At 45.2% G+C, this 70,807-nt stretch overlaps 2 protein-coding genes across 6 annotated transcripts; one reads left to right on the forward strand and one right to left on the reverse strand.

The window, feature by feature from the left end:
• The first annotated feature begins 7,946 nt into the window (after positions 1–7,946).
• TOPBP1 (DNA topoisomerase II binding protein 1) lies at positions 7,947–50,561 on the forward strand. 3 transcript variants are annotated; one of them, XM_029070875.2, is made up of 28 exons: positions 7,947–8,011; positions 12,159–12,249; positions 12,939–13,073; positions 19,946–20,089; positions 21,659–21,840; positions 23,616–23,812; positions 24,502–24,681; positions 25,732–25,901; positions 28,063–28,226; positions 29,049–29,296; positions 33,800–34,116; positions 35,107–35,279; positions 37,182–37,393; positions 38,525–38,817; positions 40,852–41,025; positions 41,141–41,259; positions 43,079–43,202; positions 43,834–43,980; positions 44,983–45,082; positions 45,349–45,541; positions 46,019–46,239; positions 46,779–46,945; positions 47,028–47,139; positions 47,354–47,517; positions 48,118–48,258; positions 48,461–48,550; positions 49,713–49,874; positions 50,022–50,561. In XM_029070875.2, the coding sequence occupies exons 2-28, from the start codon at positions 12,166–12,168 to the stop codon at positions 50,160–50,162; spliced, it is 4,554 nt and encodes a 1,517-aa protein (XP_028926708.1). In that variant the 5' UTR covers positions 7,947–8,011; positions 12,159–12,165; the 3' UTR covers positions 50,163–50,561. The 3 variants fall into 3 exon arrangements, with proteins under 3 accessions (XP_028926708.1, XP_028926710.1, XP_028926709.1); XM_029070877.2 differs by lacking the exon at positions 7,947–8,011 and having other exon boundaries at positions 12,013–12,249; positions 38,528–38,817; XM_029070876.2 differs by lacking the exon at positions 7,947–8,011 and having other exon boundaries at positions 12,014–12,249; positions 23,619–23,812.
• A 3,518-nt stretch (positions 50,562–54,079) lies between these two features.
• Positions 54,080–70,299, reverse strand: CDV3 (CDV3 homolog). 3 transcript variants are annotated; one of them, XM_029070880.2, is made up of 5 exons: positions 69,933–70,299; positions 66,795–66,871; positions 57,109–57,248; positions 55,857–56,016; positions 54,080–54,852 (listed from the first exon to the last, which is right to left on the reverse strand). In XM_029070880.2, the coding sequence occupies exons 1-5, from the start codon at positions 70,164–70,166 to the stop codon at positions 54,726–54,728; spliced, it is 738 nt and encodes a 245-aa protein (XP_028926713.1). In that variant the 5' UTR covers positions 70,167–70,299; the 3' UTR covers positions 54,080–54,725. The 3 variants fall into 3 exon arrangements, with proteins under 3 accessions (XP_028926713.1, XP_039768796.1, XP_028926711.1); XM_039912862.1 differs by having other exon boundaries at positions 69,942–70,298; XM_029070878.2 differs by having other exon boundaries at positions 54,080–54,394; positions 69,933–70,296.
• Positions 70,300–70,807: the final 508 nt, after the last annotated feature.

Raw genomic sequence — 70,807 nt, forward strand, 5'->3', positions numbered from 1 at the left:
GCCTGTTGTGCAACCTTGGGCAAGTCACTTAATGTCTCTGTGCCTCAGTTACCTCATCTGTAAAATGGGAATTAAATCCTACCTCCCCCCGGCCTTAGATTGTGAGCCCCATATGGGATGGGATTGTGACCAACCTGATAAACTACCCCAGAGTTTAGAAGAGTGCTTGGCATACTCATTCATTCGATCACATTTATTGAGCGCTTACTGTGTGCAGAGCACTGTACATAGTAGGTGCTTAACAAGTATCGCAATTAGGAAGGAGAACAGGCATTGAGTCCCTATTTTCCAGATGAGGAAACTGAAACACAGAGAAGTTACGTGATTTGCCCAAAGTCATAGCGCAGGCAAGAGGTAAAGCCGGGAGTAGAACATAGGTCCTCTGACTCCCAAGCCTGTGCTCTTTCAACTGGGCCAAAATCATGACTAATTGGGCTTTACTCTGTCCTAATCCTCCTTGACTCCTCAATTCCTTTCAACACCACTGACCACTCCCTTCTCATAGATTTGATGTCTAACCTTGGTGTTGCCAACATGGTTGCCAACATGTTGCCAACACGGTGCTCATCGGATTCCCCCCTTACCTCCCTGACTGTTCCTTCTCCATTTTATTTTCTGACTTTCATCTTCTAAATGTTGGGGCCCCACTAGTCCTCTGCTCTTCTCCTTATATCCTCACTCTTTCATGGGGAGCATCCGCTCAAGTGACGTTAGAAACCACCCCTCAGGAGATAACCCGCAAATCTTTCTCACTAGCCCTAACCCCACTCCTAATTCACAGTTACACATCTCCACATGGATGTCTCACTGGCATTTCAAAGTTAACCTGATTAAAACTGAGATCCTCATCTTTGCATCCTAAACTGTTCCTCCTCCTAACTTTCCATCTGTCAACGATTACTCATCCTCCCTGCCCCAAAAGCCAGCAACCTTGGAGTCATCTTCACTTCCTCTTGTTTTTTTAACTCCCACATTCAATCTGCCGTTGCACCTTTGTACATATCGATTTACACACTCCACCAAATAAGCACTTTTCATTCACTTGTCCAACTTCCCATTTTCTTGTTGTAACCAGGCATATTTTTTCTTTTTCCTTTGATTTTGTGTCTTTCTGTTTTCCCCATTAGACTATATTAAGGTCCAGGGCTGATCATGCCTTTTGACACCTTGTACTCTCCCAAGTGTTTAGTATAGTGCTCTGCCCACAGTAGGAGCTTAATTATAAGCTCCTCGAGGGCAGGGATCGCATGTATCACCTCTATCGTACCCACGTACTCAGAGTACGGTGCTCTGTACTTAGTAATGCTCAATAAATCCTATTTATTGACAGATTATTATAGATTGGTTGACTGATCATCACTGGAGGCTCCACTTCCACTGAATCTGTCCATCTTCCCATCCACACAATTACCACTTTGTTTCAAGCTTTCTTAATATCCTCGGTTGATTATTGCATCAGCAACAACCTTGGAATGAAGAAACTGATATTACTGTAGTACTCGAAAATCAAGATGATCCCAGATTTAAGTGCAATCCTATAAAATCTACCATTTCAGAAAAGGAATTCAACCTTTCAGTAAATAATAACGTTGGTATTTGTTAAGCGCTTACTACGTGCCAAGCACTGTTCTAAGTGCTGGAGTAGATACAGGGTAATCGGGTTGTCCCACGTGGGGCTCACAGTCTTCATCCCCATTTTCCGATGAGGTCACTGAGGCCCAGAGAAGTGAAGTGACTTGCCCACAGTCACACAGCTGACAAGTGGCAGAGCCGGCATTAGAACCCAGGACCGCCTGACTCCCAAGACCGGGCTCTTTTCACTGAGCCACGCTGCTCCACTACTGCTACGGCACCAGTTACTTCTCTCCACCCCTTAGTAGGTGCCTAACATAATAATAATTATTATTATTATTCAGAGATGAAGAATTAGTATTTGTTAAGCACTTACTATGTGCCAAGCACTGTTCTAAGCACTGGGGTAGAAACATCTGTCTCCAGCCTGTGAAAGTTACCTCACTTAGGCCTAGATCCCAGGGTTTTTACCTCCTATTTCAGAGAACAGTCTCACCACTTTGAAAACCTTATTAAAATCACATCTCCTTCAAGAGTCCTTTCCTAACTAAGCCTTCATTTCCTGTATTCTATCTCCTTTCTATATTGCCCTTATACTTGGATTTATTCCCTTCATTATTAATTATAATAATTATGGTATTTGTTAGGCGCTTACTCTGTGCCAGGCACTGTACTAAGCACTGGGGCGGATACAAGTAAATCGGGTTGACACAGTCCCTCTCCCACGTGGGGCTTACGGTCTCAATCCCCATTTTACAGATGAAGGATCGGAAGCCCAGAGAGGTAAAGTGACTTGCCCAAGGTCACACAGCAGACAAGTGGCGGAGCCGGGACTAGAACCCATGACCTTTCGACTCCAGGCCCGGGCTCTTTCCACCTCACCATGCTGCTTCCCTTTATTCACCCCGCCCTCAGCACTTCGGTGTGATTTATTTTAATGTCGGTCTCCTCTTCTAATAATAATAATAATGATACTTGTGAAGCGCTTACTGTGTGCCACACACTGTTCTAAGCGCTGCAGTAGATACAAGTTAATCAGGTCCCTGTGCCACAGGGGTTCACACTCTTAATCCCCACTTTACAGATGAGGTAACTGGCCCAGAGAAGTTCAGCGACTTGGCCAAAGTCACACAGCAGACTTGAGGCAGACTCTAAGCTCCTTTTGGGCAGGCAACGTGTCTACCAACTCTGTTACATGGTACTCTCCCAAGCACTTAGTACAGCGCTCTGCACACAGTAAGCCCTCAATAAATTCACTCAGTCGTATTTACTGAGCGCTTACTGTGTGCAGAGCAGTGTTCTAAGCGCTTGATGTGACTGATGGATTACTGGTAATTGCACACCATGTCCTATTCTCCCCCCTTCACCCTAAATTTCCAGGCATCCTCTAAAAAACGCACTCCCAAGGCAACTGTGGTATGAAAAGCTCAGTAAAATGAATGAAGACTACCTGTAATTAATTAATTTTATTTATTTATTTTCATTTCATTTATTTATTTTAAAATTGATTGATTTATTTATATTAAAGCCTATCTCCCCCTCTAGACGGTGAGCACGTTGTAGGCAGGGAATGTGTCTGATCATGGTCATTCATTCATTCACTCGTATTTATTGAGTGTTTACTGTGTGCAGAACACTGTACTAAGCGCTTGGGAAAGTACACTACGACAATAAACTGTGACATTCCCTGCCCAGCATGAAATTCCTCAGGGGGTGGAGACAGACAGCAATACAAATACAGACATCAATCAGTACAGATACATACGTAAGCGATAGTTATAGTGTAACCTCCCAAGCGGTTAGTACAGTGCTTTGCACACAGTAAGCGCTCAAGAAATACGAATGATTGATTGAATGAATGAATGAATGAATGAATGAATGAATGAATGGAAGAGTATGAGTGAGCTCGTCGTGGGCAGAAATGCGTCTGTTCAGTCGTATTTGTTGAGCGCTGACTGTGTGCAGAGCACTGTACTAAGCGCTTGGAAAGTACAATTCAGCAATAAAGACTATCCCTGCCCAACAACAGGCTCACAGTCTAAAAGGGGGAGACAGATGTTATAGTCTAATAATAATAATAATTATGGTACATGTTAAGCGCTTACTATGTGCTTACTATGCGCTTACTATAGTCTCCCTTTTAGAGGGAGACAGACGCTATATTCTAATAATAATAATAATAATAATTATGGTACATGTTAAGCGCTTACTATGTGCCAATCATTGTTCTAAGCGCTGGGGGAGGGGGGGAATACAAGTTCATCAGGTTGTCCCACGTGGGGCTCCCAGTCTTCATCCCCATTTGCCAGATGAGGTCCCTGAGGCCCAGAGAAGCTAAGTAGTTTGCCCGAGGTCGCACAGCAGACAAGGGGCGGAGCCGCGAAAGGGCTGAGTACGCTGCTTTAGTAATGAGGGTATCTGTTAAGCGCTTACAATGTGCCAAACGCTGTTCTAAGCGTTGGTGGGGGGATGCAAGGTGATCAGGTGGTCCCACGTGGGGCTCCCAGTCTTCATCCCCATTTGACAGACGAGGTCACTGAGGCCCAGAGAAGCGAAGTGACTTGCCCAAAGCTGATGAGTGGCTGGAGCGGGGATTCGAACCCACGACCTCTGACACCCCAGCCGGGGCTCTTGCCACTCTCCTTCGCGCACTGTAGGCGCTCAAGAAAGAGGACTGAATGAATGAATGACTCGAGAACTAGGACTGACTGAATGAAGGGGTAGATGGATGAAAGAATTTTTTTATTACCCTACTTATTTTGTTAATGTGGTGTATTTCTCCTTGATCTTATTTATCGTGATAATGTTGTCTTATTTTCTTCTCTTTTGCTTTGCTGTCCTCGTTTAGACTGTGAGCCATCAATGGGCAGGGATAAAATAATAATAATAATAATGTTGGTATTTGTTAAGCGCTTACTATGTGCCGAGCACTGTTCTAAGCGCTGGGGTAGACACAGGAGAATCAGGTTGTCCCACGTAGGGCTCACAGTCTTCATCCCATTTTACAGATGAGGGAACTGAGGCACAGAGAAGTGAAGTGACTTGCCCACAGTCACACAGCTGACAAGTGGCAGGGCCGGGATTCGAACCCATGACTTCTGACTCCCAAGTCCGGGCTCTTTCCACTGAGCCACGCTGCTTCTCGTGGTCTCCACCTGTTGCCAAATTGTAATAATAATAATAATGTTGGTATTAATAATAATAATACTTATTAAACGCTTAATAATAATAATGTTGGTATTTGTTAAGCGCTTACTATGTGCAGAGCACTGTTCTAAGCGCTGGGGAAGATACAGGGTAATCAGGTTGTCCCACGTGAGGCTCACAGTTAATTCCCATTTTACAGATGAGGTAACTGAGGCACAGAGAAGGGAAGTGACTTGCCCAAAGTCACACAGCTGACAAGTGGCAGAGCCGGGAGTCGAACTCATGACCTCTGACTCCCAAGCCCGTGCTCTTTCTACTGAGCCACGCTCGCTGCTTCTCTTACTCTGTGCCAAGCACTGTTCTAAGCGGTGGGGTCGATACAAGATCAGCTTGTCCCACGTGAGGCTCACTGTCTTCATCCCCATTTTCCAGATGAGGTCACTGAGGCCCAGAGAAGTGAAGTGACTTGCCCACAGTCACACAGCAGACACGTGGCAGATCCGGGATTAGAACCCACGACCTCTGGCTCTTAAACCCGTTTCCACGGAGCCACGCTGTCCATTCCAAGCGCTTAGTACAGTGCTCTGCACATAGTAGCAGCGTGGCTCAGTGGAAAGAGGCCGGACTTGGGAGTCAGTGGTCTTGGGTTAGAATCCTGACTCCGCCACTTAGCTGTGTGACTGTGGACAAGTCACTTCACTTCTCTGTGCCTCAGTGACCTCATCTGTAAAATAGGGATTAAGACTGTGAGTCCCACGTAGGACAACCTGATGACCCTGTATCTACCCCAGCGCTTAGACCAGTGCTCTGCACATAGTAAGCGCTTAACAAAGACCACCATTATCATTATCACCCCAGCGCTTAAAACAGTGCTCTGCACCTAGGAAGCGCTTCCCAAATACCAACATTATTATTATTAACACCCCAGCGCTTAGAACAGTGCTCTGCACCTAGTAGGCGCTTCCCAAATACCAACATTATTATTATTAACACCCCAGCGCTTAGAACAGTGCTCTGCACCTAGTAGGCGCTTCCCAAATACCAACATTATTATTATCACCCCAGCGCTTAGAACAGTGCTCTGCACCTAGTAGGCACTTCCCAAATACTAACATTATTCTTATTATTATCTCAGCGCTTGGACATTATTATTACCCCAGCGCTTAGAACATAGGCGCTTAACAAATACTAGCATTATTATTATCACCCCAGTGCTTAGAACAGGGCTCTGCACCTAGGAAGCGCTTCCCAAATACCAACATTATTATCACCCCAGCGCTTAGAACGGGGCTCTGACCTAGGAAGTGTTTCACAAATACCAACATTCTCATTATTATTATAGTAAGCACTCAATAAATACGAATGAATGACTGGCTGAATGACTGAACGAATGAATGACCGAATGAATGAATGTATGAACGACTGACTGAATGAATGAACGAATGAATGAACGAATGAATGAACGAATGACTGACTGACTGAATAATGTTGGCATTTGTGAAGCGCTTACTACGTGCAGAGCACTGTTCTAAGCGCTGGGGTAGACACAAGGGAATCAGGTTGTCCCACGTGGGGCTCACAGTCTTCATTCCCATTTTACAGATGAGGGAACTGAGGCCCAGAGAAGTGAAGTGAGTCGCCCACAGTCACACAGCTGACAAGTGGCAGAGCCGGGATTCGAACCCATGACCTCTGACTCCAAAGCCCATGACTGAACGAATGAATAAACGAATGACTGAACGAATGACTGAATGACTGAATGAACGAATAACTGAATGAACGAATGACTGAAAGAGTGACTGAACGAATGAATGAACGAATGACTGAAAGAGTGACTGAACGAATGAATGAACGAATGACTGAAAGAGTGACTGAACGAATGAATGAACGAATGACTGAAAGAGTGACTGAACGAATGAATGAACGAATGACTGAAAGAGTGACTGAACGAATGAATGAACGAATGACTGAAAGAGTGACTGAATGAATGAATGAACGAATGACTGAAAGAGTGACTGAACGAATGAATGAACGAATGACCGAAAGAGTGAGTGAATGAATGAATGAACGAATGACGGAAAGAGTGACTGAACAAATGAATGAACGAATGACCGAAAGAGTGAGTGAATGAATGAATGAACGAATGACCGAAAGAGTGAATGAATGAATGAATGAATGAATGAACGAATGACTGAAAGAGTGACTGAACGAATGACCGAAAGAGTGAGTGAATGAATGAATGAACGAATGACTGAAAGAGTGAATGAATGAATGAATGAATGAACGAATGACTGAAAGAGTGACTGAACGAATGACCGAAAGAGTGAGTGAATGAATGAATGAACGAATGACTGAAAGAGTGAATGAATGAATGAATGAATGAACGAATGACTGAAAGAGTGACTGAACGAATGACCGAAAGAGTGAGTGAATGAATGAATGAATGCATGAATGAATGACTGAAAGGGTGACTGAACGAATGACTGAAAGAGAACGAACGAACGACTGAAAGAGTGAATGAATGAATGAATGAATGACTGAAAAAGAGAATGGATGAATGAATGAACGAATGACTGAAAGAGTGACTGAACGAATGAATGAACGAATGACTGAAAGAGTGAATGAATGAATGACCGACCGACCGACCGAAAGAGTGAATGAATGAATGAGCGACTGACTGAAAAGTGAATGAATGAATGAACGAATGACTGAAAGAGTGACTGAACGAATGACTGAACGAACGAATGAATGAATGACTGAACGAACGAAGGGCTGTCTGACAACTGACTGAATGACTGACTGAATGCTGCCGCAAATCACGAGAAACCCGGATGAGGGAGGGTTTCCCTCCTCCCGCCCCCTCCCTGGAGCAGCCCACCAATCAGCGGCGCCGCCTCACCCCCCCCCCCTCCCCGGGCGCTTTGATGTCGTCACTTCCGGGGGAGCGGTTGGCGCGAAAGTCGGGGGGCTTCCGGTGTGCTCGCTCACGCGCCGGGGGCGGGCGGGGAGGGGGGAGGCCTGTCCTCGCGCCCCCTCGCGCGCCCCCCCCCCCTCGGGTGAGGCTCGCGCCCCTTGGTGCCTCGCGCCGCCCCCCCCCCGCCTCGGGTGAGTCTCGCGCGGTTTTCTCGGGTCTCGCGCCCCCCGCCGTCGTCGCCTGAGGCCCAGCTCGGGGGGAGGGGGGGGGAGGGGGGGGGAGGGGCGGGGCCTTCAGAGGGACCACGCTGAGGCCCCTTTTCAGGCCCTTACTATGTACTAAGCGCTGTGCTGAGCGCTGCAGGGGGACACACACAAGGTAACGAGGTTACCCCCCCCCCTCCCCCGTGGGGCTTCATCCCCATTCTCCACAGGGGGAAACTGAGGCCCGGGGAACACGACGAATGGGGGGGGGGTGTTGGGGGAGCGCTTACGAATAGTCATAATGTTGGTATTTGGGAAGCGCTTCCTAGGTGCACAGCACTGTTCTGAGCGCTGGGGTAATCATAATGTTGGTATTTGGGAAGCGCTTACTACTACTCATAATGATGTTGGTATTTGGGAAGCACTTCCTAGGGGCAGAGCCCTGTTCTAAGCGCTGGGGTGATTCATCCTAATAATGTTGGTATTTGTTAAGCGCTTACAAGGTGCACAGCACTGTACTAAGCGCTGGGGTGATCATCCTAGTAATGTTGGTATTTGTTAAGCGCTTACAAGGTGCACAGCACTGTACTAAGCGCTGGGGTGATCATCCTAATAATGTTGGTATTTGTTAAGCGCTTACAAGGTGCACAGCACTGTACTAAGCGCTGGGGTGATCATCCTAATAATGTTGGTATTTGTTAAGCGCTTACTAGGTGCACAGCACTGGTCTAAGCGCTGGGGTAATCATAATGTTGGTATTTGGGAAGCGCTAACTACTAATAATAATGATGTTGGTATTTGGGAAGCACTTCCTAGGTGCACAGCACTGTTCTAAGCGCTGGGGTGATCATAATAATAATAATGTTGGTATTTGGGAAGCGCTTACTAGGTGCAGGGCACTGTTCTAAGCGCTGGGGTAATCATAATGTTGGTATTTGGGAAGCGCTTACTAATAATAATGATGTTGGTATTTGGAAAGCACTGCCTAGGTGCACAGCACTGTTGTAAGCACTGGGGTGATAATGTTAGTATTTGGGAAGCGCTTACTACTACTCATAATGATGTTGGTATTTGGGAAGCACTTCCTAGGTGCAGAGCCCTGTTCTAAGCGCTGGGGTGATCATAATAATAATGTTGGTATTTGTTAAGCACTTACTAGGTGCACAGCACTGGTCTAAGCGCTGGGGTAATCATAATGTTGGTATTTAATAATAATGTTGGTATTTGTTAAGCGCTTACTATGTGCAGAGCACTGTTCTAAGTGCTGGGGAAGACACAAGGGAATCAGGTTGTCCCACGTGGGGCTCACAGTCTTAATCCCCCTTTTACAGATGAGGTAACTGAAGCACAGAGAAGTTAAGTGACTTGCCCACAGTCACACAGCTGAGAAGTGGCAGAGCCGGGATTTGAACCCATGACCTCTGACTCCAAAGTCCGTGCTCTTTCCACGGAGCCACGCTGCTTCTCTTATTTGGGAAGCGCTTACTAATAATAATGATGTTGGCATTTGGGAAGCACTTCCTAGGTGCACAGCACTGTTGTAAGCACTGGGGTGATAATAATGTTAGTATTTGGGAAGCGCTTACTTATAATAATGATGTTGGTATTTGGGAAGCACTTCCTAGGTGCAGAGCCCTGTTCTAAGCGCTGGGGTAATCATAATGTTGGTATTTGGGAAGCGCTTACTACTACTAATAATGATGTTGGTAATTGGGAAGCACTTCCTAGGTGCAGAGCACTGTTCTAAGCGTTGTGGTGATGATAATAATTATGTTGGTATTTGTTAAGCACTTCCTCGGTGCACAGCACTGTTCTGAGCACTGGGGGAGATACAGGATCATCAGGTTGTCCCACGGGAGACTCACAGTCAATCCCCATTTTACAGATGAGGGAACTGAGGCCCACAGAAGTGAAGTGACTTGCCCACAGTCACACAGCTGATAAGTGGCAGAGCCGGGATTTGAACCCATGACCTCTGACTCCCAAGTCCGGGCTCTTTCCGCTGAGCCACGCTGCTTCTCTATAATTTTGGTATTTGTTAAGCGCTTACTATGTGCTGAGCACTGTTCCAAGTGCTGGGGGGAGATACAGAGTCATCAGGTGGTCCCACGTGGGGCTCCCCGTCTTCATCCCCATTTGGCAGATGAGGTCACTGAGGCCCAGAGAAGTGAAGTGACCGGTCCAAAGTCACCCTGCTGACAAGGGGCAGAGTGGAGAAGTCAAGTGGCTGGCCCACAGTCACCCAGCTGACAAGTGGAGGGGGCAGGATTGGAACCCACGACCTCCGGCTCCCCAGCCTGCCTCTGAGCCAAACTGCTTCCTTAGGGCTGGGCCTGGGAGGGCCTGTGGAGCCGAAGATCAGCCAGTCAGTGCCATAAGGAAATAATAATAATAATCCCTCCCTCCTCACCTCCGCCAAACTAACTCTTTTCCCCTCTTCAAAGCCCTACTGAGAGCTCACCTCCTCCAGGAGGCCTTCCCAGACTGAGCTTCCCCTTTTCTCTCAGCTCCCTCTGCTCCCTCTTCATCTCCCCTCTGCTAAGCCTCCTTTCCCTCTGCTCCTTCCCCTCTCCCTGCCCCTCAGCACTCTGCTCATTTGGACATATTTTTTATTCCCCTATTTATTTTGTGAATGAGGTGTCCATCCCCTTCATTCTATTTATCGTGATGAAGTTGTTTTGTTTTTTTGTCCGTCTGTCTCCCCCGATTAGACTGTGAGCCCGTCATTGGGCAGGGACTGTCTCTCTCTCTTGCCGAATTGTCCATTCCAAGCGCTTAGTACAGTGCTCTGCACATAATAAGCGCTCAGTACATACTCTCGAATGACTGAATAATGGCATTTGTTAAGCAGCGTGTCTCAAAATTCCCCGGGCTTGGGAGTCAGAGGTCATGAGTGCGAATTCCGGCTCTGCCACTTGTCAGCCGTGTGGCTGTGGACAAGTCACTTCTCTAGGCCTCAGTGCCCTCCTCTATCAAATGGGAATTAATAATTCATAACTAATGGCATTTGTGAAGCGCTTACTATGTGCCAAGCACTGTTCTAAGCACTGGGGAGGATACAAGGTGATCAGGTTGTCCCACGTGGGGCTTACAGTCTTCATCCTTGTTTTACAGATGGAGTCACTGAGGCCCAGAGAAGTGAAGTGACTTGCCCAAAGTCACACAGCTGACAGGCAGCCGAGCCGGGATTCGAACCTACGACTTCTGACTCCCCATCCCGGGCTCTTTCAACGGAGCCAAGCTCCTTCTCTAAATACCACACTAACTCTTCTGGTGTGACCAACCCCCTCCCCCCCCCCGCACTTCCTTTCCTTTTGTCTCCAGAGGGGGCTTTTTTTTTTAAATTCAGTGGTATTTATTGAGCGCTTACTGTGTGCAAAGCACCGTACTAAGTGCTTGGAATGTACAATTTGGCAACAGAGACCATCCCTATCCCACAACGGATTTTCAGTCTAAAAGACTGTCCTACGTAAAGCCCTCTACTAAGCGCTGGGCTAGCGTGGCATAGTGAAAAGAGCCCGGGCTTGGGAGTCAGAGGTTGTGGGTTCTAATCCCGGCTCCTCCACTTGTCAGCTGTGTGACTTAAATGGGCAAATTACTTCACTCTTCTGGGCCTCAGTGACCTCTTCTGGAAAATGGGGATGAAGACTGTGAGCCCCACGTGGGGCAACCTCATTATCTTGTATTCCCCCCTGCCCCCAGTGCTTAGAACAGTGCTTGGCACATAGTAAGCGCTTAACAAATACCATTATTATTATTGCAAGCTAATCAGGTTGGACATGGGCCCTGCCCTGCATGAGGCTCCCACTCTCAATCCCCATTTTGCAAATTGAGGTAACTGAGGCGCAGAGACGTGACGTGACGTGCCCCAGGTTGTGCAGTGGACAAGTGGGACTAGAACCCAGGTCCTTTTGGCTCCCAGGCCCGTGTTCTACGACGGTGATGGCATTTGTGAAGCGCTTGACCAAGGATCCTGGTTCTGTAGTAATTTAGTGATTATTTTTGCACTCTTATTGGGTATTGATCGCTTGCTTGCGTGATAATTTCAACGCCAGTTTATTCAGATTCAGTTGTATTGATTAAGCGCTTACTGTGTGCAGAGCACTGTATTAAACGCTTAGAAATGACAATTCGGCAACAGATAGAGACAATCCCTACCCAGCGGTGGGCTCACAGTCTAGAAGGGGGAGACAGACAACCAATCCAAACCAGTGTTCTTATTTTGAACTGTGCAGAGTGTGCAGATTTGACCCTCTTCTTCCAGTAGCGCCATAAATACGCCCTTGTTTCCATATTAACACACAATGTTTCGTTTTCATCAGCTCAAAGATGTCCAGCAGTGACAGGGAGCCGTTTTTTGTGAAATTTATAAAGTCTCAGGACAACAGAGAATTTTTTTTTACAGCTCTTGAGGTGAGTACATTTGTATACTTGTATCTGTTGCCGTTGTAACATTTAGATCTATGGACCTGTTGAAATAAATGTCATATGGAAGATAATGTGTATGCGGGAATCATACTTAGTGCATCATTGCGCTTAATCCTTCTGTGGAATTTCATTCTTTGTAGCTTAATTTTTTGGTGGCAGTGTATTCCCCTCCTCTCAGCACTGTGCTCATTTGTATATATTTTTATTTCCCTATTTATTTTGTTAATGAGGTGTCCATCCCCTGGATTCTATTTATCGTGATTAAGTTGTCTTGTTTTTTTTCCACCTGTCTCACCCGATTAGACTGTAAGCCCGTCAGTGGCAGGGATTGTCTCTCATCGTTGCCGAATTGTACATTCCAAGTGCTTAGTACAGTGCTCTGCACATAGTAAGCGCTCAATAAATACTATTGAATGAATAGTTTTTGGTCCTCTTCCATTGAAGTCCCTTCCCCAAGCAGTGATATTCCATTTTCAGGCAATAAATCAGAATGTCACATATATTGGGAATGTTTCGGCTAGTTTTCTGGTTCACTCTTAAAAGCATCTTTCTTTAAATAGAATTAGACCCTTTCGTTTATGTTGGAATAAAATCTGGCCAAAATAACTTTAATAATCCTTGTTGGAATGGCTGACAATTTAAGTGTATTCTAATTATTTCTGTTTTACTTTCAGTCTATAAAAGAATTCCAGTCAGAAGAGTATCTCCAGACTATTACAGAAGAGGAGGCCCTCAAAATAAAAGAAAATGACAGATCCCTTTATATCTGTGACCCATTTGGTGGCGACGTCTTCGAACACCTCAAAAAGGTGTGCTGCTATTGACTATCTCCTTTATTCGTTCAATCATTCAGTCATATTTATTGAGCACTTACTGTGGGCAGAGCACTGTATTAAGCACTTGGAAAGTACAATAGCGTCATAAAGGGATAATTCCCGCCCACAACGAGCTCACAGTCTGGGGACGGGGGAGACAGACATCAATTCAAGTAAGGCATCAGTATAAAAACAGGAAATTATAGATATATACATAAGTGCTGTGGGGAGGGGGGGAAGAGCAAAGGGAGCGAATCAGGGCGATGCAGAAGGGAGTGGGAGATGAGGGAGAGTGGGGCTTAGTTTGGGATACTTTCTTTCGTTTAGGAAACATTGCCTTATGCCTCAGTGCAAATTTCTTTGAGCTTAAACAATGGGTAATTAGAATATATGATCTGCTTTTAAGGCCAGAGTGAATTTGAGAAAAAACTGCTCCATTTCTGCCTTTTCCAAATGCCTTTGCCTAGGCTTTGCCAGAGAGAAACTCTATGATATGTAGAAATATTTTGGAGTTTGGCATTACCTTGTCATTTCATCAAAAACGTTGGCTTTGTTTCCTGCAAGAAGAAGGTATTTAGCAAGTTTTTGTGTTCATTACTCATCTCTTTCTTCAATGACCAAGAGGGAGACTTTGGAATGAAAGAAAGCAGGCTGAAAAATCCATTTTTATTATATTGAAATGATTCTTGTTCTAATGAGGCAAATTGTGTGCATAACCCAAATACTGAAAGAGTTTGTATACTTTTGCCAGAAGGTATTGAATGCACCTCTTCTCAGGTAGTATCGGTTCACAAAATATATTTTTATCCGGTGGTCCAAAGTGATCTTATCATTTTTACATTCATTCAATAGTATTTATTGAGCGCTTACTATGTGCAGAGCACTGTACTAAGCGCTTGGGTTGAACAGGTCGGCAACAGATAGAGACAGTCCCTGCCGTATGACGGGCTTACAGTCTAATCGGGGGAGATGGACAGACGAGAACAATGGCAATAGAGTCGAGGGGAAGAACATCTCGTAAAAACAATGGCAACTAAATAGAATCAAGGCGATGTACATTTCATTAACAAAATAAATAGGGTAATGGAAATATATACAGTTGAGCGGACGAGGACAGTGCTGTGGGGAGGGGAAGGGAGAGGTGGAGGAGCAGAGGGAAAGGGGGAAAAGAGGGTTTAGCTGCGGAGAGGTGAAGGGGGGGTGGTAGAGGGAGTAGAGGGAGAAGGGAGCTCAGTCTGGGAAGGCCTCTTGGAGGAGGTGAGTTTTAAGTAGGGTTTTGAAGAGGGGAAGAGAATCAGTTTGGCGGAGGTGAGGAGGGAGGGCGTTCCGGGACCGCGGGAGGACGTGGACCGGGGGTCGACGGCGGGATAGGAGAGACCGAGGGACAGTGAGGAGGTGGGCGGCAGAGGAGCGGAGCGTGCAGGGTGGGCGGTAGAAAGAGAGAAGGGAGGAGAGGTAGGAAGGGGCAAGGTGATGGAGAGCCTTGAAGCCTAGAGTGAGGAGTTTTTGTTTGGAGCGGAGGTAGATAGGCAACAACTGGAGTTGTTTAAGAAGGGGAATGACATGCCCAGATCGTTTCTGCAGGAAGATGAGCCGGGCAGCGGAGTGAAGAATAGACTGGAGCGGGGCGAGAGAGGAGGAAGGGAGGTCAGAGAGAAGGCTGACACAGTAGTCTAGCCGGGATATCACGAGAGCCCGTAGCAGTAAGGTAGCCGTTTGGGTGGAGAGGAAAGGGCGGATCTTGGCGATATTGTAGAGTTGAAACCGGCAGGTCTTGGTAACGGCTAGGATGCGTGGGGTGAACGAGAGAGACGAGTCAAGGATGACACCGAGATCGCGGGCCCGAGAGTCGGGAAGGATGGTCGTGCCATCGACGGTGATAGAGAAGTCTGGGAGAGGACCGGGTTTGGGAGGGAAGATGAGGAGCTCAGTCTCGCTCATGTTGAGTTTTAGGTGGCGGGCCGACATCCAGGTGGAGATGTCCTGGAGGCAGGAGGAGATGTGAGCCTGAAGGGAGGGGGAGAGGACAGGGGTGGAGATGTACATGTTGTAATCATAATGAGTAACTTTGGAACAAAGGCTTTTGCCATTTATAGCCAAAGAAATCCAAAATCCTTCTCATAATTCCCAGTCCAGTCCATCACAGAGTCCTGTATGATAAGCAAGTTCCTCCTCTTCTGATGATACTAGGTGGGATCAGGCTAAGTACCTCTTAATCGATGAGCACTTACTGGGTGCATGGTCCTGTGCTAAGTGCTTGGGAAAGTATGATAGAGATGGTTGTCACAGTCCCCTGCTCACAAATAGCTTACAGTCCAGAGGGGGTGAGAGACATTAAAATAAACTGCAGCTAGGGGAAATAGAGTGTAAGATGTGTATATAAGTGTCATGGGGGTGGGGTATCAAAGTGTGCATTTAAGGGCTTCACAACCGAGTATATAGGCGGTGCAGAGGGGCAGTTGGGAAGGGGAAAATGAGTGCTTGATTTGGGAAATCGTCTTGGAGGAGATTGATTTTACAAGGGTTTTGAAGGTGCGCGCAGTAGTAGACTGTTGGATTTGAAGGACAAGGGACTTCCAGGCCAGAAGGAGGATGTGGACTAGGGGTAGTGGTGGAAAGATGAGATCGAGGACCAGACTGGCAGAAGACTGGAGTATGCAGATTGAGTTTTAAAAGGAGATTGGTGAGGTAAGATGGGGGGAGAGGCTTAATTAAGTGCCTTAAAGCTGATAGTAAGGAGTTTCTGGTTCTGGATAGGCAACATTTGAAGGTTTTGGAGATGTGGGGAGATACGGACTGAACGAAGTTTTCAGAAAAATGATCTGGGCAACAGAGGTCAAGCATGGGCTGGAATGGGGAGAGGCAGGATACGGGGAGGTCAGCAGTAGTCAAGACAGGATGGTATTGGTGCTTGGATCAGCCTGGTAGCATCTTGGAGAGAAAAAGGTGGGTTCTGGAGATGTTGTGAAGGTAGAACTGATCAGCCAGTCAAAGATAATGCCAGGGTTACAAGCTTGTAAGGTGGAGGATGGTAGTGTTGCTTACAGTGTTGGGAAAGTCAGGGAGAAGACTGGGTTTGGAGGAGTTTTGTTTTGGACATGCCAAGTTTGAGGTGTCAGCCGACTTCCAAGTAGAGATATCCTGAAGGCAGGAGGAATTGGGAGACTGGAGAGAAGGAGAGAGGTTAGAGTTGGAGAGGTAGTTTTGGGAATCATCTGGGTAGAGGTGGTAGTTGAATCCTTGGGAGTAAACGAGTTCTCCGAGAGAGTGAGTGTAGATAGAGAATTGAAGAGGACCCAGAACCGAACTTTGAAGCATCCCAACATTTAGGAGGTGGGAAGCTGGGGGAGCAAGTGAAAGAGACCGAGAAGGAGTGGCCAGAGAGATAGGAGAATCAGGAAAGGACATTGTTGGTGAAGACAAGGGTAGAGAACGTTTGCAGGAGAATCGGGTAGTTCCCAGTGTCAGAGGTAGCAGAAAGATCAAGGAGGATTAGGGGCCATCGGGTTTAGCAAGAAGGAGGTCATCGGTGACTTCAGGGTCATTTCCATGAGAAAAGGAGGCAGAAGCCAGATTTCAGGGGGTCAGGGAATTGTTGGAGAGAAAGTGGAGCCAGCAAGTGTAGACAACTCGCTCAAGGAGTTTGGAAAGGAATGGTAGGAGGGAGCTGGCAGGATAACTGGAGGGTGCTGTGTGGTTGAAAGGGTTGGTTTTTTTTTTTTTAGGACTTAAATGACTTTGATACTCATATCTCCTTTGCTAAACTCGGTAGCAATGCTAAAACATGTGAGCCCTGAAGTCGGGTCTGTGTGGATCTTAGCAGTTTGGCCAGTACTGCAGGAGAGTTGAGCAAGAAGGAAATGCGATAATGCCGTAGTAGACTCCTTTTTCGGCATATCTGATAGCATTGTGAAGTTCCACGGTGAGAGAGATGCAATGAAAAGTTGTCAAAGAAACATATTCCACTGCTCATGGGAGCTAACTTGAGTGGAAGAGGAAAATTGCAGACTGGGGATAATTAGAAAATCTCTGATTCTCAAAATCTTCCTGAATGTGAAGAGGCCACATCTCAGACTTGGCAAACAAAATGGCCTGCATGGTGTCCACGTTCTTTTAAATGGGACTGAGGCAATTGGATCAGGAGCTAAGGATGCAGATGAGTAAGATTCTCCTGCTGGCTCATCTGAGATTTAAGAGCCTCCAGAATATTAAACTGGCTTTTTCTCTGGCCAATCAATCGATCCATAGTATTTATTGAGCCCTTGCTTTGTAATGAACACTGTTCTAAATGCTTGGGAGAGTAAAATAGGGTTAATAGACGTGATCTCTGCCTTCAGGAAGCTTACAATCTAGTGAGAGGGACAGACACTAAAGTAAATTGCAGGTAGGAGAAGCAGCTGTGTATAAAGAACTTTTGTGCTAGTGGGGTGAGCGCCTAAGTGCTTAGGGAGAGGGACCAAATGCATAAATGAAGTAGAAGGGGAAATAGGGTGGGGGATGATGATAGATTAGTTAGGTGAGGCCTCCTGGAGAACATGTGATTGTAATAGTGCTTTGAAGATGGGGAAAGTAGAGGTCTGCCAGGTGTGAAGTGATGATTGTGGTATTTATTAAACACTATGTGAGGGAGGGTGTGAGCAAGAGGTAGATGACGTGTGCTGCATCCCATGGGTCGAAGGGTCATCTTCCCACCTAAGCTGATGGAGGGCGTGGAGATAAGCAACGATCCCCAGAACACTCTGTAGGACGGTGCTCAATCCAGTATTGCCTCCAGCTCTTTCTGCCCAAAGAAGCCTCTACGATGTCTCTTGTGATAAGATCAGCAAAAATCCTGATAATATCAATAATTGTGGTATTTGTAAAGCACTTATTTTGTGCCAGGCGCTGAACTGAGCACTGGGGCCGATAAAATTCAGTCAGTCGGTCGTATTTATTGAGTGCTTACCGTGTGCAAAGCGCTTGGGAGAGTATAATATAATAATAAAACAGACGGATTCGACAGGGTCCCTGTCGCAGATGGCGCTCACAATCTAATGGGAAGAAAGAATGGGTATTTTGATCCCCATTTTGCAGTTGAAGAAACTGAAACACAGAGACATTAGGTGGTTTGCCCAAGGTCCCCAGCAAAGCTGGAACAAGAACCCAGATTTTCTGACTTCCAGTCCTGTGCTCTTTGCTTTCGCTTCTCTACTAGCTGGCTGTTGTGGGCAGTCTCTGATGCTCCTGCCCAACATCGGCACAAAGCTGCAGAGATTTCAGCATGGCCTAGTGGCAAAAGCACGGGCTTGGGAGTTAGAGGGCGTGGGTTCTAATCCTGGCTCTACCACTTGTCTGCTGTGTGACCTCAGGCAAGTCACTTAACTTCTCTGTGCCTCAGTTACCTCATCTATAAAATGGAGATTGTGAGCCCCATGTGGGGCAACCTGATTTCCTTGTATCTTCCTCAGTGCTTAGAATGGTGCTTGGCACATAGTGAGCACTTAAAAAATACCGTAATTATTATTATCATTTTAGTCATGAGTGGGTTTTATACATTTTGGCAAGCCCCTCTTACCATGCTACACCTCTGTCCACCTACTCGCCCACCTCACCCACTACTCTACCCACCTTAGAGAAGCAGCGTGGCTCAGTGGAAAGAGCCGGGGCTTAGGAGTCAGAGGTCATGGGTTCGAATTCTGGCTTTGCCACTTGTCAGCTGTGTGACTTTGGGCAAGTCACTTAACTTCTCTGTGCCTCAGTTACCTCATCTGTAAAATGGGGATTAATTGTGAGCCTCACGTGGGACAATCTGATTACCCTGTATCTACCCCAGCGCTTAAATCAGTGCTCTGCACATGGTAAGCGCTTAACAAAAACCAACAGTATTATTATTATTACTCTCTTGTTAAACCCCAGAAGGAATACAACTGGCCAGGATGAGAGAACACAAACCACTATCTCTTAGGCCTGTCATCACATCTTTCATGTGAGTTCTTTGTCGCAAATTTGTCATCACTGGCCCAAAGCCCATATGCCATTTGCCATGGGAGACCCCTTTATTGTCATGAACATGTATGCTGAGTTTTTTTTAATTGCTAGTTTTAAACACGTATTGTAGTTTAGGTCAGTATTTTGGCTCTTGGGAGCACACTAATTCATTTACATTGTTTTTTATGGGGAAAACTATAGTTTGTTTACTTCCCTTTCACATCATGATATTTTCATGGGACCAAGTCAGAGTGCTACCTGGGATACAGTAGCAGTATATTTTGTGTGGTTTTTCCTTGCTTTGAGTATTTTTGTATGTGTTTTGTTGTGTTCTGACAGTCTTTTAGTATGGCCTGAGATGGTTAATTGCCATGATGTGTAGTGCATGTTGCAAAAATGATTTTCCAGGGCTGTTTCCAGAAAAGGAACTGTCATCCTGGGGGAGGGTGCACTTCTTCATAGGCTAACTTGTGGTGGAGGGAATCTAACTCTTTTCCTTTTATCCAATATGTGTGGATGCAGTGTAGTATCTGTGTGCAGCTCCGTGAACCATTTTAAGGCTCATTTGGAGACTGAGATGGCAACTTGGGAGTTTTGCCAGATGTGCAGCAGTTGTACCATTTACCTTCTGTATGTGTCCGAGGAAAATCCGTTCAGGTCCAGGAGCCATGTTTTATGTTGCAGCCACTGGCAGCAGTGGAGAACAATTTTCTGTTGTAATTCGGAATCGAGTAGTTCAAGGGGAAAATATAATTGTAGGTAGGTGTTTTTTTCTCTCCTCTGCTTCAGAAGGTATAGCGTGCCTTTTCAACCTGTTAGGGGAGAATCTAGATCGGTACGATGTGACATTTTTACCTTTCCCTACTAAATGACCTAAACGTTTCTTTTTCTTTCTTCAGCTTGGTTGTAGAATTGTGGGACCTCAAGTAGTCCTATTTTGTATGCAGCACCAGCGATGTGTACCAAGAGCAGACTATCCGGTTTTTAATATGATTATGGCAGATGTAACTATATCCTGTACCAGTCTTGACAAAGAAACAAGGGTAATGCACATCCACATGATTGAAATGAAAAACAGCAACACTTTGCATGCATTTTGTAAATACGTTCCATTTAGATTTTGCACTTAGTTTTAGGGGGAATGCCTTTAACCCAGTTGGTCAAGCAGGAGAATTTATCGAGCACTGACTCTGCAGAGAGTTATGCTGAGCACCTGGGAGAGTACAGTAGAATTAGTAGAATCAGTGCCCTCGAGGATCTTCTGATCCTAGACAGGGAAGTGGGCACTAAAATAAATTATAGGTAAGGGGAAGCTTCAGAGTTGCCGACAGTGCGGTGCGTGTAGCCAGATGCTCAGGTGACGTGGAAGTGCCGAAGAATCGGTGGGTGGGTGTCAAGGGAGTGGCAGGTAGGGTGGGGAGAAGGGAGGTTAATCAGAATGGGCCTCCTGGAGGAGGTGTGATGTCAGAAGGGCTTGGAAGATGGCGAGAGCAACGGTCTGCCTGGCGTGAAAGAGAAGGGAGACAAAAGAGGAGTCACAGTAATTAGGTTGGCTAAAGAGGAGCAAAAGGTGAGCTGGGGTGACATGAGAGAGAGGAGTATGGAGGACAGAAGAGAACGAAGTCTCAAGCCCAGTAGTGGGCAAGAGTTTCTCCTTGATATGGAGAGGAATGGGCACCCGTCGGAAGCTTCTGATGAGTGGGAAGATCAGATGTTTTAGTCGGTCGTATTTGTTGAGCGTTTACTGTGTGCAGGGCACTATACTAAACCCTTGGGAGAGTACAGCACAACAGTATAACAGATACGTTCCCTGCCCCAGTAATAATAATAATTATAGTAGTTGTTAAGGCCTTACTATGTACTAATGCACCATACTAGGCTCTGGAGTAGATCGAAGCAAATTGGGTTGAACATAATTCCTGTCCCATGTGGGGCTCACGGTCTCAATCCCCATTTTACAGATGAGGTAATTGAGGCACAGAGAAGTAAAGTGACCCACCCAAGGTGACATAGACCAGTGGTGGATGTGGGCTTAGAACACAGGACATTCTGACTCTCGGGCCTGGGTTCTATTCACTAGCGCATGTTGCTTCTTATTATAGTATTATATGTATATACTAGTAAATAGTATATATATATATATAGTATTAAAGTCATGGTACATATGATGGATTTGGTTTATTTTAATAAACTAAGCCAATCGTTCTACTTTTTCATTAGTACACAGAGATAACAGTATTTTTTTTATTTTGAATTAAAATAATTTTGGAAATAAAATATGTAGGGAATATCATCTTGGATGTGGTACTTCTGGAATTAGATTAAAATAAATGATTTCCCATTAGATTGTAAGCACCTTGAGAGCAGGAATTGTGCCTAGTTACTGTATTGTATGCTCCCAAGCATTAGTATAGTTCTCTGCACCCTGTAAACATGCAGGAAATACCACTGATTGGCCGATAATTTATTTCGAGAAAATGTCTGTGACTTTCTAAATGACCGAAAAAATAAGTTGTATTTTTAGGGTTCAAAGGATTAAAATTGATGAGAGTGGTGAATTCTTTGTTTCAGGAATGATAAGTTGTTTCCTTTCTTTTCTTTTATGGCTTCAGGAAGAAGTTCATAAATATGTTCAGATGATGGGTGGACGAGTGTACAGAGATCTTAATGTATCAGTAACTCATCTTATTGCTGGAGAAGTAGGCAGCAAAAAATACTTAGTAGCTGCTAGTTTAAAGAAACCTATCATGCGCCCTTCTTGGATAAAAACGCTATGGGAGAAGTCACAAGAAAAGTAAGATTTGGAAAATTATATGAAAATTTATGATGTTTCTATTCAGCAGCATTTCCTAGGAAAAGCTTTACGTATGTAAATGCAACAAAAACTGCCGTCAACTTCTATTTTCTTCTTTGTGGGGGACACTGCTCTCTGCTCTACATCTTGGGGCAACCCACGTCTTCTCTCCTGGTATTCTCTCTTGCATTCTGATTTATGTCTGGCTGGAGGGGAAAATGCCAACTGATAGGCAGTAGATTTACCTTCTTATTGTGGGGTGGTGTGATTACAGCTGTTCCCCTGCAGCAGAGTGATCTGCAGCGAAGCAGCCGAATGAGACCATTGTGTGTTATCTGTATTCATCAGAGAAGCAGCCTGGCCTAGTAGAAGGAGCACACGACTTCCAGATTTTAATTCCAGCTCTGCCACCTGTTGCTGTTGCCTTAGACTAGTTGCTTACCTTCTCTCAGCCTGTTTTCTCATCTCAAAAACGGGGATTCAATACCTGTTCTCCCTTCCCCTTAAACTGTGAACCCTGTGTCGATCAGGAACTCTGTCTAATCCGGTCATCCTCTGCGCTACCACAGTGCATGACATTTAGTGAGTGCTTAACAAACACCCCTATTTATTAGAGAAGCAGCGTGGCTCAGTGGAAGGAGCACGGGCTTGGGAGTCAGAGGTCATGGGTTCGAATCCCAGCTCCTCCACTTGTCAGCTGTGTGACTTTGGGCAAGTCACTTAGCTTCTCTGTGCCTCAGTGACCTCATCTGTAAAATGGGGTTTAAGACTGTGAGCCTCACGAGGGACAACCTGATTACCCTGTATCTACCCCAGCGCCTAGAACAGTGCTCTGCACATAGTAAGCACTTAACAAATACCAACATTATTATTATCATTTTTTATTAACGTCTCTTCTCCACTTTGAACTGGAGTATACCCCCTTAGCTGGGGTAGTATATGGCAAAAAGGAGAGTTGATTATTGCCTACAGATATATTTGAAATGACAACTAATTAACCCGAAAGACTGTCAAAGGATTTGAGTTTAAATTTTCATGCAATAAATTACGAGAAATGTTTCTGGCTTTGAGGAAATGTGGCATGTGAATGTCTGCCTGGGCTTGATGACTTCATCCCTAATTTCCCCACCTTGGCATAGTACCAAAATTATACAGTGTTGAATGTGTGGGTTCTTTAGATACAGTGGCGGTAGGCAGCGTTACCCCCTGCCTAAATCCAGAACTATCATAGGAGGGACCTGAATCTTCTTAACTATATAGATGAATGAGGGTAGCAATTTTAAAGTGAAGTCCAAAACACAGAAACATGACATGGAAAAAAAAAAAATTCTACTTACTGCAAGAGTTTAAAATAACAGGTTATGGAGAGTTGGAAGGTATTTTTTTCCCCCCAAAAGGAAATCTGTAATTCCTGTGACACAGGGTTCACATTTTAAGGGGAAGGGAGAACAGGTATTGAATCCCATTGAGAGATGAGCAAATTACTAGAAAATTTTCTAGAGATGGAACCTCCTTCTGAAACATCAGATCTAACGGACGCAAAAACCAACAGAGCCATTGACTTTTCTAAGTCTCACTTTCGTGTGGTTGTGACTCAGAAAAGGTAGACTGATGGAAAGTATAACTTCATCCTGAATCAAGGAATGGTTTTGGTAGAGTGCCGGGTCTTTTTATCAGATGTTTTGGCTTTGTTGTTGTTTTTTTTTTGTTTTCCAGGTGCATTTTGGTAGATGTATTTTTTTCTTTCTTTCTCTCACCATTCCTTTTTCCCCAAGCAGAATGATCAGATGTACAGATGTAGACCTAGAAGAGTTTCGGTGCCCTCTATTTCTTGGCTGCACAATTTGTGTGACTGGATTAAGTAGTCTGGACAGGAAGGAGGTTCAGCGACTAACGGTAGAACACGGCGGCCAATACATGGGACAATTAAAGATGAATGAAACCACTCACCTTGTCGTGCAAGAACCAAAAGGTAAACGTGTTTCAAAGAGGACTGAATGAACTGGCACCTTTGCACTGTAGACTTTTAAGCAATTCTGTAATTACTGACAGATTCAGGCTCCGGAGCTATCTTTATAGAGCTCTTTGAAAGTGGGTTGGCTCTTTTCAGTAGGTACCCTACTAGTGTCAGGGAGAGGCTCGGAATAATAGGCCCGTTGGAAAGCCGTATTAGGTTGGGGGGAAAACCAACCAGGAGAAGGGTGGCCCTTCCTAACTGGGACTTGATTAAGGCATGTTGAGAGAAATACATTTGGGAAAATGTTGCTCTGATTTAGGTAAAGTTCTCAAAATTTCTATATCTTTTAATTTTTTTTTTCCAAACTTGGTATTCGCAGCCTGGTATTTTCAGTAGGATTGAAACTTTGCTAAATCCCTGTTCAGGAGACATTTCCAGGTTTGAGAGTCTTTGGGCATCACTTTCCAGTTTAATCAAGAGCCATTTATCAAATCGGCCCTCAAGTTGGCTTACAGTGAGATAATCCAGGTACTTTCGGCGTTGATTTGTTTGGACATTCCTCGTTGTTTGGCTAATCCTGATGTTCTAGTTCTCTTCTCCATTGCAGCGGTGTGTTCCTGCTGTCAGAAAAGACTCACGAGACAACGTGATAATATTTCGGTGAAGTGATTTTAATGGGCTGTTTTTATTTTTGTCTCTCATAGGGCAGAAATATGAATGTGCCAAGAGATGGAATGTACATTGTGTGACCATCCAGTGGTTTTTCGACAGTATTGAGAGAGGTTTTTGTCAAGACGAAGTTATGTATAAGACAGAGCCCAGACCAGAAACAAAGAACCTGCCAGATACTTCAACTCCTACTGGTCAGACCAGCAAAGCCGATAGTAAGTCCCACCTTACACCTTAGGTTTCTTAGAATTTTACACAGAACTGCTTTCCAGCCGATAGCACTCGTAACCGCAGGTGCTCTTTCACAGCATACCAAATTCCAGAAGAGGAAAGACAATGGGTGTCTGTTAGTTTATTTGGCTTTTTGTTGTTATTTGTGCTGGGTTATTTTTTAATTATTCAAATTAACGGTCAGAGTTCTGTATTATAAAGAGCCTGCTTACTATTGCAGTTTTCTGTCATTTCTGCTTACTGTTACAACTTTCTGTGTCATTTCTGGGCCTACCAACTTGTTTCCCCTTTCTTTCTGGTAGGAGATCAGTGGTTCAAGACTTTCCTGAAAAGAACTTTGAAATTGTTATTTTGGAATCAGCGATGAATTTCATTTTTAGTCTGCTCTCAGTCATCATTGCATAATGGAAAATGCCTGTTATATCACAACTGTTTAAGATGTTTTATTTTAAAAATTGATGTCAGCAGTGTTTCTGGCCCTTATCTTTTAGTTCAAGAGAGTTGCTGGGGCAGGAGGAGACTAGTGGATTTACATTTTTGCAATTCCTAAAGATTAAAAATATCCCTTGGTAACACCTACTTAGAAATACAAATTTTGAAGACTTTTTTCATTGGCATTTTTGGAAAGGTTTAATTGTCTTATGTTCACTAAATTTGAAGAACACATATTAAGAAAATAGCACTTTTTAAAAAGAAAATATTAGCCAAAAATTAAACAACCATCCCCAGTGTTCACAAAAGTAAGATTTTTTTTCCACACCATGAAGCCATCAGTTTCAGATATGCTCTTAAAAAAACCTCTCTATTCTGAGTTAAATTGATTTTTAAATCAATTTTTAACATGTTAGATATAGGTTCTTCATTTTCCTTTTCACAGCTTGCTTTTGTAAGAGAAAGAATTTTATTTTTGAAAATGGTACATCTTTTTTTGGTAAGAAATTGACAGGATTTATGAGTGGGGAGGATGCTGAAAATGGAAAAATCTAATGAATCTGAATTTATGGAAATTTTTCTTTTTTAAATTTTATTTTAAGGTCGTACCCTTTCAGACGTCAGCCATATTTCTAATATCAATTCAAGTTGCGTAAATGAGTCTGCGTTTACCTCTGCTCTAAACAGCAAATTGGATTCTCTCCTGGAGGATTTAGAAAATCTGGATGTCAGCACTTTACAAGCACCAGAAGATTTACTAGACGGTTGTCGAGTATGTTTATTTTTGTCTGTTTTTGGAAATCTATTTAATGATGTTAAGGATGGGGGATATTAGCCCTATCTAGTGCATTGAAAATCGGATACATTGAATATAATTCTCTAATCTGCATATTGATCAGACTAAATTAGTGGAGAGAAGCCCTCTCTGTGATTACAGAGAAAGAGAAAGTATTTTCTTCTCTGCCTTAAACTGATTAGAGAACTCTGTACTCCCAGAGAGGAGCAAACCACCCACCTCATGCATGAGACATAGCATGGCCTAGTGGAAAGAGTGTGAGATTTGTGTTCCAGTCCTGGATCCACAGCTTGCCTGCAGTGTGACCTTGGACAAGTCACTTAACTTTTCTCTGCTTCACTTTCTCATCTAACCTGACAGTGGGTTTAAATATCTGCTCTCCTTTGCCTCCATGAGCAACAGGGGCTCTGCCCTAATTATATTGAATCTACCCCCGTGCTTGGCAGACAGAAAGCACTTAAATACTTTGATTATTATTATGACTCGTGAGGAGGGAAAGAGCAAGTGGGGTTTGGAATGGGCTGGATTTAGAGTAGTTGGGTTTGAGTGATTTTGGCCATAAATAACTGGGCATCCCTCATTGAGATGCATATGGAAATTGCATTGCTAGTGGCCTTAAGGCTGTTGTACCTGATCATTAATTCTTTGCCCAAAACCGATGTTACAGTGCAAGAGGAGAACGCAGGACGAGGGTAGGAGAAGGGTTTTTTTCTTCCATGGCTTCAGGGGTCACACATTAATCCTGCAGATCTTGAAGGGCCAAATAGGACTCTGTTTCATGTATTCTTCTCAGAGCAGCCTCATGAGGTTATCCAAATTTGACAGCTGAGGAAAGGGAACTGAAGCTCAGAAAAGTTGGGGCAACCAGGAAATACACCTCCTAGCTCCTATGCAACTGCCTTTCCAACTGTACTCTGCTTTTAGAGAATGTAATGTAGAACGTCTTTCCCCAACACCAAAACTTTCGGGTTTCCTGTCATCAATGCTAAAGAAATTTGCAATTTATTGGACAGCAGTGGTTGTCATAGATTTTCCCAGAATCTGTTCCTCAAGACTAATAGAGTGAAAGAACTTACTGGTGTTTCTACAAGCAGATCACAATTGTACTGATTTATTCTTTACTGGCATATGCTTCTCCATCCCTCTCTTATACACACATGCACATTCACTCTCTCTCTCTCTCCCTCTTCCCTTTTCTATGAGTGTTCAAAATGTTTATGCACCCGATAGTTGTCAGTTCTCTTATCTTTTCTTCCCCTGGAACTGACTGGTTTGTCTGTAATCGAAACTCCTTTCCTTCGCTGGGAGGCTGTCCAGGAACATTTCACAGTCGGCACATAGAGCTATAGTAGTAGGAGTCATCAGAAAATTTCTTTACAGTCTTCTCCAAAGGCTTCTGCCCCTTCTTAGCCCTAGCACAGTTGTATGCGTCCACCACACACACACACTGAAATTACGGGATTCTATCTAGTGAGTTTTGTTTTTTCAAAATAGGCACTCATTATATACTGCCTGTTTGCTTTAGCAATATGCTCCAAATCGTTTTCTAAAAAATGTTAGGTTGCAATGCAATCCCAGGATTCCATGTACTACATCTCCAGCCAAATTGGAGATATTTTTGTGTGGATTTGCCATTTGCAGTTTTAATAAGATGAGTGATCATTTTATCTGACTTTCCTGCCTTCTTGTTACCAGCTTCTCAGTTGACTTAATATGGCAGTGAAGTAATGGAGAAGCAGTAAGACCTAATAGACCAGGGCCTAGGAGCCAGAGGATCTGAGTACTAATTCCAGCTCTGTGTGACCTTGGGACAGTCGCTTAACTTCTCTGTGCCTCAGTTTCCTCTCCTATAAAATGGGAATTTGGTACCTGTTCTCTCTTTAATACCGTGAGCCCATGTAGGACAAGGACTTTGTCCAATCTGATTATCTTCTGTCTACCCAAGTGGTTAGTACAGTGCTTGGCACTTATTAAGCACTTAGCAAATACCAAAATTATTATTATTATTAATGTGTGACTTATGACATTGCTTTTGAAGTGAGACTAAGTAAATTTTTATTTTTCCTGTAAAGTAGAATAGTGAAAGTACCGGTAGCTCAGCTTGAAACAGTCTTCCAATGTTTTCTTTTCCTGGCAGATATATCTCTGTGGATTTAGTGGCCGAAAATTAGATAAGCTGAGAAGGCTTATTAATTGTGGTGGTGGAGTTCGTTTTAATCAGCTCAACGAAGATGTCACTCATGTCATTATAGGAGACTTTGATGATGAATTGAAGCACTTTTGGAATAAGTCAACACACAGGTTCTGAAAGCTTTTACTTCAAAGCAATTTCTATTGTGGTAATGAGTTCTTGTAAATCGAGAAGTGTGAAGTGCAAAATGACATAACTCATTAACATTTTAAAAGTGAATCTAAAATCATGTTAAAATCACTGAGCTACAACATATGGAAAAAGCGGTACAGTAAAATGTCAATAATACAAAATTGAGGTGTAAAAGTCATATTAATAAAGTTTGTGTTGGACTGTTACTAAGGCAGGAGATTATGCTGGGGGCGTGCTGGTGCGATTTGTAGAGAAGAACTCTGTCGAAGAGTGGGGAAGCGAGTACCAGATGTGCTGTCGGAGGGCAAGGGTGGAAAAGGGCAAAGGCTAGACCAAGCCCCTGGGCTACTGGGCCATCACTGGCTCCAGTACCGAGGTGGTCTGCAGAGTAGGGAGATGTGCCTTAAGATTGGTGGCTCTGCGAGGAAAATAGCAGGGGCGGGTGGGCAGCGAAAGGAGAAGCCGACTCCAGTTAGGAGAAGCTGTAAGGTCGACCTGGAGAAGCCGTACACTAAAGCCCTGGGGCCAAATGTGTGTGCTGCCCATGCAATTTTTATTAAACATAATAAGAATAATGTGTAATGCTAGTACTAAACAGCCTGCTCTTTTGCAGGACATTTAGAACCATTTCGAGTAAATAAGTGTTTCTACTAGAACAATATCGTATTCCATTTGGGGGACGTATGGGGGAGAGGGTAGGACTTGAGATACCTTTCATTAAATATGCAGTGTAGTTTTTCTGTATACCATGGCCTTTATGACAGTTCTGAATGTTTTGGATTTGTTTACTCTCTTCATAGGCCATATGTAGTAGGAGCAAAATGGCTGCTGGAGTGCTTTAGTAAGGGCTATCTGCTTTCTGAGGAGCCATATGTTCACGTGAACTACCGAGCAGTGGAAATTTCCGTTTCAGAGCAACCTGGAATCAAACCTGCCCTTTCAAAAAGAAATAGCAATTTGCCTAAGAAAGATTCCGTGGCCTCTGAGGTGCAGCAGCAAGCGGATGAGGACCTACTCTCTCAGTATGAGAAAAATGACTCGACATTAGGTGAGAGCTGATAACTCCTTAGGAGAGATCTGTGTATGTTTATTAAGAAGTCTCATGTTTTAATATGTTAGCGTATATATGTGTACCTCGTTTTTAAACAAATGCTCCTTATCTATCTTCTTTGGCCGACTTTAATCTTTAGTTAACTCAACTAGATTCCAGATGTCGTCAGTTGCTGATGAAACATTTTCAGGAGTTGGTTAAGAACTCGTTATTTCTAAATATATTCTACTCTACTGATGATAAAAAGTATCTCAGTTCAAAGAAGGCTTTTATCAGCAAGAAACCTGACAAACCTGACAGTTAATTAAGTTGACAACTTGGTTGAACTTAGTCGCTGATATTTCAACCAGGTTTTCAGAAAGTCAGTGAAATATTTATGAATTTGAGAAGTTGGTACATGTTGAAATTTACTTGTTAGGGTATTTAAATATATACCAAGCGTAAGTGAAGGCGATGCATTCATTTGTTCTTGTTGTAAAGGTTTTTAAACTGAAACCATGAACAAGAACAAATTAATTTCAACTTCTTATTCATGAGTTGCTTATTTTTTTTCTTGGTGGCTTTTTGTAATCAACTGTTACTTCTGAGTCTTTCATTTTGGATATCTAACTGTCTTAAAGTCATTCAGAACACCAGGATTCCAGATTTGATCAGTGTTATTCTTTGAAATTCTTCTCCTCTTTCTGGTAAGGCACTTTTGGAACTCTGCCAGTGGTGTTCAACTAACAGATTATATGCAGTAATGTACTCTCTCTAGTGCTTAGTACAGTGCTCTGCACATAGTAAGCGCTTAATAAATACCATTGGAAAGGGAAAGGAAAAAACTGTAGTCCAAAAATGCAAGTGTGTTCCTCTTTAAGACAACAAAGAAAGTTGGAATTTGCTTCCTGAGATTGATTTTAATGCGAAGTCTTTTATTTGGTATGTTTATTTTGCACCTGCCAAATGCGAAGCGTAGTCCTCGGCACTTTGGAAAGCACAGTAGAAATAAAAGCCATGGCGCCTTGTCGGGAAGAGCAGGAAGAAAAATGATGCAATTGATAGTAGTAAGAATATAGAAAAGTGAATTCAAATACACGAGTACATAAATCTAAGTGCAAAGGGTGACAGGATGGCCCAACTATGTCTGGTAGAAATTAGTTGACTACTTACTTACTGCTGCTGCTTACTAGAGGAGTTTGGTGTTTCAAGAGGGCTTTGAAGATGGGGAGAACTTTAGTCTGATGGATGGGGAGTGAAAGGGAGTTATAAGGCAAGAGAAGGGCAAAATCAATGAATCTTATTTATTGAGGGCTTACTATATGCAGAGCACTGTGCTAAGCGCTTGGGAAAGGACGGTACAACAGAATTAGCAGACATGCTTCCTGCCCATACTGAGCTTACCGTCTAGAGGGGGAGATAGACGTTAATGTGAATAAATGAGTAATTTGTAATATATAATTTAAAATACGTACGTCAGTGCTGCGGGTTTAGGGGTCAGGCAAATATCAAAAGCCCAAAGGATCCAACTGCATAGGTGACACAGAAGGAGAGGGAGCCGGGGAAAAGAGGGCTTCACTGGGGAAAGCTTCTTGGAGGAGATGTGACCCTAGTGCTTTGAAGATGGAGAGAGCGGTGGTCTGGTGTATATGGAGGTCGGGAGGGTGTTCCAGGCTAGTGGTCGGCGGTGAGATGGACGAGATCGGGGTACAGTGAGTAAGCTGGCACTAGAGTGGACTGTGTGGACTGGGCTGTAGCAGGAGATTGGGTGAGGTTAGAATGGGGAGAACTGATCGAGTGCCAGTGATAAGGAGTTTCTGCCCAGAGGTGGATGGGCAGGTTCTTTAGGAGTGGGGAGACAAGGACTGAACTTTTTTGTTAATAAATGATCTGTGCAGTCGAATAAAGTATGGACTAAAGTATGGGGAGACAGGCAGCTGGGAGGTGAGCAAGGAGGCAGATGCAAGGGAGCAATTTGGAGAGGAAAGGGCATATTTTAGTAGTGTTGCAAAAGTAGAACCAACAAGATTTAGTGACATTGAATATGTGGGCGCAGTGAGAGAGATGAGTCCAACAAAGGGGTGGTGAGGTAGGGAAGATAGTGGTGTTGTCTACAGTGCCAGGAAAGATGCGGGAGGACAGGGTTTGGATGGAAAGATAAGGAGTTTGGTTTTGGACTCGTTTAATTGGAGGTGTCAGCAGGACATCCGAGTTAGATGTATCTTGAAGACGGGAGGAAACGCGAGATTGCGGGGAAGGAGAGAGGTCAGGGCTGGAGATCTAGATTTGGGAATCGACTGCATAGAAATGAGCAGGATCAAGGGATTGAAAGCAGGGGAGTCAAGAACGAGGTAGAATAACGTGATTGACCTGAGAGGAAGGAAGAGTGTGAGCTGAGGTGTAGCAGGTGAAGAGAGCAAAATGGAAAAGAAAAGCGAGCTGATAGGGGCTTCTGTTTGTGGTAGGGAGATGGGGATTCATCAGAAATGTTTAAGTAGGGTGAAATATTTAGGATGACCTTTTGGACAAATATTTCAAGCAACAGAAGGGAGAGGTTAGAGGTGGAGGATACAGTAGCCAATCAGGAGCGTTAGGATCTTGAACCAGAGGGGTCTTGGAAATAACGTGGAGGAAACAACAACAACTTGAAAGAAAAGAGAAAGGAGTCTAATATGAAAGCTTCCGGGACAGGCAACGTGATGGCGTCATTGTGTTGAAATAGGGAGGAAGATTGGGATTAGAAGGAAAAATAGATCAGTTGTAACCGGGGTGAGTTGCAGATGCCTTAAGGAAATGCCAAGTTGTGAGGCAAGTGAAAGGTAGAGGCTGGGGATGAAGATTTGAGAGTCAACCTCATAGAGGCTGCCCAAGTGCAGTGTAATGAGAAGAGTAAGGGATCCAAAATCAAGTCATGTGGAATACTGATAATTAGGGGGTGGGAGGCAGAAGGAGAACTACCTTAGAACCAGGTACCCTGTCCATTTTGTTGTATTGTACTCTCCCAAGTGCTCAGTACAGTGCTCTACACAATAACTGCTCACTAAATGCCAGTGATTGAAACCAAAGTTGGATAATGTTTTTAGAAGAAAGTAGACAAATGTCAAAAGCAGCCAAGGGGTCAAGGAGGATTGGGACTGAATAGAGCCCATTAGATGCAGCTAAGAGGATTGCCTGGTGAGCATGGGCTTAGTAGTATGAAGGAGAAAACCAGGTTTCAGTGGTTATATAAAGAGCTGCGGGAGTGGAAGTGAAGGCAGATGCTGTATATGGCCCACTTATCAGGGCTTCATCTGAGGGAAAAATGAAAGTGAGGAGTTACAGAGTGATACTTAGGTTTGAGAAGCTGAATTGGTACCATGATCATTTTGTCTGAAGGCCTCAGAATATTTTTCACATTTCTTATCTCATTTGGGTCTCCCGGCATCTTTGTTAGGTAATTAATATATTTTTGTGCCTCAGTTTGCATAATTTCCTAGTTAGAAAATTTGCTATCTTGTAAGGAGTCTGCAAAATATAAAAACTCAGTTATCCAGGTATATGGGGGAACCTCTATTAACCTAGCCACAATGTAATCTTCAGTCTTATTGCTGCTTCTGCAAGTGTCCAGGGGACTCAAGTACCCTGAAGCCCCCTAATTAAAGCAGCTTATGACATTTCTGCATCTTTGAAAGTGCCGGAATGAAAACAGAAAACTAGGATACAGGCACAGTCCTTGAAAATGTGGTGGTTATGATTTCACCAGAGGTACATTTTGCCCATAGACGTCCGTGAAGTTAGTTAGGCCATTTCTAGAATCACCTCCCAACATGGCTGACGAGCACTCCGGGTAAGTAGATGAGTAAAAATGCACTGCAAATCTCCTCGCCCCTTTCTCTATTCCAGCAACGCAAACTTAGCCTTTTCCGTCCCCCGGCCGCCCCCACCCCATCCTTCAGTAGGTTTTTCCTGTCTTTGCTGCAAGCGTCACCATCGGCCCTTTCCCTTTCTTGCCTGTAGCCATCCTCTCTTGTATTGGCCGACGCCATGGGAATGGGGACAGGGCGGAGGAATGGGTGATGCTGGCATTTTAGGAAGGGACTGCACTGGCATTTTAGGGTGGGTGTTGGGGCAGTGCCCATTAGACTAAGCCATCAATGGGCAGGGATTGTGTCTTTCTGTTGCCGAATTGTACATTCCAAGCGCTTAGTACAGTGCTCTGCACATAGTAAGCGCTCAATAAATACTATTGAATGAATGAATGAATGGTTTAGGAGGGAGCTATACTGTCCCTTCTCCAACTCCCGGGTCCTTTATCCCTGTTCCAATGCATACATAATGGTGTACCCTGAATTTCAGGGTGCCTCATTTAAGACACTTTCCAATTTGAGAGTGAATTCTCATTGTTCAGAATTTTAAGTCCGTAGTTGTCAAGCAATTGTAGCCAACAAAAATATTTTGTCCCTAAATATCTGTGCTAAGAAATGCAGAAATGTTGTTTTCATTTCCCTTAGCAAGAATTACTTTTTTTTTTCCATTTTTCAGGGGTGGCTGAGAAATCTGAAGCTGGGAAATTTAATGATTCTACTCATATCCTTTGGAAAGAGGAGGATCAATCTTCCAGTCACAATCACCTTCCTGAGGCTTCTACGATTATTGAAAGCGGATTGTTCAGCAAGAAAAGGTTCCTCGTTGTGGGTTTTTCTGAAGATGATGAGCCTTGTATTTCAGATGCTATAAGAGAAAATGCTGGGAAAGTTGTATCCCTCCAAAAAAGAATCATTGCTGACTATGCTGTGGTTCCTTTACTGGGGTGTAAAGTGGAGTCAACTGTAGGAGAAGTGGTTACAAACACATGGCTGGTAAGAGGAAACTAGCAGCTGAGTTTTGTCAATGAACAATAATACTTTTAAAAGCAAGAACTTTGCTGCGATCAAAGGTTTGTTTGTGAATTCTAAAAACAAAAATGGTTCATTGCTTTTAGCATTTTGCATTGTAGATTAGACAAGTAACTTTTCAAGTATGCTTGTTTTTACTTTCACTGTCCTTTTTTCTGTTTGTTTTCGGTTTTGATCATTCAGCTTGCTTGTATTTTTGGCCACTGCATTAATTAGGAAGGAAGCTTTCTTAGATTGACCGTTCATGTAAACATGTTCATTTCATATCAGACTTTCATAATTTTTACCTTTTCAGTTTTTCAGTAATCAATTTAAAAATAAAGGACAATCAACCAGTGGTATCTGTTGAGTGCTTAATATGTGCAGAGCACTGTACTAAGCACTTGGGAAAGTGCAGTGCAACAGAAGTAGCAAACATACATTCCCTGCCCATAATGAGTTTACAGTCTGGAGGGGGAGACAGACATCAGTATGAATAAATAAATAATTTATAATGTATAATTTAAGTATGCGTACTTAAGCGCGGGCCTGGGGATCGGGCAAATATCAAATGCCCAAAGGTCACAGATCCAAGGGCATAGACGATGCAGAAGGGAGAGGGAGCCGGGGGAAAGGGCTAAATTGGGAGATGGGACCTTAATAGTATGTGGATGGAATGGGAGAGATGAGTTGAGAACGCCAAGGTTATGAGCTTGCGAGATAGAACAAGTAGTGATTTGAGATTCAATTTTACTTTCAGTAATCATTTTTAAATATCCACGGTATTCTGAAAAATAAATTATTGATGAAAATTAACTTTGGAAAATATCTTAAAATGTAATTTTTAAATTTCCAATTATGGACTTAGTCAAAACATTATCCAAACTGGAATTAATGTAGTCAAACTACCATTTGCTGAATTCATATTTTTTGGCTTGTTTCCCATTTCACATATTCTTTTTTCTCTTTTTTAAGGGTATGTGCATTGAGCATCAGGTCCTGTTTGACCCAGAGTCAAATCCTCTTTTCACACCACTACCTGTAATGGAAGGGAAAACCCCTTTAGAAGACTGCGTTCTTTCATTCAGCCAATTTACTGGGGCAGAGAGAGACTCCTTGATATACTTAGCAAGTTTGCTTGGAGCGAGGTATGCTGCTTTTTTTAATGTTTGTCGTTTTGTTAATAAAACTAATAATGGGGATTTTTTTGGTTTTGATGTATTGAAAAACTTGCAAGCTGAATGTGTATGTTTAGGGTGCCTGTACAATTTATTGCCTTCTAAGAAGTATCGAATAGAACCCTATGTGTGTTATTTCTTGGAGTTTGTATTGTTCAAATGTCTTGTCTCTCCCCCCGCCCCCGCCCCCGCCCCACAGCACTTATGTGTATATGATTAGTTATATAATTCTGTGTATTTATATTGATGCCTGTTTACTTGTATTGATGTCTGCCTCCTGATCCTGTTGTGGGCAGGGATTGTCTCTCTTTATTGCTGTATTGTACTTTCCAAGCACTTAGCACAGAGCTCTGCACACAGAAAGCACTCAATAAATACGACTGAATGAATGATCGAGAAATGTCCCCCTCTACTCCCAGCACCTTATACCCATTAAAACAGTCTGGTCCCTGAACTGGAAGCTGTGCTAGAGTTCTGGGGAGATTTCAGAGGCCCAACTTGATCCTGGAAGCCCTCTCAATGCAGGGAATTCAGCCTTATTTCTCCGGCATGTCACACTTGTCAGTGTCAGGAATTTTTAGTCCTTAGAATGGTCCCCTTCTTTCTGTGAGGGGTTTTATCAGTAAAATATTGAGTTTAAATGTTGCTCCCAAAACCTACTATGATGGAACTCTGCGTACCCTGAGTTTAAGAGGATAAAAGGAAGGGGCACAAGATCAAAATACTAAAGAATGCCACTCAATGTTTTTTTCCCCCATTCTCTCAGCAGCTACTAGAAACTTCAGTTGGATCTAAATTGTTGCATTTGGTTGTTCTGTGAATGGGAATGTCATAAATGAGGAAGTTGGTTTCACCCTTTGGGTCATCCTTGTTTCTTCTTTTGTTGTAAAATTTTGGTTTTTACCATTTTGAGGAGCATTCTCCAGACTGTGTCACTCCTGGTCAGTTTCAAGGCAAAAGCCGTCTATGGATTCGATTCCCCATTTTTATACTCTATTTTATTCTTTGCATAGATATAGCGTGAAAAGAGAAAATAATATTTTGGAAAAATGCTTGTTTCTCCCAGACATCCCTAGAGTAGCTTTATATTTTGTTTATGGATTTATTTGCCGCAGGCTAAAAATTCGAAAGACCAAATCAGGTACTGGTAGGGCACAGAGCCCTGAACATTATATCACAGTACTGGAGCATAAACTTTCTCTCGATCTGTGTCGAGGGGTAACAGGAAACACAATTGAAAGCACATCTGGAATGAGAGATCAGTTGACACTTCCTGATGTATTAGTTGCCCAACTTTCCTTTATCTCTGAACTCAGTGTAAAGAAGTAACTGGGAGTTTTTAAGGGCAAAAATGAATATTTTGATGTTTTTCTGATCAGTTTCTATTTTAGATAGGCACAGTTCTTTCAGTGTATGTTCCAAGCCTAATCATTGTCCTTAAATGGACCAGAGCAAAGCCAGCTTTATGTACATGCACCCCCCACCAACCTGCAATATATTCAATCAGTGGTATTTACTGAGCACTTACTATATGCAGAGCACTGTACTAGGCATTTAGGAGAGTACAATGCAAAAGTCTTACTCTGCACCAGTCATTTCTGTTGTTGTCTGTTGTCACCCTGACGACTCCAGCTCGGAGTGAAAAATGTGGAGGAGAGAATGTGACTGGTGTTTTTGGGTTTTTTTTAATGTTACCTAATTTTTTATAAATCGTGAATTTTTAATTTGTTCATAAATTGAAAATCATCAATGTTCTTTGTATCAGTATTCCTTTTTACTTTAATACAGAGCTTATCCGTTGCATTGGAAGCTTCTTTTCCATTTAGACCAACTGATTAAATTTGTGTACTTGTTTTAAAATATGAATTTCAGAGTTCAAGAGTTCTTCGTACGCAAAGCTAATACCAAAAAAGGCATGTTTGCCAGTACCCACCTGGTGCTGAAAGAACCTGATGGTTCCAAATATGAAGCGGCAAAAAAGTGGAATTTACCTGCAATCACTGTGTCTTGGCTCTTACAATCTGCGAGGCTGGGAAAGAAAGCTGAAGAAAGCAAGTTTCTGGTCGAGAACGCATCTGCCAAAGGTTGTTGGGTTTTGCTGTTTTTCTTTTACCGTCTTCATTGGTGGTTGGGGTACTGAATTAATGTAGTTAATAGATGTCCCGGTTTGGGCAGGGGTTTTAGGAGTCAGTTCCATTGCCTTGAGAAGTTCATGAAGGCCATGAAATGTGCCAGTTTTCATGACCAGGCCCCCAAGGTGAAAAACTTATTTAGCTAGCGATCTATGAGCATTCTCTTGGGCATCCCCTTTCCTCCTCTTCCTAGCTTGCTAAACGTCTGCAAGGTCTTTCTGAATTCACTCTTTTTGGCCATGATGTGTGTTTTCACTGCACGTTTTGGCTAGAATGTTGCTGGGGAAGTACGGAGAAGAAATGGTTCGTGTAAGTGTGCAGGGTTTTGGACGTGGTGCACGTTTTGCAGTGACAGATTTATTTGATAAACTTCTTTTTCTTGAGTCATTGCTAGAGCTATTGCATGGTTTCTGCCATTAACTGGTTAGTGAAACCCTATTGTCTTTGTAATTCACAGGGATATTGTGAGGATTGGTGGGTGCAGCTCAGGGTGCAATAAGATGAAATTGAGCAAAGAAAAGCAAAGCATATTTGTGTTGTATTCTGCTGTTGTTTCTGCAAAGGAAGGGATATTGATTCAGTGTTTGTGTTCACTGAAAACTGGGCTAGGAAACATAGTAGAGGAAGTACTATTGGAATAATCACGGTGTGACGTGGTGGTGGATTCCCCTTCTAGACTGTGAGCTTGTTGTGGGCAGGAATGTGTCAGTTGTTGTTATACTTTGCTCTCCCAAGCGCTTAGAACAGTGCTTTGCACACAGTAAGTACTCAATAAATGCGAATAAATGAATGAATCATTAGAAGAACTAGTGCATGTCCAATTTCTGCAATGTGCATCTTTCACCAGGGCATTTATGGGGAACAGATGTTGCAGTTTTAAGATAGTTGGCATTTAAGGACATGGTCAGGAGAGGTATTGGCAGAAGTGCTGAATTCCTTTGCTATTTGAAATGTGCCTAGGAAATAAGACTCAAAAACACAGAATTCAAACGGTCACTTATTTAAGCAGGTTTTCCTACCTAAAGAAGAGATGGAATATCATTGTTTTATATTTATAACATTTTTACTTTTATTTTAAATCAGCAGAAGAAAGTTCTCAAAGTCAGAAACCAACAGATCAGACTCAAGTATCTGGTTCAGACACACCAGAAAAGTCTAGCACACTCTTGGAGAGCAAAAGGAACTCAGCCGTGACACCTTTGGATATGAACAGGTTTCAGAGTAAAGCTTTTCATACGGTACTCTCACAGCAAGCCAGGAAAACCTCAGTTTCCGGAGAAGGAAAACCACTTCAGAAGGAACCGTCGCTACACCTAGACACACCATCGAAATTTCTGTCCAAAGACAAGCTCTTCAAGCCTTCATTTGATGTGAAGGTAAGATGTGATGTGCTAGTTAAATGTTACTAAGAATGGGTCGTAGCAGTTGAGTTCAGAAAATTTTTTTTTAAATTTTCTCATTAAGGATCTGTTCTCCAACACCTCACGTCCTCTGAGAATGGGATCAACAATCTATTTACCTATAGAAGTTGCTGGTCAATATTTAGCTCCGCTTTTATCTCAATACCTGTTAGGAAGATGCAGATTATTCATTTCAATTATTTTGCCTGATTTTAAATGATTTTATCATTTTTAATATAGCAACCTGGAAGATACAATTATGCCCAGAGTGTCCCAAAATAGTATTTCGACCCAAGAAGTTTAGTCTGATTTAGACAAGATTCCTACTAAGTTTTGACCTTGTGGGCATCAGCAAGTGCCAGCACAGTGGCTACTAATGCGTGAACTTCTTTTTTTATATATGTGGCTTTAATCTGTAGTACTGATTATGGGCAGAAAGCGTGTCTCTAATTCTGTGGTATTGTACTCCCCAAAGTGCTTAGTACAGTGCTCTGCACATAGTAGGTACTGAATAAATACCACTGATTAATCTGAAAATGAGCCTGCCTCCCAGTTTGTCTTGTACTTGTAATGTTTATTTTATTTGTTAAACTGGAAGAGAATAAGTGTTGCAGAGCCAAAATAAAGCAAACTAAACCAGGAATGAAACTGTATTGTAACACTGTGAAACTAATTAGCACTGGTCCATAAAACATGTTTAACAAAATTTATGCTGTGGACCAGAGAGGGTACCTCAGAGAAGCACCAGGATCAAATTTACTTTTTTCCATCCCAGCGAGGCTCCCGGGTCCAAGTGGAAGCCTCCTTCCTGTTGTCTCACTCCCCCTGCCTGCCCTAAACCCACCTCCAAGGATTAGAGGGCAAGGGAAGTCTGCAAGCAGGCACCCTGTTTTATGGGAATACCTCTTCCCGGTGGCCAACGGCCCCCGTAAAGTTTCTTTCTGTAGCAGAGAGCCTGAATTCCCCATGGTTGGCATAAGAATAACCTTCACTGCCTCTTTCCCCCTTTACTTTGGGTGCACTCTGAAGGGAGTCCCCTCTCCCCCTCCAGTTGAAACACTTGTGAACACTCGATGCAGTTTGAATGCTTTCATTATTTATAGAGTCCTAACTGCGTCCACCCCTTCCGTGACAGTGGCGTCTTGTGGATTTTTCCAAGAAGTTTCTCGTGCTTCCCCGAGGACCCAGGCGTGGGGAGGCAGGTAGCTTCATGGGTGGTTGAGTAGCCTTCCCTCGTGGATCCCGGTCCTCCCCATGGAGCTGCCGTCACCCGGTGTCACCTGGTTTCCGTCAGAGGCTCGAGGGTGCCTTTAGCGACTCAGCAACTCACTTTTCTTGGAGTAGTTAGTAACTTTTCCCCAGCAGCTGACCTTTTGCCCATTTTGCAAGCCTGTCTTTTCATCGTGACATGCGACCTTTTGCCCCATAATCTAGTTGCGCTTCTGGCTTTTCACCTTCCATTTTAGAGGTCTCTTGGGGCGGGGCAGAACCCAGCATCCGTCTGCTTCCTTCCGACAGCTTCCTTCTGTTCCTCGGAGCCATTACCCACGATAAAGATCCTGGAATTCTTTGGGCCTCCGGGATCCATAAATGGTGGCCTGTCTACCAGGGTAGCACCCTCCCTCCTTTCCCACCCAACACAGCAGAGAGGAAGCTTACCGTACTCATTTTGAAAGCATCGGGTAATTTAGACCAGATGCCTCTCTCTGGTGAGATGAGGAACCTGAAGACTACTTTCACTCGACAATAGCAGGCTAATATTTCAAAGTTTTTCCTTGGTGTTCTTTCCTTCTGCATCTGTCCCTCCCATCCACCTTTTGGACTAAGGGCCCTGAACCCTGTTGGTCAAGGGACCAGGACTGAGATCAGAAGTATTTTTAAAAAGATCTTTGCAGGTATAAAGATTTTCACCTTAATTTGTTGAAGTGATTTCTCAAGACAGAGAGAAACTTGGGGTAATGTAAATCAGTAAAAGTAAACTAGCTTCTGTATTTCCTCTCGCTCCTGTAGGATGCCTTGGCAGTTTTGGAAACTCCAAGAGGGTGTAGCCAGAGACACAGGAAGTTGAGCACCCCCCTCTCAGAAGTCATTGGCAGGAACCTGAAACTGGCCGTAGCAAATAGCACTCGTCACGTAGCGGTTCTTTCCGCAAGTCCTCGGCTGGAGGATGCCCAGCTGGAAAAGGTAGGAGGTGCTTAGTTCGGGCCTAGTTTTTCTAATTGGGAAGCTTTATGATCCAGTGGTGATGACTTCCCGACAAGACTGATGGATGTTCTGGGCTTCTTTTCTTTCTGGCCAGTCCATACAGAAAGAAGAATTCAAACCATTAACTGATGTAGTGATATGCGTCAGTAAGAAACTCAGTAAGAAGCAGAGCGAGCTGAACGGTATTGCAGCATCTCTAGGAGCAGATTACAGGTAGTATTATTCCTCTGTGAATAGATCTAGGCACTGAATGCTGTACCAGGTGTTTGGGAGATAAATTGGAAATAAAATGGGGCCTCTAAGTATCCTCTTCTGCTCCCTTCCTCTTTTGTTTTCCTCCTGGATTCTTTCATCTCCCCCCTTCCCATCCTTTCCCCTCCCACTGCCTCCTACCATTTAACCTATTCTTTGTTCTTTGACATTACTGCTGCTATAGCCTCATTTGTTTCTTCTTTTGTTTTCCTCCTGGATTCTTTCATCTCCCCCCTTACCATCCTTTCCCCTCCCACTGCCTCCTACCATTTAACCTATTCTTTGTTCTTTGACATTACTGCTGCTATAGCCTCATTTTGTTACTGGATTCTCTGCCCTTGCAAATCTCTGCCCCTACCCGTCAGCTAATGGTTCTCAGGTTAATGATAGAAACACAGTATCTATTCTTTAAGCATCTGTAACTTCCCACTGGGGGAACTTCCTCAGTAATAGGAATCATTCTCTGCCTCATATGTAGATCAATCCATCATTGGTGTTTATTGAGCGCTTGGGGGAGTACAGTACAACAGAATTAGCAGACGTTCCCCGCCCAGAAAGTGCTTACCCTCTTGAGGGGGCTTACAGTCTCTAGCAAGGTGGTCAAGTTGAACAATGAGTGGGTTTTTGCCCCTTGACTGGCAATAAGAATCCTAATAATAGTGGTGTTTGTTAAGCGCTTACTATGTGCCAGGCAGTGTACCAAGTGCTGGGGCGGACACAAGCAAATCGGTTGTGTGTCTGTCTCACATGGGGCTCACAGTCTCCATCCCCATTTTACAGTGGAGGTAACTGAGGCCCAGAGAAGTCAAGTGACTTGCCCCAGGTCGCACAGCAGAAGGCGGAGCTGGGATTAGAAACCAGGACCTTCTGACGTCCAGGCCTGTGTTCTACCTACCATGGTGTTTCTGTCTGTAGAGCCATTCTGTTTAGGAGTTAAAGATACACATTTCCCCCACCAGCTGCAGGCTCTCCACCCCCACCCCCAGACTCAATAGGAGCAGTAAATGTGTCTGTTTATTGTTGTATTGTACTCTCCCAAATGCTTAGTCCAGTGCTCTGCATACAGTAGGTGCTCAGTAAATACAATTGAATGAATGAATAACTGCTTTACAGGTGTCTGTTATATTTTCATGTTGTGCTGCCTTAAGCACTTAGTACAGTGCTCTGCAAGCAGTAAGCACTCAATAAATACGTGCGATAACCTTCTTCTGCTCTGGTTCGAAGTTAGGGTTTTAATGCATTGCTTGAGTTTTCGTCCTCGTTTTGTGTTTTTGTGAATACGTGTAAGTTCCCGTTTATTATTGCTCAACCTCACAGTTACAGGGAAACCAAAAGCAACTCGTGTATTTTCAAAGAAATAGACCCACTGTGCTCCCTGGTGGTGATTATTGTAAGATTCCCTTCAGCTTCCTCGGTTGAAGGTGAAACTAACCTGAAAAACATTTTTTCCCTAAATGTTCAATGATGCGAAAGTACATTTAGACTGCTTTTCATTCATTGTCATCTTGGAAATATTTAATAATCTGAACAGATCTTAATCCTACAAAATACTCTTTTTTTCCCCATGCCTTCTTAGGGTGTTCATCAACTTTACTAATTTAGCTGCTGAAAGTCAAAGGCCAAGTTTTGAATGTCTTGAGGATTTTATGCTTATAATGCACCTTTCCAAATCTATAATTCCAGTTGGATTTTCAAGGTCACAGCATTTTCTCCATGACAGCAGTAATAGTGGTAAACTAGACCTGGCATTATTTTAGTTGTTTCCACCTATGTATTTTAGGTGGAGCTTCGATGAAACGGTGACACATTTCATCTACCAGGGGCGACAGAACGACAGTAATCGAGAATATAGATCTGTTAAAGAAAGAGGAATACATATTGTTTCTGAACACTGGCTTTTACAAGTATGTACCCCCTTTTTTGTTCCTCTTTTCTCCCATCACGTTTCCAATATATTTATTGATAGTAAATGCATTTTCCTTTATTCATAAGCTTAAACTCCTAGACATCTGTTGTGGGGGATAATCCGTGGCTCCTTCCAGAGATCGAAAGCCTTATAAGTGAATATTTTAAAATGTATTTTCTAGTGGCTTATTTTCAACTGTTTTAATATTCTCAGTTGAGGCGAACTTTTCCTGATCTTTCTGTGTTTGAACTCTAGGTACTGTGATAGAGAATTAGAGAGTCAAAAGTCCCTTGGGTGGCAAGAACATTATGTGCCTGCCAACTCTGCTGTTCATTCAGTCGTATTTATCGAGCAGTCAATAAATGCTATTAATTAGATCGATTCTAAGGATAGAATTAAGATTAATACTTTGCAGACTAAGAATCGGGAGAGGGTTTTCATTTACCTAGAGCATATCAGGAGTTTTCCTTTGGGGTTGTAGTCTTCAAAGACTTTCGCCTTGGAAAATTCCCTTCCTCAGTTTTAGGACAGAGGGAGGGAGTAGTGATCTCATCACCTTTCTTCTGACATATTATGCTCTTCTGTTGCACTTTGATAATGTTGTGTTTAAAAAATTAATTCCATTGCAGAGTGCCCAAGAATACAGACGCCTTCCCGAATCTCTTTACCCACACACCTACAATCCCAAAATGAGCCTGGATATAAGTGCGACACAAGATGAGAGGCTCTATACCGGTCAGCTTTCATCATCTGATAAAATACCAAAGGATAATGAGGTACAACAGAACGTGATACAGCACACAGATGAAACCCCAGGCTGTTGCACTAATGGAATTAATAGAACCCAGTTTTGTGGTTTTCAAGGTCCTTTCAAGGTTTCATCTCAAGTCCCACTCGCCCCCCCAGCCCCAACCATATCCATACATCCTCTCCTCCCTCATCCAGTCCCTTTCCTTTCCCCCCAAGACCTGTTTGTTCCGAACATACTCCCTTTTCTGGAGCGGGCCCATAGTAGAAGTGTTTTGCACACAGTAGTTGCTCAGTTAATACCGTGAACATTTTTCTCCCCCCCGCATCTAGACTCATGGCCCGCTCGCCCCCGGGACTGCTTCTGACGCAGAATAAGCCCTAAATAAATACCGTTGTTTGACACAGGAGTACTACTATCTGTAATGCACTCCTAGAGATGCTTCAGTTCCACTTAGCTCACTCTGCTTCTTACCAAGTTTCTTTCTCAAATCGCTCCCCAAAAGGCCAGGTTCTCGTCCCCCCTCTTACTTACCCTCCCTTCTGCCTGACCTAGAAACTCAGGTCTGATCCCGTAAGCACTTACGTACACGTCTGTTTCCCCTCTAGACTGTAAGCCCCTTGTTGTCAGGGATCCCATCTACCGGTCAGTTGCATTTTCCCAAGCTCTAAGTGTAGAGCTCATCACACAGTAAATGCTCAATAAATCTTATCGATTGATTGAACCAAAGCACGCAAGGGAATATTAGGAGCTTGAGCTGGTGTGGAGAGAGTCCTCCAGGTATTCTGGCTGCTACTGGCTTTTTTAATTTATTTTCAAGTCTCTGATTTGTCTCAGAGAGCTGCTGTCTTTGTCATTACGATAGGGCCAAGGCCCTTGGATATTTTTGAGTATCCCTAGGGTCCCCCTTGTGCAGCTGGTTGAAATCGATCTTTTAAGTTGGTGAACGTAGATGACTGTGACACTTGAATAACATTGTAAAGTAGTAGTCTGCTTTGACGAGCTGCAGTATCTGCCTTGTTTTTAATAGCCTGAGTCTCTATCTATGGAGGTGAAGAATGTAGAAGACGGACCCTCTGATCCGATGGAGATGGAGACCGCAAATGACAATCACCCAAATCCCAAAGGAGGTAAATGATTTCAGTTGTCCAAAAGTACCTGCCGAGTTTTTCGACATTTGTAGGTGTATTTAGAAGACTTTATCCCTAAATGGCAAAATGGCAATATTCTGTATAGATTCTGTCACTTGGGGTTTGGGCTTATTTAGTAGAGTGCAGGAACTCCTCCTCTGTATGCTGTTCCCAGCAGAGCAGACTTTTCTTACTGGCAAGTCTAAATATTTAGCGTGAATAAAAGCTAACCCCTCCATTCTTTCCCCCCTCCCCCCCACTCTAAGTGCTAACACAGACCCTGGAAATGAGGGAAAACTTCCAGAAGCAGCTGCAAGAAATCATGTCTGCGACATCAATAGCGAAACCCCAAGGGCAGAGGGGCTCCCTCTCCAGAAATGGGTGTGACAGCACTCCTTCAACTCCAGACAGCGCGCGTTCTGCTCGAAGTAGTCGCACCCGAGCCTTGGAAGTGCTAAGGTATCTATCTGTCTGCTTTCTGGGGAAATGCAGAGACAATTGCGTCAGGGGCCCGGTGCCATTAGAATGCTCGCGTACCCCTGCGGCTTTTACTCCCCCCAGTCTGATGGTATTATTCAAAAGTGATGGGTGTTGTGGCCCCATTATTATTTCTTCAGCATTTCCTAGTGGAGAGAGCATGGGCCTGGGAGTCAGGAGGACCTGGGTCCTAATTCTGGCTCCACCACTTGTCTGCCGGGTGACCTTGGGCGAGTCCCTAACCTTCTCTGGGCCTCAGCTCCCTCTATAAAACGGGGATTAAGGCCGTGAGCCCCATGGGGACCAGAGACTGTATGCAATCCATTTTGCTTGTATCCACCCCAGCGGTTAGTACAGTGCCTGGCACACAGTAGCACTTGACGAGTACCACGATTATTACAGAGAGGGTTGGATTCAGTTCGGGGCCTCTAAAGAATATCTGTGGCTTCGGTTCTTCAGACAGCCTCATCGGACCCTAACCGATCTCAACACCGAGCCCTCCCAGAGCGAACAGATCATTTGGGACGATCCTACGGCACGAGAGGAAAGAGCGAGGCTGGCCAGCAACCTGCAGTGGCCCACCAGTCCCACGCGACTCTCCGAGCTCCCAGCCGACGTGACAGACTTGGATGACTCCCCGTTTACGGACTCCTTACATGACTCTGAAACTTCCGAGCTAGGTAACGAGAGAAACGGTCACCTTAAAAATGACTCTGCGTAGCCTGTTTTCATTTTAAAAACCAATGAAATTAAGTGCTTGGGAAAGTACAGTGTTACCTGTTCCCTGTCCACAATGAGCTTGCACTGTAGAAGGGAGAAAGATTTACTTTAATCACTCATGTGCCAGGGAAGATAAACCATTAAGACAAGACCTGTCTCACAGAAGCCCATAGAAAAGATTACAATGGAAGCCAGAAAGTCTGGTTGTGTGGTTAAGGCTTCTGCTTTTGTGGATAAACTTCCTGGAAGGGAATTTGAATGAAGGACTTTATATACCCACTTGTTTTTTATGGGCTTATATTGAAGGTAGTGCTTCATCCTTGGCATTTTTCTTTTCCCTTCTCTCCCACCCTCCCCTCAGGATCTGTTAAATGAGGTCATACCCGACACTTGTAACTTGCCACTCCAAATCATAGTTTTCCATCCTGGCCAAGTCGAACGTACTTCCCCTAGCCTGTCCTATTCAGGATGTCGTGATGGAGCATTTTATTGCCCCTAGCTGCTGCTGATCCCGAAAAAGCATGGGACACTGAGGACCCGAAGAACCAGATCTCGGAAGAAGCAGAAACCACAATGAAAGATGACCACCTGATCCCTACACCACAAGCCCCCAGCATCGCTTTCCCCCTAGCCAACCCGCCCGTGGCTCCACAACCCAAAGAGAAGGTTTGTCTCGTGTGTATTTGGTCTGGTTTTGGACGGGGCTGTCGAGGGGGCGTCGCTAACAACGAACTTGGTGTCGTTCCAGACGGTACGGGAAAAGGAGACTCGTGAAGAGCTGACAAAACAATACATATTCCAGCTCTCCTCTCTCAATCCTCAAGAACGAATCGACTACTGTCATTTGATCGAGGAACTAGGTGCTGGTATTTTTGCACAACTTTCAAACGGTTCAGTAGTCGATCGCTTCGCTCGCTTATTGTCCTCTGGCTTCAATGTGTGGAAATCGATAGGTAGAGCGTGGAGCTTGTGAAACGGATGTAACGGATTGCTAGCGGAAGTCAGTTTTAACTTCGATCTGGGAGAGAGAGAGACCTCATAGCCAGAGTACAAACCGATTGCTTTGTCTTCAAGGTGGATCGGTGCTTGAAAAGCAGTGCTTTGACGCGAGCTGCACGCACATCGTTGTGGGTCATCCTCTCCGAAATGAGAAGTATTTGGCTTCCATGGCAGCTGGCAAGTGGGTCCTTCATCGCTCCTACCTCGAGGCCTGTAGGACCGCCGGGTGCTTTGTGCAGGTGTGAATCTATGCCATTGTCTTTGGCGTTTTTCTCCCGCGCTGACGCTTCTCGTACATTTGGTTTGTCAACCTGGAGTTTTTATGGTGCTTGTAGACTGGTGTTTCTGATGGAGGGCTGCCGACCTCAAACCCGCCTTCCCGTGGGCATCAGTTACAAGACTGTGAGCTCCACCTGGGACAAGCTGCTCACCTCGTATCCTCCCCAGCGCTTAACAAATGCCATCATTATTATTCATTCCTTAGTCTGGCAACAGCACTCTATTTGCCTTTGTCTTTGAGCAGAAGAAACGGTGTTGTGGCGTGGGAGCCTGCCAGAATCCCATTTGGCTGGACCCATACTAAGACACTTTAAAATGATTTCCGAGAGTGGGTAACTTGTTTTTTTGGTAATATCCAACCAGCCTAGCTAGCTAGCTTCCTCATCCCCCTTTTGGCAAAGAAACAGAGAACTGATCTTATTGGGCACCAACACATTCTGGACATAGGAGAGTACAAGATTTGGTTGATAATGATCACTTGAACTTCTAAGTACCCCAAACTGCATGCTTCACTGCTAATTCCCATGGCATGTCTTCTGATAAGAAGCTACGTTCCCTAGGAGGAAGATTATGAATGGGGAAGCAGTTCCATACTCGATGTGCTGACTGGAATCAACCTGCAGCAGAAAAAATTAGCCCTGGCAGCAATGAGATGGCGGAAGAAAATCCAGAGAAGACAAGAAGAAGCAGGCGTTGTTGAGGTATCCGGGTGCATGGTTAAACACTAAGCTAGAAGTTCTACTCGGGTTGGATACTCCATTTCCCCTCTTCTTACCGCCAGATCTCATGTCCTGAAAGCGTCTCAGCTCGTCTGGGAACCACCAGTTAGGTCCCCACCTTCCTAAAAGCAGAGATGAAAGCATGGGAAATTTTTCTTCAATCCTTTTTTCTTTTCTTTTCTAGGGGGCATTTAGTGGCTGGAGGGTAGTTTTAAATGTTGACCAGTCCAGAGAAGCAGGATTCAAGCGTCTTCTTCAGTCAGGAGGGGCAAAGGTTAGTTAAACATTCCAAGCGCTTAGTACAGTGCTCTGCACCTAGTAAGCGCTCAATAAATACTATTGAATGAATGGTTAAACAATGGTATTCATTGAGGTTGCCCATCCACCTCCACAAACAAGCTCATTTTCTCGCCTCCTATTACAACTCAGTCTGCAAAGGTCACTCTTCTAATGCTAACCTTCTCACTGTGCCTCGATCTCGGTGCTGACCCCTCGTCCATGGAAGGGCCTCCCTCCTCAAATCCAATTATTCTCCCCTCCTTTAAGGCCTTATTGAAGACACATGTCCTCCAGGGAGCCTTCCCAGACTGTACGGTCCTTTGTGGGCAAGGAACACGTCTATTTTTTTTTTATTGTATTGTACAGTACTCCGCATATGGTAAGCGTTAGTTAAACAACTCCAGTGGTTGCCCATCGACCTCCGCTCCAAACAAAAACTCCTCACTCTAGGCTTCAAGGCTCTCCATCACCTTGCCCCTTCCTACCTCTCCTCCCTTCTCTCTTTCTACCGCCCACCCCACACGCTCCGCTCCTCTGCCGCCCACCTCCTCGCCATCCCTCGGTCTCACCTATCCCGCCGTCGACCCCTGGGTCACGTCCTCCCGTGGTCCCGGAACGCCCTCCCTCCTCACCTCTTCAAAACCTTACTTAAAAATCACCTCCTCCAAGAGGCGTTCCCAGACTGAGCTCCTCTTCCCCCTCTACTCCCTCTGCCATCCCCCCTTTACCTCTCCGCAGCTAAAGCCTCATTTTCCCCTTTTCCCTCTGCTCCTCCACCTCTCCCTTCCCATCCCCACAGCACTGTACTCGTCCGCTCAACTGTATATATTTTCGTTACCCTATTTATTTTGTTAATGAATTGTACATCGCCTTGATTCTATTTAGTTGCCATTGTTTTTACGAGATGTTCTTCCCCTTGACGCTGTTTAGTGCCATTGTTCTTGTCTGTCCGTCTCCCCCGATTAGACTGTAAGCCCGTCAAACGGCAGGGACTGTCTCTATCTGTTGCCGACTTGTTCATCCCAAGCGCTTAGTACAGTGCCCTGCCCAGAGTAAGCGCTCAATAAATACTATTGAATGAATAAACCCGACTGAACTAAACCCTGAACTAAAACAGTCAATATCTGAGCCTGATTCCATCTGCTTTTTCCTACTAGGTGCTGCCGGGGCACTCTCCATCTCTCTTTAAAGAAGCCACACACCTCTTCGCGGACTTCAGTAAACTAAAACCAGACGATACCAGAGTTAATGTGATGGAAGCTGCTGCCCAAAATGTGAACTGCTTGAAACCAGAATACATTGCAGATTATCTTATGCAGGTTGGTTTGTTAGAAAAATTGCCCCTCTAAATGGGGCATTTAAAACAATGAAGCTTTTTGACGAGATGTCCCTTGGGTTGTACCTGTAGATAAACCGACTGCTGCCTTGTTAGAGCTGTTAGTTCATCTTTGTTTTCATTTTTCCAGGAGTTGCCTCCCCCGATGGAGAATTACTGCCTTCCTGGAGCAGCTGTTCCTCAGAACAGAAAGGAACTCGATGCAGGTCTATCCCAGAAGAGAAAAGCGCCCGCTGAAAAAAATAAAGTCAAGCGCCTCCGGCTACACTGAGAAGCTCCACACACACACCTCGATAATGTCTTATCTTACCCTCCTCCCCAAGTATGAATTTTTACATTTTGAATCTCTGCAGCTTTTGGTCTCCAAAAAACCTTTCAGTGACTATCCTGCTAACCAAATATGCACTAAAGCTATTATTGGACCGTCGGTTTGCAGGAGAGCCCGTCCGTCGTGTCATTTGCTGTGCGTACCCTCAGCTCTGCGCAACAAATGCAGCGTTGGAAGGTTTTCACAGATTCGTTCCAAACCCCCAGGAAGACGAAATGCAGCGATGGGCAAGCAATTAAGTTATATGATGTACTATATATTTTTTCCCCCTAACGTTTGTCTGCTTCCATCAAAAAGCACATTCAACATGTAGATATCTAAATAAATTTTTAGTAAAATCTGTGTCACCCTTGTTATGAATAACTGGACTTCCCAAAACTTTGGTTCCTTGCAGCATTGCGGAAAGGATCCAAGGTCTCGATCGTGGTGAAAACATTAGGTAAATTAGTAGCGCCTCTCCGATGCTACTTGATCTCTTCCAACCCCAAATACAACCATGTTATAGAAAGATGGGCAAGTGCTGCTGCCTCCACCCTCCTCTGGCAAGCGTCGAGCAGAAAAGCAGCTTACTCTGTACCTGGCACAGAAGGAAACAGTGGGGAAGATACAAGCTAAGCAGGTTGGACAGAGTCCCTGTCCCCCAAGGGGCTTGCAGTCTTCACCCTCAAAGTGACTTGACCTCGATGGTCACGGGCTATGGGTAGAGCTGGGGTAGAAGCCGGGTCCTGCTGGGTCCCGTGCCCGTTCTCTACCCACTAGGCCACAATGCTTTGGAAGACATTTTTAAAGGATGTGCGAAGCCCGAGAGGTCACTGTGCCCCGAGGGAGGCAATGAAGATATCAGAAGAAATCTTATTTCCTCCCCCAAAAATCTCTACCCCCCCCCCTTTGGAGTAGGGGCTCGTTTTCAAGATGACAGGCCTGCCAATCCCACATTGAGTTACTTACAAAAGACTGGGATTTCTGTACCTTTACCTCTGCAGCTCCAAGGCAACGGACTTAACCAACCTCCAGGGAAGCGTGAATCATCTTCAGGTAGGCCTTTAGTACTGTAATTGAGCATCAGAGTGAAAGGCCGAAGTAAAGATGCCCTGGAGCAGAGCGAGAGTTCTGAATGACCTTAGAAGATGGGCTTACAGTCAGTCGTCCAACTGAATATACAGTAAATGATTATTTTCTGACAGTACGACTGTCAAGACATACAGTGTGGTCAGATTCATCTGGTCCACATTTTGGGCAAGTGTTTTTCTTTGTTAATACATGAAAAAAAAAAAGTAAGGCAAGTAATGAGACGGGACCTACCTGATGGCAGGGGATCTGTCAGATCCCCCGACCCTTCCGGTTCTCAAAATGGTAACTAGGTTAAAGGGTGAAAGCTCGTGAGTTGTCACGCTTTCAGATGAGGCTGAAAAACGATTTGTTTCACTCGTTCCTCGTATTTTTAGTACCTCACCTTTCCAGAGAATCGCAGGAACCTCAGGAGCAGCTGCCGCAGTGGAGGGAGGAGAGAAAGCATTTTACTAAATCGAGAATAGCCCCTGAAGTCTGAAGTGCAGGACGGGGCTTGATTTAAAGAAATAAATCCAACATGCCTAAACTCCCTCTGGATCCTCGTCCTCCTGTTCGAGGTGGGGATGTGTTTCCTGTCCCCTCTCACCCAAACGCGTGCTATTTGAGATCTCACCGCCAGCCCATAAGGTGACTGCTAACCGCAGCAGTCCCCTGGGTCCACTAAGCTCCTAGAGGGCAGGGGCCAGGTATCATGCATTACACCCAACAGAGTACTCACACCACCGTTAGAAGTAATAAAGCTTAAGTAATAAAAACACCGACTGAGCCCCCCACCCAAGCACTGAAAACACGATATAATAAATGAAGGTTAAATGTTTACTTGTCACTTTTCCCCGAAATCCTCTCCGCTCCGCAGGTAAAGCTGTAGGATAAAGACTGCCAAGACTCCAGAATCCATATATATTTCCATTTTATTGAATTTGTTAATGTTACAGGGTTCTTGCACTGCCAAACCATGCCTGAGAATTCAAATAAAGAAATATGGTACAATGGACAGCTTTTATCTAATCTACCCATCGTACGGTATATTAAAACTTGATTCATGTGCATTTTGACAATTTCACAATCTCTTAAAAATGTTATAAACAAGAGTTGGGCTTTAAAATCCGCTGCAGGTCTTGCGATCCGATACATGTCATTAAATAACACTTCTACATAATCATCCCAGTTCATTCTCGGTAACATACCTTGAGATCTGTTGGCAAAGGTGCATACTTTTGAGGATAAAATTAGCGACGCAGAAGTCCCAACGTTTCCGCTTGAGATTTTCGGACTTTCGGGTTTCCCCCCCAACAAAGACTTCCCCCCGACCGTGGACGCTCAGCTGCTCTTTTGAGCTGCCTCGTTTCTCTCGGCTCAGCCAGGTAGGTCCGGGAACCTTCCCGAGAAGGCGGGTGGCCGGCCCACCGTCTCGGGTGATGCCGGGACTCACGACATCGAGCGGCCGTACTGCTTCTTCTAGGAGCCAGATGGTCACTTCTGCATCGATACTAGTCCCCGAGCCGAACCCTCACACGAAGGACGTGCCGCCGTCGCGTCGGGAAAGATTGCTGCTCACCCACCATCTGCTTCACTCTTGCCAGTGGCAAGTCTGCAACTTCTGCCTTTGGCATTAGAATTTGTAATTCACAGAAACTCAGACACTGCAACAAGGGTCACAAACCCCACTGCAACCTCTTTCTATTGAACCAAAATGACGGCAACGAGGAAAGATCGAGGCAGAAACAAATCGGATGGGATGAGACTTTCGTGCCGTAGGCAACCGACTTTCGGCGGCCCGGTTAATCCCGCTTCGGGGACTGAGGTTTCCCCGGACAGTTTCGACCCGTAGCCGTCCAAACCCGAAGCGCTAGCTCGACCGTCCGCTGCCCGCCCAACAGCCACCAGAATTAGCCAGGTCCCTCACTGCTGCTCAAACCCATCTCCTGACTTGGAAAATCTGGGCACAGGTATGACACTTGGGATTCTCGTCAGAAAGACCATGCAAGTGGTTGGCATACACGAGACGTCCGGAGAAGTCATTAAACACCGCATCGGGCTTTAGGTGAAGCTCTGCTCTTACTGTTTGTTTTTAAGGGGTAAAGGAAAGAAGATGGGGGGCGGTTGGGGGCGGTGGTTTCAAGGTAAAAACTCACAGACTGGGGCACCTTTACCCAAGCAGGAGAAAAAAGGATACAATCCCATCTGCCAGACATTCTTACTAGAGCCAGATATATACATATACATATGTAAATATATATACATACATTTACACATATATACTGTTCTGGACAAGTTAAAGATCTGGTGATTAGAGGCTTTTTTTAGCAGCACCGGAAGCAAAGCTCTGGCTTCTGCTGTCCTTTAAGTCAAAGGCTTTTTGGTTCAAGCCCCGCAGGGGTGGAAATCAGGTTATGAAACTCATTTCACAATCACTCGGAGCACATGTTTCATCTTATAATTTACTGAGCCAGACACTACACTGTAATGCTCTGCTCATTAAAAAGATCTTTCCCCCCCAGAAGTTAGAGCAAAGAAGGCCTTTTTGTGGAAGAAAACGGAAATTACACACTAACCAACTGAAAATGGCTAAAGAAAAACATTAGACCATTCACCCCCCCCCCACCCTCCCTCTGTAGATACACACAAACATATGCGTATATACATATATGTGTGTGTGTGTACATACATACATATATGTACATATATATATATATATATGCATGCATGCAAGTGTGGTTTGCTTTCTGGTTACCTCAGAATATGGCTACAGCTAAACATTTTAAGTTACAACTCTGCACGCTTTCATCTCAACAGAATTGCATTCTTTTGAAATGTGCTCCAGGGAATCGTATCTAGCCATAGCCTACAATAGAAAGTATTTCTCAAGGATGGGGCACAGGACAGGTTAATTAAGGTCACTTAAATCTTTGTCATTTATAGCAGATCAGAACCCAAATGGCTGACTTTTGCAGGATTTCTGAAAGGAATCCAGTAGAGCTGGTTTCAAGTTTCACATCGCCACTTAATAGCTGTAACCTTCTTATCCAGAAGTTGTGATCCACATGGTGTCCACAATGAGTGCAGCAAGTCTGAGGTAGTCAACCCTTACGAAGGCTCAGTATCTGAACATAAAAAGATTTTGAAATGACCACTGACTGCAGGTTTCTTTTTTTTCCCAGAGTAATTATCAAGAGAACACTGATGAAACTGGTTCAAGCGTTTGTAACAGAGATTTTCCCCACAACACACACCGCACCCGATGTAGGTAAAAGGCAGCCGTAACATAACAAGCTTCCACAGCGCGGGACGGCCGATCCCTTTAGGTCAGGCCGTCTGCACTCGGTTGCAGGAGATCCGGCAGAGATCAGAAGACGCGTTGTTGTTCACGTTATCTGTAGTTTACTTTAGGAGGGTTATCAAAAACCATTCCTCAATTGTACTGTCCCTGCAGGTCTACTGATCCCCAAGCACAGCATACTGGTTGTCTAGCTGAAGTTTAAGGGCCTGGTTTTTGGAAACCTCACCCCTACCTCTATTTTTGTCTTTTACTACTTCAAAGCTCTTCTCCATTTCTTTATCCCTAAGGGAAAATAAATGGGATCAGTAAATCTCTCTCCTCCGCTAGCTGGTTTCGAAAATGCTCTTCCTTGAAAAAAGAGGATCTTGAGAAGGGGGAGACGAGCAGGACTGGTGGATCAGCAGAAAATCGATGCGGTTGGTCTAGGAGCTCTCACCAGGTATTTCCAAAACCAAAGCAACTTTTTCCTCATTTTCAACTACGCTTAATTAATCGTTCTACACCGGCCCGATCACGACAACACTAAAACCAGCCAGAGGCTGCTCTAAGGACATTTGACAAACTGATTGTTCAGTAGGATATTGCACAGTGCTCTTTGCGTTTCTAAGGGAAGTGCAAACAGTAACCTGCACACCTCTTTCAAGGGCTGCCCATTTTCCGCTTAAAATAAAAGGATCCCGCAAAATCCAACAGGTTTCATTTAGAACTTCCGTAAATTTGTGGGCAGAATGGGAACCAGGGAATGAAAGGAGGCTAGCTCCTCCAGTATGGGGAGGCAGGAGGTAGTGTCGACACAGGTTCCCCCTCTGGTTCCCTCGCAGAAGTCAGGGTAGGTAGAAACTCATCCGTCAGCCAGATGTTCTCCAAGGGGGGAGGAGGAACGAGAAGAACCTCTGGCTTTTTTAAAATGTCTTTAGGCCACTCGCTGCAGTTCTCTGCAGGCAGCAGGTAACCCCCCTAACATCCCCACTTCTCCCTATTTTCATTTTGTTTTGCAGAAAATTGACAGCCCTAGATTGGAACGTGGCAGGGGTGGTCAATGCTATGTGGTATTTCTTCAGAGAGCGAATAAACATGGCTGAAATAAAATGAAATTAAGTAGGTGCAAGGCAAAGACCTTTCATTCGTCTAGGTTTAACTAGACCCAAGGAAGAATTACAAGTCACTCAAGTGAGGACCAGTCAAATATAAGCCATTCAAACAACTTTCTACAAGATAATGACGACTGCTTCGGGCATCCACTGTCACTAGCTCCTCCGGAAGGAGCTTAAAGCACTCATACTTACTTTCGGCTTTCTACATGCTTGGCAGTGGATTGCAGTGATGGGAACTGTGTATCGCTGTATATTTCTGGTGGTCCTTGCGGTGTTTTCCTCGTCGTGGTCACCCTCGCACCAGGAGGCCTATATACGCCGCCCGTCGGCACTGGTTCCGGAGCTTCTGTAACTAACGTTTTGCGTACATTTTGAGAAAGAGCAACCCTGAAGGCTCAGAAAAGCAATCGATTCGACTTAGGGGCCTTGACTTTATCTATATACCGGTCAACTACTATCCATGCCAGCCCTATGAATATAAATGAAGAATGCGGTAGGGACCATTGGGTTTGGGGCACTTCTAGTGTTTGTAGAAAAGAATTCCTATGTTACAACTCATTTTTAATAAGGCGAATTCTCAGGAAAAACCATCCAGAAATGTTCAGAATAAAGAGCATAAATAAGGATCTCCTTTTATACTATCTGAAAATGGAGGGTTTTTAAAAAATAAACATTTTTTAAAAGAAAGGTCTATTTCTATTGCTCATTTTGTTCTTTCCAGAAAATCCATGGATGGGCCCAAATCATTAACATTAAGATTAAAGATAATGAGGGTGTCATATCAGTTCTAGACAAAGGGCTAAAAACTAATACAGAGAAAGCATTAGCATCCTATAGATCAACATCAAACAACCCCAAATATAAAAGTGGAATTCTATTTTAATTGAATTTAATTGACTCAGGATAGTGATCAAATTTTATTGAGCATAAAACCACTAAACCATAAGGATGGAAAAAAAAATATCAAAACTAGGCTCTAAGCATAAAAAACCTCCCACTAAATTATTTTATTTCCCCCATCACGTTACTAGTCAGAACTTAAGAGGCACAAATTCTGACCTTTTTAAAAACCCCTAAATGCATGCTAGTCAGTGGGGGCAGGAACCCACCTTCTTGATTTTCAAACCTATTGCATTTTACTAGGCGTCCTGTAGCAGTGCTTGAGGTGGGCTAACTCGGGCTACTAAGAGACCACTTTAGCGGACTGTAGCAGTGCTGCGAACCCACACCCGAAAATCTCTGTCATTTACAATTCTAAATATTAATACCGCCAGTGTATTGAGGAATTTTGCAATATCGCATTGCGTGGCACCCCCATGGCCTGAGCTGTGACTCTCATTCACCAGGCCCCAGATTCAACAGCAATAAAGCCAGGTGACACTAAGGAGAATCTAAGCTATTCTACTACTTGAGAGGAAAAAGGGAAAAAAAAAGTTGAGGGTACCGATAACTGGAGCAGCAGGTGCTTGTGCTGGAGCAGTCTTATTCCAGGGCCCAGATGCTTTTTCTACGCCACCGCCACCTGCCTCTTCCCAATTATCACCTGGTTCTTCTCTCTTCTCATTTTCTTCATCTTCCTTTTCGCTATTAGAAGTAAAATACTACCTTCAGCTTCATTATGAAAAGGGCAGTTGCTAAAAAAGCTTCGGGGATGGGTTGGAACGTGGCTCTTTACCAGGGCCATTAATGTCATCTTCCAGCTCATCATGGCTTATCACATCTCCTCTAAATTATCTGAGGATAAGATCCCAGCTGCAGAAGAAAGTTACGAGTGAAACATACGCCAGTTACGTCGCCTGCGCCTGCACTTTGAGTTCTCAGATATCCCAAACTGACGCTCTTTGGATATTCACCTCCGATTAGCAGGACCTAGTTGCCAGCTACCAGGATGCAAACGTGTCTCGGTTGAGCTGCCAACCCCACGCCTGAGAAACTCCCACCAACTTTCTTTGTTCCCTGGCCTTTCAACACTCATTTCTTCCAAGTCCTTAACATTCTGCCAAGGTTCCTCCTGGCAGAGTGCTGAAACAGTTAGCAGGTTTTCTCACTTGATTCTTTCACTGTCGGTCTCTTCGGCTTTGGCAAGTATCCGTCCTGCAGGTTCTGCCTCTGCCCCTCCTTTCTGACTCCAGGGTGAGGGGCAGAAAGGGCCACTGTTTGTGCCTCAACTGCCTTCTGCCCTTGGATTTGCACCCCCTTTTCACCCCCCTCCCTCAGGACCACAGCACTTATGTACCTATCTGTAATTTCTTTCCAGTACGGCCCGCCTACCCCTCTAGCCAGAAATACAGGGAGGAGCAACTTGACTGATGATAAAAAGCTACTTGAGGGTAGGGATTGTGTCTACTGTACTTTCACAAGTGCTTAGTCCAGTGCTCTGCACACAGCTAGCACTCAACACATAATATTCTATTATGTGTGCTCTGAGTTTGCTGTGAACCTGGAGGTAGTGAACACGGGTTGAGGACCTGTTATGGACCAAGTAGAACAGTACTTGGCACAGAGTATGCGCTTAACATACTGTCAAGATTAAAGCAGAAGGGGAGGATGAAAACTATTCTGAAAGGCTTTGAGGGACGGGTGTCTAGTTTTAAAAAATGAGGCTAAGTGCCAAAATGGCAGTAATGGCCAGAGTTAAAACAGTTGAGAGCCGCTGATCTACAATTCTTCCGCTGATGGTCAATGTCAAGCCGTGAACCATGCAAACACCAAATGGCCTGGCCCCGAGGATTCATCCAGCTCACTGCTGAAGGTGCACTCTATAATGCTATAGAAAGTTTTCTCACCTAGTGTTTCTCCTCCCAGCCTCCACGCTGGGACAAAAAAAAAACCAACCTAAAAACATTTTGCTACATTCATCATTATGGGTACGCTGTGGCCACATATTTGAAAAATTAGGCCACTACATGAAAGCTCAAGGCATTTAAGTGCCGCACCCTGCCCACAGTAGGCGCTCAACAAATACTGCTGTACATTCCTCCTTCCACAGTTTTTCACTAAATCCCACTGAATGGTTTGTCTTTCAAGGCTTGCTTCCCTCTGAGATTTTACCATTTCTTTAAAGAAAAACCTGTCCTGAGATGCTAATGGTCAATTCTTTAGCAGCTAAGTGCTGAATTTGATCTGCAAATACTGTCCCTTGGCTGTTCCTTGGGCTAACTGCTGTACTTCACACCCCTCTAGAGACCCACAACTGTCTTCTGTCCCTCTGACCAAAGAGCGGTGCAGGATATGGGATGGGGGTGGGGGGTTGGCGTGAGTGGCCAGATAGCAGGCCTCATCATTTTTGTTCAAAAATTCAGAACACTCAGCACTGAACTGGCTGGGGGTGCGGGCAGAGGCTGTGGCACATCAAGGAGGCTTCTCCTACCCTGTTATTCTAATTCCTAAGGTTAGACTAGCCCTTTAAAACCACCATAAGTGAAGTTTAAATCCAATACCACCAATGCAACATGCAATAGAAACACTCCGCCATTCCTCTGGTCCTGCAGGCTGGCTGTTCTTCGGGGGCTATGAGGGACCCCCCTCCAATACCCTCCTTTCTCTAGTCTGCTAAGGCACATCTCCCTGCTTCCCCGCCACCCTTGCGAGACTGAAAGTATTCCTTCCTTATTTCTCTGGCCTTGTTCATTACAAGACTTTCAGAGACACAGAGATGTTTAACCCCACTGCCTTGTATCTACCCCAGCACTTAGAACAGTGCCTGGCACACAGTAAGCACTTGATAGATATCATAAAAAACAAACCTACATTATATAGTCAACCAGAAATCGGATAAAATTTGAAATTTGAGATAAAATTTGGATTTGCAAAACCAGCCAAAGTTTTAAAAAAAAAGGCTAAAGAAATTCCTGGAATAAGCCATATGGTTTTCTTAAAACCTGAGATAAATGACCCCCTTTTCTAACTAGCTACTAGCAGTAAACTAAGTACTGTAAGTGCGTCGTGGGCAGGGAACGTGGCTACCAACTGTGTTATATTACATTCCCCCAAGCACCTAATAGCGCACAGTGAGCACTCGGTAAATACCACCAACTACTATAGCTGGATCTCTTTTAAATTGACCGTGGTTATCTAAGTTTGGTCTAACAGGTGGCTAAACACAGAAAATCGATATAGAAATACACACATGTACCTAAAAGGCCTTTGGCATTACACGCTCCCATAGCCAATTACTTCCTGAAACATGTGCTTTGAGCTGGGAAAAGGCAAGTTGCTACAGCAGTGACAAGGTTAAGTCCGTAGCGCTTCATATAGCCAAAGCCACTGTCGGGGGTAAGATGGCTATGCCCGATTAAAATTTTGTTCGGATGCACAATTCAGATGCATCACGTTGGGACTACAGAAGGAAAAATTCCACTTGGAGTTTTCGAAGACTATACAAAAATCCCTGGCTCTTAGGGAAAGGATTCACAAGGACATCTTAACGGAATTTATTTCCATAATTTAGTGACCTGTCTCTTCACCCTGGAAGTGATTTACAATAACAGCAATGCATCAATTCTAAAATGGCTCAGGATGAAGGTTTCAATGCCAATACGCAGTCCTTCCTAGGAGGCGCGGGGGGAGGCCCAGCTCCCATTCCGCAGTTCTACTGGTCTTGCTTTAACTCTCCTGCGAAAGAGTCAGGAGCTTCACTCCCCTCGACCTGGTTTCCTCTGGTCAACGACAGCCACTTAAACTCGCTGGAGACAAATGGGATGTGTTTGATCACGGACATAGAACTGTCTGGCAGAGGTCTTGGGTCTTTCAATTTGTAAAAGCAACCCCAAGGTTCCACCTTACACACTTAGCAAATCAGCAAAGCTGAGACTAGATGCCAGGAGTCCCAGTTCATTTGCTCATTCGTTTAATCAAAAGGACTTACTGCGCAGCACTGTATCAAGCACTTGGGAGAGGACAATGAAATAAAGATGGATCCTTCTTTCATGAAGCTTACAATCCAACAGGACCAAACAAGCAAGCTTACATTTTAGACATAGCTCATCTTCCCTCCCAAATCCTCTCCTCCACCTAACTTCCCACACTTGACATTACCACCACCCTCCCCCTTCCTCAAACTCGTTAGCATGGCAAGATCCTTAATTTCACTTTCCACCCCCATATTCAATGTGGCTAAATCCTGTCAGTTCTTTCTTCACCCCACCTCCAGGATCTCACCCTTCCTCTCCAACCAAATGACCACCAGGCTGGTCCGAGTACACGCTAGTCATAACCTGATTCGGTGATCAACCTCCTCTCAGACCTTTCTGTCCACTCTTCCCCTCTCCAATATCCACTCCACTCTGCTGCCTGCTTCTAAACATTGTTCTGGGCACATCTTCCATGCCTCAAGAGGCTACAAAGGTTGAAAATTCCTCCCCGCAACAAGCAGAAATTTCAGATCGCTGGTTTTAAACATGGATGTTTCCTGACTACCTCTCCAGCTCTGACCTCTCTGCTGTGGTTTCACATTTCCTCTTGACTTCAGGACATCTTTACCAGCACCTCAAATTAAAAACATGTTCAAACCAGACCTTATCTTCTCACCCAGACCTTATCTTCTCCCTGCCTTTCACTGTACACTATCACTATAGAGAATACCACGATCTTCTTTGTCTCACAGGCCTGTAACCATGGCCTCATGGAAAAGATCACAGGCACTGGAGTCAGAAGGCCCGAGTTCTAATTCCAATTCCCCAACTTTTCTGCTTTGTGATCTTGGGCAAGTCACTTAAACATCTCTGCCTCAGTTACCTCATCGGAAAAATGGGGTTTAAGACTTGAACCCCACATGAGACATGGACTGTGTCCAATCTAATTAGTTCCTATCTACCCCAGCACTTAAGTGCCCAGAACATAGTAAGTGCTAAGAAACCATGAAAAAAATCTGTCACCGACTCCTGTTGGTCCTACCTTCAAAACATCACTAAAATCTGGCCTTGCCTCTCCACCTAAAGAGCTACTATGCTGATCCAAGCACTTATCATATGCAGTATTGACTACTCTATCAGCCTCCTCACTGACCTCCCTGCCTCCTGTCTCTCCCCATTCCAATCCATACTTTGTCTCCTGTCTGGATCTTTTTTTTTTTTTAAAAAAACAAACAAACACACAAACACAAAACCCCTGATCAGTCCACATCTCCCGACTCCAGGGGTTGCCCGACCACCTCCACATCAAACTGGAATTTATTACTATAGGTTTTAAGGCACTCAGCTCTCCCCCTCCTACGGTACCTCACTGATTTCCACCTACAACACAGCCCGCATACTCAGCTCGTCTTACTCCAATTTAGTCACTGTACCCTAATCTCGTCTAGCTCACCGCCAACTCTCCCTTTGTCCCAGAACTCCCACTCCTTTCATAGACAGACCATCACTTCCCCCACTTCAAAGTCTTACTAAAATTAAAATCACATCTTCTCCAAGAAGCCTTCCCCAACTAAGCCTTCTCCTCCCACTCCTCCTTTTCCCTCCTGCATCCTATGCGGTTGGATCTGTACCCTTTAAGCACCTGATAGTCACTCCACCCTCAGCACCACACCACTCAGGCATTTAACTGCAGTATATTCATTTTCACCCAAGTTCCTTGTGGGCAGGGAATGTATTTACCAACTCCACTGAATTGAACTTTCCCAAGCCCTCAGTAAAATGTTCTGCCTACAGTAAGCATTCAGTAAATACCATCGACTGTCCTCGCTTCTCTCCCACTACACCCCAGCTCATGTGTTTTGCTCTTCTAACAATCATATTTGAGTGTTTACTGTGTGCGGAGCCCTGTACTAAACGCTTGGGAGAGTACGATGCAACAATAAACCGTGACATTCCCTGCCCACAACGGGCTCACAGTCTAGAGTGGGGGAGACAGACAAAAATACAAATAAACTGCTGACATGTACATAAGTACTTTGGGGCTGGGAGTGGGGAAGAGCAAAGGGAGCGAGGCAGGGTGATGCAGAAGGGAGTGGGAGATGAGGAAAAGTGGGGCTTAGTCTGGGAAGGCCTCTTTGGGAGGAGATGGGCCTTCACTATGGCCTGGAAGGCGGGGAGAGTGGTTGTCTGTCAGATTAGAGGAGAGAGGGCTTTCCGGGCGAGAGGCAGGGCGCGGGCTAGGGGTCGGAGATGAGATGGAGGCCCAGTGAGAAGGTTAGCCCTAGGAGTGGAGTGTGCGGGCTGGGTTGCAGAAGGAGAAAAGTGAGGTGAGGTAGGAGGGAGCAAGGGGATGGAGGGCTTTAAAGCCAAAAGAGAGGGGTTTTTGTGTGAAATGCGGAGGTGAATGGGCAACCATTGGAGTTTTTTTGAGGAGCTGGGCGACATGTCCAGAAATGAAGAAACTGTGACGTGGAGAAAACTGGTCAGGGCAGCAGAGAGAAGTAGGGACTGGAGGCTCCTGCCTGACACTTCCACTTCCTTTACACCCAACAGACCCAACTTCAAGACTTTTCTGAAACCTCATCTCCAAACATTCCCTCATCAGCTTCTCCTCTCTCCAAGCCTGCTTCCTCTAAAACTGCCATTTCAGCACTTCCACATCACCGAAGCCCTCAGGGGCTCCTCCCCAACACTGCATGTATCTTCACATTCTCTTGCTTCCTCCAATCCGTATTTTATTTTAATTTCTCTCCCTGGATAGATTTTAAGCTCTCTAAACACATCTACAGTAGGACTCCTGCAGAGTAAGGGTGCAATAAATACTACTATTTGATAGGTGGAAGAAAAACCTATCATGGAAAAGTAAATAAATGGAATTTGTAATTCAGCAAATACATATGCACGATGAGTGGGGCTGTGATAGGGGAACACCTCCTGGAGAAGAAGGTGGAGTTTCAGAAAAGTTTTGAGGGGATTTTTAGGAGTCCCTTTCAGGGAACAAACACTCAGGGAATGCTACCTCTGACCTGGTATATGGCCTCGAGCAAAGCCCCTTAATCTCTCTGCCTTCATTTCCACATCTGTAAAATGGGGAGAAAATACCCAATCTTCCCTGCTCTTAGATGGGGTGACCCAGGTGGGAAGGGACTGTGTCTGTTCTGATGATTACCTACCCCAGCTCTTAGCACAATGCTCACGAAATACCTTTACTACTGTTATTATTAGTTTCAGCTACCATCTCTACAAGGATGACTGACTTCCACATCTGTTCTCCAACCCTGACTTTTATTCTAACCTGATTCAACAATCAGACTCCGTAACCGATTTTTCTGTCTCCAGCCTCTTCCCTCTCCAATACCTACACCACTAAACTGCCTGAGCATGTCTCCAATGCCTCAGCAGGAGACAAACAGCCCCATCTCACACGTCCTCTTGCCTAAAAGCACATCCCTACTCGGATGTCCTAACGGCATTTCAAACATATCTAAAGGTGAACTTTTCCTTTCCTCCTAAACACAGTCCTCTAATTTTCCCACCCCCGTTGATATTATCCTTTCTGTCCCTGAAGACACAACCTTGCCATTAGCCTCAACGCCCATTTTTTAGCTCTCACATTCTATTTCTTGCTAAATCCTACCAGTTCTTCTGACATTTTCCCTTCCAATCCATCAGTGGTACTTATTGAGTGCTTCTTGTGTGCACAGCACTATGTAATTGTCCGAGAAAGTACAATACGATAAGAGTTGGTAGACATGACTCCCTGGCCACAAGGATCTGCCCTCTCCTCTCGATCCAAACTGCTATCTCACTGCTCCGAGCATTTACCTTATCCTGCCTGCAGCTGCACTTCTGCTGCAGCTTCCTCGCTTATCTCCCTGCAGTCCGCACTTCATCGTTGCTCGGATCATTTTTCTACAAAAAGCCCAGTCCGCATCTCTGCACCCCTCAAGAACCTCCGGTAGTTGCTCATCCACCTCAGATTTGTCATGATGATGATAATCGTATTTGTTAAGCACTTAATAATAATAAAAGTTGTGGTATATGTTAAGCACTTACTGTGCGTCGGGCACTGTACTAAGCGCTGGGGTGGCTACAAGCCAATCCGGTTGGACACAGTCCCTATCCCACTTGGGGCTGACAGTTGGTCTCAAACCCCATTTTACAGATGAGGTAACCGAGGCATAGAAGTGATGTGACTTGTTCAAGGTCATGCAGCAGAAAAATGGCAGAGCCAGAAATAGAACCCAAGCCCTTTTGACTCCCAGACCAGGGCTCTATCCATGTCTGTGCTCCTTACTAAATGTCAAGCACCGTTCAGTACCAAAAACAGACACTCCTTATTATCGGCATTAAAGCACTCTATCACCTTAGCCCTCCGACTCCATCTCACTGATTTCCTCCAATAACCCAGCCCGCACACTTCCCTCCTCTACCACCAACCTACTCGCTGTACTTCGACCTCATCTATCACACTGCCAACCCCTTGCCCACGTCCTGCAACTTCTTTCCCCTTTATATCCGACAGACCACTATCCCCAACTAAAACCTTATTAAAATCACATCCTCCCAACTAAGCCCTCGTTTCCCCTTTCTGCATCGCCCTTGCACTTGAATCTGTACCCTTTATTCCCCCACCCTCAGCCCCGCTGCACTTATATACACTAATTTAATGCCTGCCTCCTCCTTTAGACGGTATGTCTTATAGGCAGGGAACATGTTTACAACTCTGTTCTGGTGTACACCACCGAGCACCTCACAGAGTGCTCTGCACACAGTAAGGCTCAATAAATATGACTGATTGATAAGGAGCTTACCATCCACAGAGGGAGACAGACAATAAAATAAATTTGACAGGGGAAATACCTTGCTATCGAAAGAACCATCACCTGGGCCCAAGCACTCTTCATATGACCATTAGACCATTGTATCCACCTTTTCACAGCACTCCCTACCTCCAGTTTCTTTCCCCTCCAATCTAAACTGTTGTATAACCCATCTTCTTGAAGCAAGACAATTCACACATTTCTCCACTCTTCAAAATGCTCCCAACAAGGCACTCCACTGCTCTCTATCCTCTATATCAGCTCTCCTCACCTGCTATGTCCCATCTTGCACTCTTCATTGCTCCCAAACTTCCTAGCCGTTGTCGATTTAACTCTCCCTCCTCCACTCCCTTGCTCCCCAGCCTAGACTTAGCAGTTCAGGCAACTTCTAAAATCCACCAGCCTACACTTATTCTTGAATATTCACACACATGGATATTTTTATTTGCACTTTCAATCGTATATCCTGCTAATCCCACCCAATACCCTTTAACTATTTCCTGTTATAATCTTCTTTGCACATTATTTTTATACCCATTTTGCCCATCTTCCTCTCCAGATTGGAGGCTTCTTGAGGGCAGAAAATATGCCCGCCTTCTCCTATGTGCTCAGGTCAGTGACTCAGACTCAGTAGGTGTAAAAAAAAAAAAAAAAAAAAAAAGAAGAGGAAAACCACCACCAATAGATTGATTTTGCCAGAACGCATTTATGAGTTTTCCTCTCCTTCCTCCACTATTCATTCGAAGTCAACTTGAAAATTTTGGGAAACATACGTCAAAAACAACCAGCTATCCTCCCGAAAAGACACACCTTGGGGCTTTGGAATAACTATTTAAGGATACTGACACAGTTCTCTTAAAAGGCCAGATCCTGGTGTGCTAGCATGCTCAGAATTAGTAGTGGAAATTATAAGTCCTTCATTGTTAAGTCAAAAAAAAATTCCATTCCAAATTGCAGGCACAAACTACCCCAAACCTCTCTGTGTCTAGAGCAAAACAGTTATGTGGCTGTTAGAGTCTAACCAGGCCTATAAAATGGATCAAATATTTTCTAAACAGTTGTTTTTTTAAAGTAACTAGCAAGAACTAACATAAAATTGGATGTGCAACTAGTTTAACTTTGTCATTTAAAATATTAACTCACCCAGTAACGGCTTGCCTTTACAAGTCAAAATTTTGTAGAAATAGGATAGGATAACTGCAGGTTATGGGGTCAGAAAATAAAACCGCCTATTTGTGAACTACTCCTCCCTAACCCTGTTAGTTACAATACTGTTTCCTATGGCTTAATTCAGGCAGGCTGTAACAGGAACTTTTCGGCAAACGCACCCTCTGCTAGAAACAACTGCATGCAAGTGGGAATATTAAGACCCCACCAGTCCTTACTGCACAATGTGATTATAATGAAAGCTTAAAGATTTCAAAGCTCAAGAACATTCTTGAGAACAATCATACCTTATCTGCATGGCCTGAACTCTGAGCCCACTGTAATCGATTTCTTTCTGCTCAAACTCTTTCCATTCGTCTTCGTCCTGTCAAGTATAAACATGAGGAAAATGAACTAATGTCAAGAATTTCTGAACCCTTTACAGACACCATGTAAAATTCTAAGAACCAACTGGATAGAAATGTTTTTCAGAAGCTCTGATGGAAAAACAAAGTCCACCAATTCTTAATTTATGCATTTAAATAAGCCCAACCCTCCCCCAGGGAGGTTTCTGATTCAGAGAGCCACCTTTTGAAGGGTATAATATAGTCGGCAGTCAAGTACTCTTTTTTCCACTGGCCTTAAAAACTGAAACTCTACTTCTACTGTCACGTTTCTACAAATTTTTGAGATGTCATTTGTTTCTAATGCCGACATCTACTCTCAGTTAGGGGGCCAGACACTGCCTATATCTGACCCGGGGATTTTCCTGGTGCTTAATTCAATTGTATTTATTGAGCGCTTACTATATGCTTAATCCTGTGCCATGCTGGCAGTACGAATAATTCTGGGGTTTGGTAAGCCCTTACTATGTGCCAGGCACCGTACTAAGCGCTGGGGTGGATCCAAAAATTGGGTTAGACCCAGGTCCTTGCGCCATGTGGGGCTCACAAGTCAATCCCCGTTTTACAGACGAGGTCACTGAGGCCCAGGGAAGGGAAGTGACTTGCTCAAGGTCACCCAGCAGACAAGGGGCGGAGCCGGGATTAGAACCCAGGACCTTCGGTCTCCCAGGCCGATGTCCTGGCCGCTAGGCCGGTGCAGCTGCGCTTCGTGCTATGGCCGCCACTGTCTCTGGGCTGAAGCTCTGAGGGAACAATAATGGGCGGCCACAAACCCTGCCCAAGCCTCCCGCCCTGACAGTCGAAGGAGACCCCGGTACTTCAGAAGCAGCGTGGCTTAGTGGCAAGGGCCCGGGCTTGGGAGTCAGAGGTCATGGGTTCAAATCCTGACTCCACCACTTGTCTGCTGTGTAACCCTGGGCAAGACACTTCCCTTCTCTTAACCTCAGTGACCTCATCTGTAAAATAGAAAATGAGACTGTGGCAGGGAACAACCTGATTACCTCGTATTTACCCCACTGTTTAGAACAGTGCTTGGCACATTATAAGTGCTTAACAAAGACCACAATTATTATTATGAGAGGCAGCATGGCTTAGTGGAAAGAGCAAGGGCTTGAGAGTCAGAAGTCGTGGGTTCTAATCCCCGCTCCGCTGCTTGACATCTGTGTGACTCTGGGCAAGTCAAGTCTGTGCCTCAGTGACCTCATCTGTAAAATGGGGATGAAGACCGCGAGGCCCACGTGGGAGAACCTGATCACCTTGTATTTACCCCAGTGCTTAGAACAGTGGTTGGCACATAATAAGTGCTTAAAGAATACCATCAGTATTATTATAAGCAGCATGGCTTAGAGGAAAGAGCCTGGGCTTGGGGGTCAGAGGTTGTGGGTTCTAATTCCAACTCCGCCGCTTGCCGGCCGTGTGACTTTGGGCAAGTCACTTGACTTCTCTGGGCCTCAGTGACCTCCTCTGTCAAATGGGGATGAAGATGAGAAGCCCCACGTGGGGCAACCTGATCACCTTGTATGCCCCCCCCCCCCGAGCTTAGAAAAGTGTTTAGCACAGAGTTAGCACTTCAGCAGTACCATCATTATTAAAGCAACGTACTCAGGACTTTCCTGGCTCTGCCCCTTGTCTGCTGTGTGAGCTCAGGCAAACTATTTGACTTCTCTGGGCCTCAGGGACCTCATCTGTCAAATGGGGATAATAATAATAATGTTAGAGAAGCAGCGTGACTCAGTGCAAAGAGCCAGGGCTTGGGAGTCAGAGGTCATGGGTTCGACTCCCGGCTCTGCCACTTGTCAGCTGTGTGACTGTGGGCAAGTCACTTCACTTCTCCGGGCCTCAGTTACCTCCTCTGTAAAATGGGGATGAAGACTGTGGGACCACCTGATGACCCTGTATCTCCCCCAGCGCTTAGAACAGTGCTCTGCACAGAATAAGCGCTTAACAAATACCAACTTTATTATTAAGCGCTTAACAAATATTTAAGCGCTTACTATGTGCAGAGCACTGTTCTAAGCGCTGGGGGAGATACAGGGGAATCAGGTGGTCCCATCTGAGGCTCACAGTCATCATCCCCATTTTACAGATGAGGTCACTGAGGCTCAGTGAAGTGACTTGGATGGGGACTGGGACCACCTGATGACCTTGTATCTCCCCCAGGGCTTACAACAGTGCTTCACACATAGTAAGCGCCTAAAAAATATTATAATTATTATATTATTACGTCAGGGGTCCTGCTCGTCCACGTTGGGGGTGCGAAATGGAAGCCCGTCCCTGGGCAGGGACTGTCTCTGTTGCCGAATTGTCCATTCCAAGCGCTTAGTCCAGTGCTCTGCACATAGTGGGCGCTCAATAAATAGTATTGAATGAATAAAATGGTGTCAAAGGGCCCCGAGCGGGGAGGGCCCCACCGCGCGCGCACGCGCCTCAAGGAGGGGGCGCGTGAACGCGCGTCACGTGGGCGCGAGCTCCGGCCCCGCCCCTCGGGATGGGAAGGAGACGGCGCAGGCGCAGACCGCGCCCCTCTCCTCGGGATGGGAGGGGGGAGGAGACGGCGCAGGCGCAGACTTCGCTCCTCTTCTCCGGATGGGAGGGGGGGAGGCGGCGCAGGCGCAGATCCCGCCCCGCCCCTCGAGATGGGAGGGGGAGGCGGCCCGAGGAGGCGGCGCAGACTCCGCCCCGCTCCTCGGGATGGGAAGGAGGGGTAGGGGGCGCAGGCGCAGATCCCTTTCCTCCCCTCGAGACGGGAAGGGGGGGAGGCGGCGGCGCAGGCGCAGACCCCTTTCCTCCCCTCGGGATGGGACGGGGGAAGAAACGGCGCAGGCGCAGACCGCGCTCCCCCCGTCGGGACGGGAGGGGCCGGAGGAGGCGGCGCATGTGCAGTCCCCGCCCCCTCGAGCCCCGCCCCCTCGAGCCCCGCCCCAGGCCGGGTCCCCGGTCCCCGGCCGGGACACATGGCGGAGGCCGGGCGGGCCCCGGGGCCGGAATGGGAGCGAGGCCAGCCCCAGCTAGCCCAGATGGCCCCCCTTCGCCCCCTGTCACCTTACTCACGGGCCTGTTGGGGACGGCGACGGCGGGTCCTGCGGGTCCGGCGGGCGCGGCTCCCCCTTCGGCCGGCCGGGCTCCCGCCGTCCCCCCGGGGGCCGTCGCGGCGGGGCCGGCTCCGGCTCCCCCGGCGGGGCCCGCGGCGGCCGCCCGGTTGCTGCGCTCCTTCTTCTTCTTCTTGTCCCTCTTGGCAAAGAAGTTGTCGAGGCTCCGCTCCTCCGTCTCGGCCATGGCTGCTGCTGCTGCTGCTGCCGCCGCCGGTGCTGCCGGCTCCGCAGCCGGGGGGGAAAAGGCGGGGGCGGGGGGAAGGGACAGCTAAACGCTCCAACGTGCCAGCGCCGGACCCCTCGTGTGCGCGCGCGCGCGCCGACCGGCGGGCGCGCGCACGTCCCCGGACGACGTACCGGCGCGCGCGCCCCGGAGCTCCAGGCGACCAATCAGACGTCGGCGCGAGGCGGCTTCTCCTCCCCACCCCGCCCGCGGAGCAGGCGCAGGCGCAGATCCCTCTCCGGGAAAGGGGGTTGGGGGGAGAGGGAGGAGACGGCGCAGGCGCAGATCCCTCCCCGTGAAGGGCGGGGGAGGGAGGAGGTGGCGCAGGCGCAGATCCCACCCCGGGGATTGGGGGGGGGAGACGGCGCAGGCGCAGATCCCGCCGCTCCCCTCGGCGCGGGGGGGGGGGAGGAGGAGGCCCGCGCGCCGCTGACGTCACCGGACAGCTCCGGGCTCCTCATTGGCTGGGAGGCCGGGGGAGGCCGGCTCCAATTGGATGGCGGCTGGCGGAGGGGGCGGGGCCGGGAGCCGGTCCTGGGTTCTAATTTCACCACTGGTCGGCTGTGTGGCCTTGGGCCAGTCGCTTCACTTCCCTGGGCCTC

Source organism: Ornithorhynchus anatinus, chromosome 8 (assembly GCF_004115215.2).
Source record: "Ornithorhynchus anatinus isolate Pmale09 chromosome 8, mOrnAna1.pri.v4, whole genome shotgun sequence".
In the NCBI taxonomy this organism is placed as follows: Eukaryota; Metazoa; Chordata; class Mammalia; order Monotremata; family Ornithorhynchidae; genus Ornithorhynchus; species Ornithorhynchus anatinus.

Bases quoted from the DNA above. Each gene is read 5' to 3' on its own strand.
- TOPBP1 (XM_029070875.2), top strand. From the start codon at position 12,166: ATGTCCAGCAGTGACAGGGAGCCGTTTTTTGTGAAATTTATAAAGTCT. The intron at 43,203-43,833 runs GTATGTACCCCC...ATTCCATTGCAG, and splicing joins CTGAACACTGGCTTTTACAA to AGTGCCCAAGAATACAGACG. The intron at 47,140-47,353 runs GTGCTGGTATTT...TTTGTCTTCAAG, and splicing joins TCATTTGATCGAGGAACTAG to GTGGATCGGTGCTTGAAAAG.
- CDV3 (XM_029070880.2), bottom strand. From the start codon at position 70,166: ATGGCCGAGACGGAGGAGCGGAGCCTCGACAACTTCTTTGCCAAGAGG. The intron at 66,872-69,932 runs GTGACAGGGGGC...TATACTTGACAG, and splicing joins CCAACAGGCCCGTGAGTAAG to GACGAAGACGAATGGAAAGA. The intron at 57,249-66,794 runs GTATGATTGTTC...TACTTCTAATAG, and splicing joins GTTCAGGCCATGCAGATAAG to CGAAAAGGAAGATGAAGAAA.